The sequence below is a fragment of the Maniola jurtina genome, chromosome 2 (genome assembly GCF_905333055.1).
Source record: "Maniola jurtina chromosome 2, ilManJurt1.1, whole genome shotgun sequence".
NCBI classification, from domain to species: domain Eukaryota; kingdom Metazoa; phylum Arthropoda; class Insecta; order Lepidoptera; family Nymphalidae; genus Maniola; species Maniola jurtina.
Genome location: NC_060030.1, coordinates 736,225 through 807,239, shown reverse-complemented (window position 1 = coordinate 807,239; position 71,015 = coordinate 736,225). Strand labels below are relative to the sequence as shown.

Genomic DNA, 71,015 nt, shown 5'->3' with positions numbered 1-71,015 from the left:
CGATTGTATGTATGAAAATGAAAAATAAGTTTCCGTCAAAAACCGTCTGTGAAATATCCGCTTGATCATAATTCCCAATTATTAAATTAATGTAGCAAACCATCGTATTGTGCGAAATTTGAAAAATCACTTTCCGTGAAAATCACCTGTGAAATCACCAATTAGAAAGAGAAATAAGAATTATTAAAAAGTAGCAATGATGCCCATCTCTACCTACTAGCTAAGGTATAACGAGTGATAACAAGAAGAAAGCGACGCGGCTTTCAGATAACATCTGCATGTTGGAAGGCTCTAATTAGATTATTCAGTCGTTACAGTAAACTTGGCAATGTGCCAGAAGTGTAATAAGTGAAAACTTCTGACGTAGGTGTTTAGAAACGCCATTGACCATTTATGTTATAATGGGCTTTAGAAACTGTAGTAAATCTATACTAATAAATAAAATTGGAGTGTCTGTCTGTAATTTCGAAATAACTACCTCATATTAAGCTCATATGGTTATTTGAACGATACCAACACTGAATCACACGTTTTTAAATTTTTTGTCTGTCTGTCTGTCTGTCTGTCTGTCTGTCTGTCTGTCTATTTGAAAAGGCTAATCTTGGGAACGGCTGAACCGATTTTGACGGGATTTTCACAGACAAGTAGAGAATTGACCAGGGAGTAACATAGGCTACTTTTTTAACAGACTTTCAAAAAGGGAGTTGTGTTTTTCTACCTATGTACACCGAAATCTCCGAGATTTCTGAACCGACTTGCGTAATTTTTTTTTAATCCCACGGGAAAGTTCCCACGGGATTTCAGACTCTAAATCCACGCGGGCGAAGCTGCGGGCATCAGCTAGTCTCAAAATATTATGCTAAGCAAAACAGGTTTCAAACTTGATTATTTCAAGCTAAGTAGTTGTATACCTCGCGATTTCTGCATCCACGTAAAATACTTACCTATATTTCTTTCTACATTTTCGTATTTTTTTGACATTTTGCCCGATAAATCAAACAATATATTTTGCCTAAAAATCTGTTCTGCAATGTACAGGTAAAGCCCTTACTTGGTGTAGTTGTCTTATTTTGAAAATTGAAAATACTAATTCATTTTCATTAATAATCTAATAGTTGATGAAACATTTTAATTTTTTAAATCTGATATAACCACAAATTCACGGTGATCCTATAAGGGTTCCTCTTTCCCTTTTGGGGTTCGGATTCCTAAAATGTGTTAAATAATATTAATATTCTAGGTATGACAGAAGACTCGCTTCATCGTCCCTTAATTCACGATTTTCCACTAGGACTTAAGCTTGTTTAAGCTAATCTCCAATTAACTCGTAGATAGTGAACGCCTGAAGACACCTGCAGCATGTCAGTGTATCTCTTGCTACAAGGACTGTTTGCACTGTAAACATGATTACCCTGCTACCACCGTTTAGCTGTCATACAGTTGGGCATTGCGTGGCACAGGCAGATTATTTTTTTCTCTCTCTCGTCTGACTTTATACTGATTAGCCAATGTCAAGTTTGTAGTTATTTACAAATTAAGGAAACTATATGTATAAGTATGGACTTCGTCTGTGCTGGCTCCCGCCGACATATACGCGGCGCCCCTTTAGAGCGCTTCCCAGTCAGTTTCACCACCAATAAAAACCAGCAGAACACAAAAACCGGTCACTTCTCACAAAAAAAAACACTCCAAAAAAGCACCGCACGCGCGCCTACAAATGCCACCACAGACGAAGTCGCGTCAGATTCTATACTGCCATGGAAATACTTTGAGGCTAACACACCGGCAACCTTTTCGGCTTGCAATCTTTTACTATTGCCCAAAAAACATAATTTTAATTCAAGCGAGTTTTTTTTTAATTCAGATACAAGTTAGCCCTTGACTGCAATCTCATTTGGTGGTAAGTGATGATGTAGTCTAAGATGGAAGCGGACTAACCTGGAAGGGGTTATGGCAGTTTTCGTTAAACCTATACTCCTTTGATTTCCACACGGCATCGTACCGGGACACTATCGCTTGGTGGCACGACTTTGCCGGTAGGGTGATAACTAGCCACGGCCAAAGCCTCCCACCAAACCAGTTCAGTGGAAATCCTAAATTTCTAAACCCCTGCCGGGAACCGAACCCAGGATCTCCTACTAATAAGACCATAATGCTCACCCCTGTGTCAGGGAGGCCGTCAAGAGTGCATTAGCGTAATGGTTAAGACATCAGCGTCCTATTAGGGAGGTCCAGGGATCGAGTTCGGCAATTTCAACCTCAGGCAGACAGACAGACAGAGAGACAATGAATTGATCCTATAAGGGTAACGGTGGTAAACGGTGCAAGTGTACTTTAAACTTAACGAATACTTATTTCACACTATAATATTATAAAGGCGAAAGTTTGTATGTGTGTGCGTGTGTGTGTGTGTGTGTGTGTGTTTGTTACTCCTTCACGCAAAAACTACTGGACGGATTTGGCTGAAATTCGGAATGGAGATAGATAATATCCTGGATTAGCACATAGGCTACTTTTTATCGCGGAAAATCAAAGAGTTTCAAAGGGATTTCAAAAAACCTAAATCCACGCGGGCGAAGTCGCGGGCATCGGCTAGTATTTAATACTAATTAGAACTATCAGAGAAAATTCGAACAACTCATTCCCAAACTCTCTTGTCATTTAAAGTCGGAGAGGATTGCTAGACTGTGATAAAACAGACAATTTGGATCTGTTTATTACAGCTATTATCCTTATTTGCTTGAATAAATATACTCAGCTGTGTTACATTACAGTTCTCTCTTCCACGTGACGATTTCCTAGAAGACATTCAAACAGGGTGTGAAGTATAATATTATTATGTACGACAAAGTATTTCACTTTGGTTAGTGATGCTGGGAGACAATGTTGAATAAAGAATACCCGGCTGAGCTTGCTATGTTGCTCTTCTCAGACCAGGGCGCGTTTCGAACCTTCGTAGCTTGCGTAGCTAATTATCACCATTACATCAAATCTTAGGTTTATATTCATTAAAGCAAGTGATCTTTAATTACCTAAAACGCACATACCCCGAAAAGTTAGAATGCGTGCCCGGGATCAAACTTCCTTTCCATTTTCTGATTCAAAATAACTTCTTTCTTTGCCTACTACTTACAAAGAAATACCATTATATTTTTCTTTCCCTTTGTCATATTAGCAGTATCTTATACAATTTGCTTTTCTTTATGGATGACTGAAAGCCTTTTACCATTAGGATTTTGCAAGAACGGTATGTGGCGAAAAGAATACAAATTGGCGAATTGAATGTTTTGGTTCCATCAGTTAGGTATTTATTTATCTACAGACACAATATTCGATAGCTAGCGAAACGAAGGTCGCGTAGGTGAAGCTGAATAAAGGGACGGTAGAGTACCTAAGTCTTCTGGAATAACCTATTTGAAGTAAAACAATAAAATATAATAGCCAGTTAGTCAGTCCGTCGACAAATTATTTGATTAGCTAAAATTTAACTGACAAAATTTCTAGTTTTTACTAGTTAAACTAGCTGTAACGAAAATACTTCACTTAGTTAGAACTGTCTTTCACTGGGTTTCCACGTTTTCACTGGGTTGGGTTGGGTCACGATGTTTTCCTACACCGTTCAAGCAAGTGATATTCAATTGCTTAAAAACTACAAGAATATGGTGATGCTTGCTCAAGATCGAACCTTGGACTCGCCCGAATAGGAGGCCGATATCTTATAACCACTTTTTAGTAAATAAGTAGTAGTTGGTAGTATGTAGTCCTGTAACTAGCATGACTATAAAATACTAAAATGTATAGAGTCTAGACGTTGCTAAAGCCATTCAAGCTCTGTTATTTCAACGAATATGAAACTGTAACGATCGCTATAACTTTATCTTATACAGGGTGTAACCAGACCGCTAGCAACAACTTAGCCTTATTATTATACTACCATTACACAATCCAATGTCTTATTTTGTAACCATTTGCCTTGTCTTGTAGTTTTAGTGTTTTAGTATTTTTCAAACCCGCATTGTATAGCGTGCAAAACTCGTGCCAATTTCCCACCTACGACGAGGCATTGACTTTGAACGGCCTAATGGACTATTAACGTTCGTTGACCTCTAGCGTCAGTCATGTGTTTTAATTTGCACTATACATATAGTGAACTTTTAACAAATACAGGATTTTTTAATTTTTTTCGTAATTTTGTTATGGTTTGTTATCAGTAATCATCAGTACTATCAGCTGACTTCGTTTTTGGTAGCGTCCTGGTTACACAATGTAACCTGTATATAAGATAAAGTAGCTGCATGTGGACTATGAACTGTAAGAAAGGCGAAATATTTTTAATTACTTCAGCGGTTAGAGTCTCGGTGGGGCGACACTGGATACGTTGTGAACTTAATCAAAGCCAAGGTTTAGGGGATAAGAGGAAGCGGTTAAATCTTTCTTTCCACGCGGCGATATTGAATTGAAAATGCAGACGCAAGGCAGATTGACAGACTGTAAGTTAATTGGGTACGACCTTGGACCATTACATTTGGCGTTGTCAATTTTTAGGGTTTCGTACCTTAAAAGGAAAAACGGAACACTTACAGGATCACTTTGTTGTCTGTCTGTCTGTCTGTCCGTCCGTCCGTCGCATCTGTCAAGAAAACCTATAGGGTACTTCCCGTTGACCTAGAATCATAAAATTTGGCAAGGGGGTAGGTCTTATAGCACAAGTAAAGGAATAAATCCGATAACCATAATGTGGTTACATCATTAAAAAAAAATTAAAACGTGTTTCAATTTCAAAGTAAGATAACAATATTAAGTGGGGTATCATACGAAAGGGCTTTACCTGCATATTCTAAAACAGATTTTTATTTATTTTTATGCATAAAAGTTATTAATTTATCGTGCAAAATATCGGAAAAATCACCCGAGTACGGAGTCGGTGCGCGAGTCTGACTCGCACTTGGCCGGTCTTTTTAGTTAGTGATTGTCATGAAGCCATAATAGAGAGAATAAAGCTGTAAGTTTCTCTGCGCATTGTAAGAAACGATCAGCGACTATGATGTTTGAATCATGCTGGCTCTGGGAGATAGCAGGTGACGAAGGTGTAACAATCTTATGTCAAGGTATAAAGTCTAATTTTTCTATATTTTCTTTGGAATAGTATTAAAAAACACGTCATGCATTACCAGACATGTCGTGGCAACCCCCTTGCCAGACGCCTGTAAACTTTATCAATTTAGTAAACATTAAAATTTAATAAATTGCTTAGTAAGACTTAGTCCACAACGCACATACTCGTATTATCAAATCGGTCATTTTGAAACATCTTTCATGACTATGCCCTATTTACTTTGGCATAGATCGGTTCAGTGGTTGATCTGCAAAAAATAGTACAATCATAAACACAGTCGCATTTCTAATTATAATATTATGATTACTAACGATTTTCACTCAAGTATCTCCTCTCTCAAGTTAAACCCGACGCTTGTAACTTGGGCCACACGCAGAATGTACCGCTTGGAGCTCTAAAATTTAATTAAACCATATCTAATTAAATCCACACGACTTCATCTTCATTTTGTACGACTGCGGCGCATTACAATCAAAAGGTCACCTTTTATATAAAAGACAAGACAATAAGCTGAAAACCCAGTCAAGTGCGAGTCCAACTCGCTCACGGAGGGTTCCGTATCAAAGTACAAGGTATAACATCATGTACTTTTAAACTTTTTAAGGTTCCGTACCTCAAAAGGAAAAACGGAACCCTTATAGGATCACTATGTTGTCTGTCTGTCTATCTGTCAAGAAACCTATAGGGTACTTCCCGTTGACCTAGAATCATGTAATTTGGCAGGTAGGTAGGTCTTATAGCACAAGTACAGGAATAAATCTGAAAACCCCGAATTTATGGTTATACATCATTTAAAAAAAAATTAAAATGTATTTTAATTTTCAAAGTAAAATACCTCTACAAAGTGGGGTATCATATGAAAGGACTTTACCTGTACATTCTAAAACAATTTGATTTATTGTGCAAAATGTTGGAAAAAATACCCGAGTACGGAACCCTCAGTGCGTGAGTCTGACTCGCACTTTGCCCGGTTTTTTTTAAGTGTATCTGTTTTATTGGTTTGTCTTTCAATCACGTCGCAACGGATCAACGGATCAATGTTTTTTTTTTGCACAGATATACATAAGTAAAAGGCCTGAAAAAGTAACATAAGCTACTTTTTATCACGGAAAAATCAAAGATGTCCCATGAGTTTTTTTAAAAGACTAAATCCACGTAGACATAGTAGCGTACATCAGCTAGTTTCAGTAATGCCCCTGGCATATAGCAATTATGAAGAAACATCAATTACCTCACAAAGACGTTAAGATGATCGGTTACCCACAGGCAATAAAAGGCCGGCCGCATAGTGTTAGAAATTGTCTGTCAGAAAACTTTCTGATGTACATTGATTGACTGTCGGTACACCTCGCACATTATCAATTAGCGAATCTGAGCTCAGCTCGTGACTTGTCACCAGTTTTTTTTTCATAAAGAATACTAGCCGATGCCCGCGACTTCGCCCGCGTGGATTTAGGTTTTTCGAAATCCCGTGGGAACTCTTTGATTTTCAGGGATAAAAAGTAGCCTATGTGCTAATCCAGGATATTATCTATCTCTATTCCAAATTTTAGCCAAATCCGTCCAGTAGTTTTTGCGTGAAAGAGTAACAAACATACACACACGCACACACACACACACACACATACAAACTTTCGCCTTTATAATATTAGTGTGATTAGCCATGCTAATCATGACTAATACTCCCCTTTCCCCTCCAAAGCGTAAAGCTTGTGCCAGGAGTAGGTACGACAATAGTGTAACGGGTGGGGTTTGAACCGCTGACCTTTCCGAATTCAGTCCGCTTCTCAACCGTTGAGCTATAGAGGCTCTAGTTAGTGATTCCAAAGCCTGATTTTCAAAAACAATCAAGGAATTTGACGTCTCAGTGACAGTAACGTCGGATTCCTTGATTTTTTTCGAGTTCAGCGGTACACATAATATTATAGTTACTCATTCTATAGCAACTATAGATAATTTGTACATAATATGATAATTGTTTAAGTAAATTAGTTTAATTTAAGTATTTTAGTTAAGTGAACGGTGAACATCCTTTTTGAGCGCGAACTCGCCAACAAACTGCTGTGCAGTTTTGATATACATAAACTGCTAACTTGTGTGTGCATATGATAATGAATAAATGAATGAAATATTCTTTAATTTTTTTTAAGTTTCTTTGAAAGTTAACACAAAGTAATATAATGTAAAGTCTCGTAAAAAATATGAGCAGATTGACTTCCGAGTTCCGGTGCGTCAGATTTTTCTGACAAACAATTTCTGACAATATGCGGTCAGCTTAACTTGCCCCTTCAGAGACTCATTTGCCCCACTTGGCACACTGCCCGCCAGCGCTCGTTTCAGTGACATTTTTAATTTGCCGCAAACTATTAGCAATCTTTAACTTTTCTATTCAATTCCCACAGCTTTTTAAGTGTACCTACCGAATTTAAAAGTCTTTTCGGCAAATTTTTTCTGCAAATAAGTTTAAAAAATTTGAATCCACGCGGATGAATTTGTGGGTTTCATCTATTCCTGCTCCAATATGTTGCAATTACTTTATGACCGGAATGGCACTAGAATTGTCCACCTATTCTACTCCCTTTACAACCTCTCGCACTGCCGAGCCAGTGGTAGATGCTTTTGACGATTCGAAAGAACTTGTAAAAGTCTAATTGAATAAAAACATTTTGAATTTGAATTTGAATTTGAATTTGCCAAGGATCACTGGTAGAGATGTTTTATAGAGATAAGTGCTTCCCTGTCCACTTTTTCTTTCTATTTGTCTTTATTATTTCTGTAACTTTCTGGTACAAATAAATATTAATATAGATTAATTACCATCCTGGATTTGACGTTTCATTAGTTGCTTACATAGTTTGATTGGCAAGCAATCTATATCAAGCAAAGTGCAGAAAAAACTCGAAAATAATATACTTAACATGAGAAAAATTGTTGCTAAAGATTTACTTGGGTTAGATCTGGGTTTGATACTATTCAGCTCACAAATTGCTCAATCTGATACTAGATAACAGCGACGGACTAGGCTCGTCAGAGGCCCGGAACGACATGACAATGAGGCCCCTTTCTCTATTTATTACATTTATTTTTCATGAATCGGTTCCCCAGAAGGATCCGTGAAGGAAATAATCTATGTCTTATGCGCAAAATTTTTATTTTCACATATTTCCAGCTTTGTGCGTCCGGTGTTAACCTCTTGTATTCTTTGGGTTTGCTAGCTTCATATACGCTCGTGTTGGCCAATGATAGTTTTTTATAACATCAATGACCCAAGCTTAATACAATAAAGCTTTAGACTACTACTAGGTACTATTTGTATTTGTATTTGTATTTGTATTTATTTATTCTTCGTTTCAGACTTATAAAAGCACTTACGAAAGTCACAATACACTGAAAAATAATAATAATATTTCGTCACTCTTTAATTTTTTATAAGAGCCTCTGACTCCAAAATTACTCTAATTTATTGCTCATATTTCGAATTTCTCATCAGGTTGAATAAAAATTCGTTCGTGTGTATGGTGTGGGGAATAAAATGGTCTAATTACTATGAATTAATATGAATTAATATGGAGGTCCCTTAGATCCGAGGCCCAGGGCGGACCGGCCCCACCCATAGTCCGCCCCTGCTAGATACTAGATGCCACAATATCGCGCGCTGCGACCAGCAGTTCCGTAATCGCCAGATATCTAATTTCTAGGGATCAGATTTCCGCCTGCATCGGCCGCTGGGAATACGGCACGAATACGAGCATTCGGCGGCATTACGTGACGCTACGATGACCACAATGCGAGAAATTGTAGGGCTTTCCAAAAAGCTCCATGATTATGATCGTTACGAGCAGCTAGCCTAGCTCCGTAATTACGACGTACAATTTCACAGGCAGCATGTGAAAATCACGTGAAAATTCCTTTTCATACTACCTTTGCTACCTTAAAGTAGCCTGTGAAAAATCACGAAGCTATCTCACAATTACATTTAGTTTTCGCGTACGCGCGGTCCTCAACCTGACCTAAAGAACGCGCGAGCGAGAACGCATCGCAGCGTATTATAGAAAGATATTTAATTTCTGGAGGGATCAGATTTTCGCCTGCATCAGCGGCCAGGAAAACGGCAATAAAAAGACGAAGTATTAATCTTATGTCGGGACTTTGTCTGTGTTGGTGTTAGCTGGCGGGCGCGCTCTGCCTTTTTGGAGTGTTTTTTTGTTAAAACTGACTGGAAAGCGCTCTAAGGGGGTGTCGTGCGTATGTCGGCGAGCGTCGGCACAGACGGGGCCATACTTGTATAGTTTAACTAACTTGTTACAAATAACTACAAACTTGACATTGGCTAATCTTTGTAAAGCCAGAAGAGAGAGAAAAAAAAATCTTATTTCGTAGCTGGTTACGAAAAAATAGTAACCCACGTGAATGGAAATTGCTAGATTTCAGCTAGGTATGTGATTCTAAGCTAAAAGTAAAATCATTTATTTTTCGATATTTTTAAATTAAAGAATATTAGCCATGCTAATCATGACTAACTCTCCCTTTTCCCCTCCAATTAAGCGTAAAGCTTGTGCCAGGAGTGGGTACGACAATAGTGCAACGAGTGGGGTTTGAACCGCCGACCTTTCGGAATTCAGTCAGTTCCTCAACCGTTGAGCTATCCAGGCTCTTATTCAAGAGTTATTTGCGTTGGATATTTTGAATTTGGTTCAGAAAGACACTTAAATCCGCACTTATTTTCCTTAACGAAACTGCGCTGTCGGCCAAGTGGAGATACGTGCTCACCAGGTACCGCCCCGGCTCCTCGGAGAGACCTATATCCTAAATTTATCTCTCTGCTTCCTCGTACGAACGTTATGGTCTAAGATCCCAGTGCTGCCAGACGTTACTTATTTTCTGAAAACAAAATGTGTGGACTACAGTGGTATTAGTGTGTAGGAACGTACGTATATGTGCTAGTTTGTGGTGTCGGTCAATTTAAAGATATCAGCTACAAAAGGCACGTAAGAACATTACTCACTTTTCTTAAGTCTGAGTGTTGAATTTTATGTAAGTACTAGAGGAGGCCCGCGACTTCGTCCGCGTGGATTTATGTTTTAAAGATCCTATGCTTATAAGATAAAATGCCTATGTCAATTACAGGGACGCAAGCAACCTCGGTACCAAATTTCATACAAGTCGGTTAAGCGGATGGGTTTTTAGCAATCCCGTGGGAACTCTTTGATTTTCCGGGATAAAAAGTAGCCTTTGTCCGTCTCCGGGATATAAGCTAACCCTGTACCAAATTTCGTCAGAATTGGTTAAACTGTTGGGCCGTAAGAAGGTAGCAGACAGACAGACACACTTTCGCATTTATAATATTAAGTATGGATGGATATGGATATTTCCTGAGTATCATAATATAAAAATATAGCTGTAACAATCGATACATACTTATAATGGAAATTACCTACACACTAAAATCGGTAGGAACCCTTAGCAGTTGATACCTATAAATTGGTCGACGTGTCAGCAAGGTAAAGACACTACTCTATCCCACATAATATTTTATTGTTTCTCAGAAAATAAACTCAAGGTCTGGTGGTCCTGGGAAACTGCTCTATTACACTGGCCGACTGCAGGGAGTGCTGAGTTTTACTCCTTTGCGGTCTTCGACAAATGTAATTAAACGTATTTTATGATAGAGACGATATTTTATGATCTTATAGAAAATGTTTGGATAAACGTATAATAACTTTATTTCGAGAAGAATAATTTGGTGCTCTCAGAGGTACTGTATTTTGAAGTTTAATGTTGCTAGATATGAGACGTCTTATTTATTTATTTATTTAGTAAGGAACGCTAACAATATACATATTTAACATTTTATATATACTAACTTACAAACTATTACATGACCGATATGTATATCAATAACTAGCGTCCACAACATACATATAATATAACAGGTAAACTTTATAATATTACAACAGACTTAACAGATATAATAGATACATACAAGTACTTAAATAATAGGTATATGGAACATAATTACATTATAAAAAATAAAAATAAAATGACTATGGCTATATAAAACAAAGGTTAAGTACGAAAAAAATACAGACAGTTAGCTTTTGGATAAAATATGATCGGTGATCGGTGGTCTTTCCTATAATATGTATTATACTCGCGCCTCGTCCTCGAGATTAGCAGGTCTTGATGTTATAACACAGGTAGTTACGCCTAGATGTCACCACTCTGCACTTAGTTGAGAAAAAAGTATTAATTAAATTTTTATTTTTCTTGTTGTGGGTAGGTATCGTCCATTTGCATTCTCGGTCGATTGTCATCCATCATTCGCGTTCTAGTGCTCAACCACTCAACATCTTTTAAGCGTTTTCGCACTGTTCGGTATAAAAATGTCCAAATGTAAAGGATCTAGGACCATTATTATAAGAATAAAATACGAAAGTTAGAACTTAAAATTGTATTGCTGTGTAATGTGTATAAATGTGTATCGTGTAACTTGCAAGCTGTTGCTGTAGTAGAAGACGAATTTGGAGCAGGTATTTACATATTTTTGTTTTAAATTGATATATATAATATAATCTCTTTTGCTCGCACGTGTTTACGTACTGAATATTTAAATGCAACCTGAACAGTCATTGGGGCTGCTTCGACGCATTAAATTATGATCTCTCGGGCCTGTACGTATTTACGTACTAAATATTTAAATGCAACCTAAACAGTCATTGAGGCTACTTCGACGCATTATAATATGATCTCTCTGGCCTGTACGTGTTTACGTACTGAATATTTAAATGCAACCTGAACAGTCATTGGGGCTGCTTCGACGCATTAAGACATGATTTCTCTGGCCTTTACGTGTTTACGTACTGAATATTTAAATGCAACCTGAACAGTCATTGGGGCTGCTTCGACGCATTAAGATATGATTTCTCTGGCCTTTACGTGTTTACGTACTGAATATTTAAATGCAACCTGAACAGTCATTGGGGCTGCTTCGACGCATTAAAACATGATTTCTCTGGCCTTTACGTGTTTACGTACTAAATATTTAAATGCACCTGAACAGTCATTGGGGCTGCTTCGACGCATTGAAATATGATCTCTCTGGCCTATACGTATTTACGTACTGAATAATTAAATGCAACCTGAACAGTCATTGGGGCTGTTTCAACGCATTAGAATACGAATGGCATTCCTTCCGCTGGGGATTTTAACCTTACCTAATAAAACTGACAAATTTATAAGGTACCCTGACTTATTAATAATAATTAATATACTATAAACGTATATTTTCTGTTTAAAGAATAATAAATTGCGAAAATTTGTCAGGGACTTCTTAAGGTCCACATTATAAATAAGCTATTTAGCTTATAAACTTTGAAATGATTAATATCATATCTATGATAAATTTCTTATACGCTCGCAATGCGACTTGCTAATTCTTTGTTTAAAGAATAATAAATTATGAAAATTTGTCAGGGGCCTCTTGAGGGTCCACCTTATAGGTAAATTATTTAGCTTACAAACCTTGAAAATATCATATCTATGATAAATTTCTTATACGCCCGCAATGCAATCATATGACTTGCTAATTCTTTGTTTAAAGAATAATAAATTACGAAAATTTGTCAGGGGCCTCTTGAGGGTCCACCTTATAGTTAAATTATTTAGCTTACAGATGACTTGCTAATTCTTTGTTTAAAGAATAATAAATTACGAAAATTTCTCAGGGGCCTCCTAAGGGTCCACCTTATAAGTAAATTATTTAGCTTACAAATTTTTAAAATATATCTATGATAAATTTCGGATACGCTCGCAATGTGAATAGAAGATTTGCTACTAGAATGACAAACTGAAGACAACACAGCTCAGATTTTTAACAACAACTTTGTGCCTCCACAAGGCCCTAGCAATGACACAGATCTTCCCCCGAAGATCCTTTTCGCTCATGATACAAATGTCTTGATCTGGACATGGAGATTTTAGAGATATTATTAAGTACATATTGTCCAGTAGAAATGTTTCACCTTACATAATCAGGCATGTAAAATTTGTACAAAGTCAATCATATTTAAGTTACAAAGTCATTCATATTAAAGATTAATATTTAAACTATCCTTTGAATTTCAAAAATTTATCCATTGTGTAGAAACACCTTTCTATTAGCCACCGTTTAAACCTGTAACTAATAATAAATACGGGCCAGAAATACGCAACGAATTTGCAAATCGTTTATTACATGTTGTAAGAGACGGTCCTAATAAGGAAGACCGTAAAAACTTAATTAAACTAAAATGGGTGTTTCGTACCTATTGCCAAATTGTACTCAACTAGACGAATTATGAAGGACTGACATCGAGAAATTTAAAATGCAAGGCCAGTAGGCCGCCAGCGGGGCCACCAAGGAACCGTGAGCTTGCCGCGCCGCGCGCTTCATACCACCCCGCCGCCGCGGCCGCCGCCGCGCCGCCCGGCGAACTACCCACCGCCGCACAGTGGGACGGATCGTGCGCCGCCGCCGCGCCGCACGCGCACTCATCAAAGACGTCGTCGCGGGGCTACCAGGCAACGGATTCCCGTCGCCACTTTTACATGCAGCTAAGTATGCAAGACTTTTATCTAAATTTTATCAACTGTGGGCTCGCTACAACGATAATAGTACTATACTGACTATTGGTACTATCCTGCTTAAAAGGTTATAAAATGCCATTTATATCACCTGTTGTACAACAGATACTTCCTGCTAGCGGCTAGCCCAACTTACTCGGCTATTGAAAGACCTCATTACTAGCTACTCAATTTTGGAGCCATATCAAAATGTTTCTTCATTTTAGAGTGTTTCTCAATTTGTCTCCATGGACTTAAGTATAATATAATACATAATGTAAATATAATACTTTTTCTTCTCAAGTATTTTCCTGGTACCAGAATCTTGTGGCAAGATGCGATTTATTTTGATTTTGAACTAGAGGATTTAAGAACAACATTAAAAATTATAACATAATATGTTTGTCAAATGGCGTCAATTTACTTAAAAGACGAGTATTTTTTAGTTAAAATACATGAAGAATCACGAAAATATTTAAGATTCTTTTTTGAGAGTAAATTATTCGAATTTAAGGTCTTGCTATTTGGGCTAAGCACGGCCGCATACGTATTTACTAAAATATGTAAACCTAAAGCTGAATTATTGCGCTCCGCGGGTCTTCTTTCTACCGTCTATTTAGACGATTGACTGACAGTATTGTTGGGTTCTTCCCGTTCAGAATGTTTAACTAACATAGATCTAACCAAAAGACTATTAGTGTCATTTGGTTTCATTACCAATGAAGTAAAGAGTCTTTCTTTTTGACCAAATGTAAATTTTTAGATATGATCATAGATTCAGACAGTTTTCAAATTGGCTTACCAACAGAATAAAAGATTGCGAATAAAAGCGCATCTTTAAATTTTCTAAAAATTTAAGTGTTGCAAAATTAGAACTTTTGCTCAGCTATTAGGCTTATTAGTTTCTCCTTGTCCGACCATCGAATACGGATGGTTGCACACTAAGGAAATGGAAAAATATAAACTTCTCAACTTGAAAGGTCATGATGATTACAACAATTTAATGAATTTACCCTTCAACATGTTTTCGACTGGATATAAAAAAAAAAGAAACGAAAGTTCTGTTCATCGAATTAGTATTGATGTCTACCTACCAAGTTGAGATATTTTCTGACGCCTCAACGATGGGGTGGAGGGCCGCATGTGAAGGTAGGTCTGCAAGTGGATCGTGGTCGAATAATGAACGACAACAACATAAGAATTATTTAGAGCTGCTTGCTGCAATTATTGCTTTAATTATTTTTGCAAAAAACCTTTTTTAACTGCCAAATATTGCTACATGTTGACAATTCAAGGGCAGAGAATACATAAATAAAATGAGTGGTATACGGTACCCTCATCTCACAATAATTACTCGTGATGGATGGGACTAGTGCCTTCTCGTTTTCGCATCTTACATTAAATCTAATGACAATACAATTGCAGACTATGAATCACGTAGAACTCACCCAGTCATAGAATGGGAGCTGTCTGATTGGGAGTTTTGACGCAGACATTCGCTATAGACTCATTTACAGTTTCATGGTCAGATTATAGTTATACGCGTTTCCGCTTATGTCAGTGATACTTAAGACGCTTAGAAAAATAATTACAGACAAAGCACGCGGTATCACGGTTGTACTCCTTTTGGCCTACACAGCCATGGTACCCCTTGTTAAGATACCTCTTATTTCGGATATTGTGAATTTTTTCCCTAAAAGCCATGCCTTATAATTCTCTCATTGTAGCTCCTGCCGAATGCACGGCTCTATTACCCTGGTGGCATTATCCGAGATGCATTTTCAAGAAAAAACATATCAGAATTATCTCTTGAAATAATGTTGACATCATTAGCACCTAACTTCGTGAAACATTACCATGTTTACTTGGAGAAATTGTGGTATTTCAAACTAACTTGGTATATATTTATGATGCATCTATACCCACGGTAATTTGTTTTTTAACCCAACTTTTTAATGATTGTTACCAATACGGCACACTCAATTCGTTTCGCGGATACTAAGCCAAGAAATAGTTAATAATGATAGCATAAAAAAAAAAAATTATGTAACCTGAGATGCCAACCTAGTATTAAATAAACTGAGCTCATGGCACCCCAATGTACAATTAACCGTAGATAATCTTACAAATAAAACCATTACCTTACTAGCTCTGTCGACCGCACAAAGAGTCCAAACTCTCTCGAAGATAAAAGATAGTAATATTCAAAACTTCTCTCATCGTATCACAATTAAAATTCCCGACATAATAAAGACTTCTAGACTTGGCTTTCAACAACCCATTATTCGTTTACCCTTCTTTATACAGAGAACAGCCATAATATGTCCAGCCACTACAGTGTTATGTTATACATATAGAACGCACCTCATCGTTAAGAACATCCTCATAAACCAGTAGCGGTATTGTTAATAATGATGATACTACTTTAGCAGAATCAATCACTAATCAATCTTTATCATATTTTTGATCAGTCAATTATCTCTAGTGTAATCACTCGCAACTTGCAAACTCATAATACGGTACTTACATTGTACCTAATACATATAATTGTTTACAACTAGTTAGGATAATTTTCCCTTAATCAGTATGATTACGACAAAAAAAAAAAAAAAAACTTATGTTTATTGATTGTACTAAAGGATATAATAATAATAAGTATACTCTATTTAGATACAATCTTTTATTTTTCATTGATGATATTTCCGCAATACTCTCAAAGTCTACCTGTGTTATAACATCAAGACCTGCTAATCTCGAGGACGAGGCGCGAGTATAATTAATGATTAAACGAACTTACCTGTACGTGAAGTTCTATCATAATTATACGAGCGCCGAGTCCGAAGAGATTAGCAATCCCGCCCGCCCAGTGCGCACACCCCAATTAGTGTCTCGGAAATACATCAATGAATATCAGAATCTCTTGCTCTAAACTAAATGATGGATGACAATCGACCGAGAATGCAAATGGACGATACCTACCCACAACAAGAAAAATAAAAATTTAATTAATACTTTTTTCTCAACTAAGTGCAGAGTGGTGACATCTAGGCGTAACTACCTGTGTTATAACATCAAGACCTGCTAATCTCGAGGACGAGGCGCGAGTATAATTATGATAGAACTTCACGTACAGGTAAGTTCGTTTAATCATTAAATATATATCCTATTATAAAAAAATCGTTCCCATTTTACGTGTATGGGAGGTAGGGTCAGCAAAACTAGGCCCCATAGTCCATAGATAGTCACTTATACTGACGGCTGCAAACTGGCGCCTAGCTTTGTTGCTGTTTGTACCTACCCTACGGTTTTTCTTTTCAAAATTCGATTTACTATTTTGTCCGCGTGATTGAAATGTGTAGCTTGCGAAATTACTGCTTTCTATTGACAGACAAACAGACAGATGCACGGATATGGCGAAACTATAAGGGTTGATTGTTTACTACCTAACTCTGCATATTTTGTTGGCCGGCGATATAATTTAAGTGTGAACATAATTGACTAAGCTGGGCGCTTCGCCGGCGGCCAGTTTCAGTCGTGGACCGAAGTTTGCTGGAATGACGCCATTTTGCTTTTCCGTGCGGTGAGCCAATTATTTTAAGTGAGTCTTGTAATATATTCATGCTCAGGTCACTATCTTGTTTTCAAAGGGTTTACTTAGTAAGACTGACTGGTCTGTCTCGGTCTAGCTCTAGCTAGGTAGGCTATGAAACGACCTACTTAGGTATCTTTGATTTCATGGATGTAGGAAATAATAATTGGGATGATATACTTATATCAATAATAGATTATTTCTTAGAAATTATTGAATAGTCTTTCAAAATTCGCAAAATCCGCGTCTGTTGCGAGTTTTAAGTTTGCTAACCATTTTTACTTATCGATTTAACAGGGCTCTCTCCGTCACTCGTTTCATACAATCGTAGTTCCAGTTTCATTTGAATACTAAGCAACCAAAGTCCATGAAATTTTGCAGACATATTTTAGAAACTAATATCTGTGTCTGTGGTGTTTTAGATTTTTCTAAAAATATGTAGTTTTAATATTACAGGGGCTCAATGATTTGTATGAAAATTTTAAAGACCGCGTAACTTTGAAACCGAATATTTTAACAGAAATCTGGAAAACCACAGACATAGATATTAGTTTCTAGAATATGTCTGCAAAATTTCATGGACTTTGGTTGCTTAATATTCAAATGAAATTGGAACTACGATTGTATGAAACGAGTGGAAATGAGTGACGGAGAGAGCCCTCTTAACTAAAAAAGCACGTCAAATGTTTATGATGTCACACCTCTGTATTTTATTTTATACAAGGTCACATACTAGCGTTTTGACGTTTCATAAAAAGTCGCTGATTTGACTAGTAGTCATCATTATCCAGGAACGTACCTATACTACCTAGTTCCTTACTAGTCAAATCGGCGACCTATTTTATGAATGTACGTCACCCCTAGTTGCGGCTAGCTAGCCGCAGCTACGGACAGAGAGAGGTGGAATTCCTTGGAGGAGGCTTTTACCCAAAGGGGGTCCATACAATATAAGAACCCAGACTGAAGACACACACTACCAATGTAAATAATTTGTACTAACAAACTAACCATAATTTTAATTTGTAATATAATTACTAACTCATTAATCAATACTATTCTTAAGTTTATTATTATGGTATCAAAAAAAAAAAAAACTTGTATTTAATTTATTATTATTTTTTGTATGGAATTAAATAAAGCTTCGTTATTATTATTATTATTATTATACGTCACCCCTAGCCAAAAATTTGACACTGATGTCAATTCAGGATCAAAACAGAGAGTTTCCTTCACTGTAGCTCACTAGGGTTCAGAACCGGGAAATCCCGGTCTCGAAAGTACCGGGAATTCCCGGTTCTTTTGTCAGTAAAAAAGAACCGGGAAATCAAATTGATTTCCCGGTTCTTTTTTACTGACACTTACTTCGGTACTTTCGGGAATTTTATCTTAATACTAATTTGTACTAATATAAGGATTGAAATGCCTCTCTTTGAAAATGGAGGAGATCGTGGACGTTACTTGTCTCAAGCTTATGACCATCTTTTAACGATTCCGCCGACCAGTGTTGAACCGGAAAGTTTTCTTTTCGGCTGGTTTGCTATGCAACAAAATAAGATCTCGTTTGAGTGATAAAAGTTTAGATGCGCTTGTTTTTTAGGTTCTATTATAGAGAGAGAGAGCAGAAAGCTCTTAAAAAGCTATATCTATTTGTGTTTCTATAAGTTTTAGCCATATTTTATGAATACTTAGAAGGAAGTATATTATGTTCATTTATATTTTGTTAAAAATGTTTTATTTTATTTGATTTATTTCAAAAATGTTTAAGATAATTCTAAATGTTTGAGGAATCTAAGATGACTGCGTAATTTTTATTAGTAATAAGTATCTACTATCAATTAAATGGTAAAAATTACGCAGTCATCTTGGATTCCTCAACCATTTAGAATAGTAATACTAATAAGTTATTACTTAATTGCTTAACAAGAAGACTGATTTCTTTTTGACTGATTTATAATTATTATTAATACTAAGTACGTATTTATGTATGACAATAGAAAATAGAAGCAAAATATGAATATAGTGATTGATTCTAGTTTTATTTTATTTTTAAACTCACACAATATAAGTACCAATAAAAAATACTTTTAAAGCGTATTGTGGTTTACTTTTATGAGTTCTAAAGCGTAAAACTTGTTTTATATAAAAAAAACTACGAAGAAACCGGAAATACCGAAAGAACCGGGAAATCCCGGTTCCTTTGGGTAAAAGTACCGAAATTCCCGGTTCTCAAAAAAGGACCGGTTCCGTAAACCCTATAGCTCACTCTCTCACTACTAGTTACCTAGGTACTACAAACTTATAAGTTTGACGGTATATCTAGGAACTTGGGAGCGCAAACCATCGTATTGACAGACAGAACTTCTTGGAGCGTGTCTTTGGGGGATTATGGGTGAATAACTCCTATACAGGGCTTGTCTGGAAAAGAATATGAAATTGAACTTTTTATAAAAAAATTAGATATCGATATTCTATGCCTTACTGAGCATTGGCTCAATAGTTATCAATTAATTGTCAATCTTGGAAATTATTCATTGTCAAGTGCGTTCACAAGAAAGAAGGCTATTCGCGGAGGATCTATGATAATAACCCGCAACAACATTAATTACAAGGAACGAAAAGACATTCTTAATCTTTCGGTTGAACGCACTATTGAGCTGTCCTGTGTTGAGCTGGAGCGATATATTATAGTTTGCGCATACCGACCTCCTTCGGGTGACTTTTCTCTGTTTGAGGACGTCATGGAGGAGGCACTGAGGCGGATATGTAGGTCATCAAAAAAAATATTGATTTGTGGAGACTTTAATATTGATATTTTACTTCACACCTCCTTTACAGACAGATTACTTAACTTATTTAAAAGTTTTAATTTAGAAAACATTTTTGTTGAGCCCACACGTGTAACTTCAACTTCAGCTACTTGTATTGATAACATTTTTGGTGATTGTAAAATTGTTAAAAAATCCATTATCACCACTCTTAGATCCGACCACTGTGGACAAATGATATCTGTTCCCAGCTCTCAACAAAATATAACAAAAGTTATAAAGTATAGGCCAGTCACCACCAAAAAAGTAAGGCAATTCAAACTCAATATTTTATCTACTTTACCTACAATTGACCTTACACAGGGTGGTCCGGATGAACTCTATAAAGCTTTTTTTAGCTGTATAAACTCCCAATTTAATTGTATTTTTAAAGTCATAGAAAAAAGATTGTTTAAAAATCTTAAATTTAGTGAGTGGGCTACTGCTGGCATTTATAAAAGTAGGAACAAGCTGTTTGACTTGTATGCAGAAAAGCAATATAATTATACTCCAACATTTGTTCAGTATGTAAGAAATTATTCAAAATTATTTAGAAATGTTTGCATACAAGCTAAGTCAATTCACATAAAACAGAAAATTATTAATTCTGATAATAAAATCAAAGCAGCTTGGGATATCATCACAGATGAAACTGGGAAACGTAAAGTGGAAAATAATAAATTGGAACTTAAAATTAACAACCATATTACTGACTCCGACTTAGAAATAGCAAACGTATTTGAGGACTTTTTTCGAAACATTCCAGTTACCACTACCAGTTCCCTTAACTCGTCGCCAACGGAAGCCTACACTCTTCTAAGGAGCAATGTTTCTGAGTGCAGTGTATTATTTAAATTTGAACACGTTACCCCATATGATATTGTTAAAGTATTCAAATCGCTACAGTACAAAAAAACCGGAGACCTATGGGGAATTTCAGTAAAAGTAATCAGCAATATTATTGATATTGTTGCTCCATATCTTGCTCTAATCTTTAATGAGTCCGTAGATTCAGGATCCTTTCCAGATCTTATGAAATACAGTAAATTAATTCCTCTTTTTAAATCGGGTAGTAAAACTGACCCAAATAATTACAGGCCAATTTCAATTTTACCGACTTTTAGCAAGATATTTGAAAAAATTATGCTCAACCAACTGCTCCAGCACTTTAATCTGAATAAATTACTTCATTCGGAGCAGTATGGTTTTACTAAAGGTCGATCAACAATCGATGCGGGCGCAATGCTTTTAAAGCATATATTCGATGCATGGGAGAACTCACAGAATGCTATTGGAATTTTCTGTGATTTGTCTAAAGCATTCGATTGCGTTTCGCATGAGACTCTCTTGGCTAAATTGAACCACTATGGAATCAAAGACTCTGCGCTTAGTCTCATTGCGTCCTACCTCAGTGATCGTATACAAACTGTATGTGTAAATGATGTGAAGTCATCCGGATCAGCCTCACTAATGGGTGTTCCACAAGGCTCTATCTTAGGTCCCTTCATGTTTTTGGTATATATAAACGATTTACCATATTTCGTCCAAAATAATTGCGATATTGTACTATTTGCTGATGATACGTCTTTGATTTTTAAAGTCGATAGAAATTATAATAATTTTGACGATGTAAATAGAACCATATCGCAGGTTACTCATTGGTTTACTGTTAATAATTTGCTTTTAAATGCAAAGAAAACTAAGTGTGTCGAATTCGCATTGCCCAATACTAAGACGGCAAATGATTTTAATTTAATGGTAAATAATGATATGTTGAAAGTAGAAGAAACTACCGTGTTCCTAGGGATAACTTTAGATGCAAAGCTTCAATGGAACGCCCATATATCAACACTTGCTGGTAAACTCAGCTCTGCTGCTTACGCTGTTAGAAAGATTCGACAGATAACTGATGTGGAAACTGCAAAAATTGTATATTTTGCCTATTTTCACAGTATTATGTCTTACGGAATCTTACTATGGGGTAAAGCGGCAGATATTGGAAAAATTTTCGTATTACAAAAAAGGGCAATACGCGCAATCTATAATTTAAAACCGCGCGATTCCCTACGAGAGAAATTTAAGGAAATAGGTATTCTTACAGTAGCTTCTCAATATATTTACGCTAATATAATTTTTGTACGACAAAACATTCATAGTTACAAAAAAATCGGTGATTTCCACGACCGGCAAACTAGAAACCGTGATAGGCTCGCATATCCTACGCTCCGCCTCAGGAAAGTTGGAAAATCGTTTGTGGGAATGAGTGTAATATTTTATAATAAAATTCCACAATCAATTTTAGACTTGCCTTTACACAAGTTTAAAAAATCTATTAAAAGTATGCTCCTGAAAAAAGCTTATTATACAATCGAAGATTATGTAAATGACAAAAAAGCTTGGATTTGATGCGCTCCAGCAATACACGGCGCTGCAATTGCTTGTATACAGTATGGCATATTATTGTAAATTGTACATTTGAAAAGAGCAACCGCCGAGTTTCTTGCTGGTTCTTCTCGGTAGGAACAGCATTCCGAACCAGTGGTAGATTATTTTGACGATTCAAAAGCACTTGTAAAAGTTTAATTGAATAAAAATAATTTGAATTTTGAATTTTTTGAATTGAACTTCGATGAGACGTAACTAACTGAACGTTTAAGTTATGTAATAACCTGCATAAATTAACTGAACTTGTGCTTTGATGCCGCGACTACATATTATAGTGACGGACGCTTTATGTATGACTGTAGTATTCACTGCCATTAGATAATCTACCAACCTACTAGAGAAATAAATTAGGTAGGTGTCCTCTCCCTCATTGTTGAGAGCAGTGACCCCTTCCCACTACTCACATAATGGTAAGAATTCTCTTAGGACAATAGGTCCTTCCGCATACAACTCCAATAGAAAACGTTAATAAGGATGATGACTACTAGTCAAATTAGCGACTTTTTCTCAAACGTCAAAACGCTCGCTTAGTAAGGGAGCTAGTATGAAATTCACAGATGTGACGTCATACACATTTGACGTGTTTCGGCGAATAAAAAAAAATTAAAAAAAAAGTAAGTGCGCATGGCGACAGGGGACCACGCGCGGCTGATGTTCCCGCTTCGTAGTCGCTTTGGTCGCACAGATTTGGACGATGCTTTATTATTTTTACCACCGCGGCCTCAAAAACTGAAAAAGACCTTTCAAACGAAGATAGGTATACAATATATCTACTGTTCATATCTATTTACTTTTCCTGTAAGCTGTAAGATTTCTTTGTAAAATAAAATAAAATAAAATAAAACAGAATTCTATTATTTCCTCAATAATAAACGTAGCTGTTAACAGAACTCAGTATTCCGCCAGGGAACGCTGCCTCGAGATAACTTTTGGCTAAGTAAAGTTGAAATCTTCTCGCCGACACATTCGAGCCTCAGGGGGCTTGAAATCAGGGTCGCTTAGAAAATAATGGAAAATAAAATAAGATAGCTAAATACATGATAAGTTCCCTTGACTCTGTCGATTGCCTTTGCTTATTTTTTTTATTTTTTAGAGTTCCGTACCTCAGACTGAAAAACATTTTTTTTTGTGATGTAACCGCAAATTCAGGGTTTTCGGATGATTTTTTCCTTTACTTGTGCTATAATGCCTACTTACCTGTCAAATTTCATGGTTCTAGGTCAACGGGAAGTAGGTACTCTATAAGTTTTCTTGACAGACACAACAGACAAACAGACAGCAAAGAAGTGATCCTGTAAGGGTTCCTTGACAGACGGACAGACAACAAAGTGATCCTGGAAGGGTCCCGTTTTATCTTTTGAGGTACCCTTAAAACAGACAAGCATTATTCCTGGAATAATAATTTAATAAGCAGCAGCAATAACAAGAGGAATCCATTTCTCCAGCGACGCGCCGTCAATTAGGCGAGGATTTCTGCCGCTGTAACAGAGCCTTCGCGCTAAATTGGAATGTATTTTCCAATACCCGCCTCGCTAGGAGGAGGGGCTGTGTTGACAACTTAAACTTATACTTAGATAACTAGCGATTTCCCGCGACTTCGTCTGTGTGGATAACTGGGGAATCACACTCGGCTGGGCAGCAGCGTTCGAGAAGCTTCAAGATGTCTGCTCGTCTAAAACTTCACAGTGCTTAAGAGTACCGAAGTCTTTGTACAGTGTGTGTTGCCGATGATAACGTATAAATCCGAGATAATATGGTCGCTAACTATTTATTATAGGTCATAAGGAAGCTTAGGAGTTACTCAGCGGGCGATGCATGGAGAGTTACTTATGCTTGGAATAAGATCTCTTTGGAGATGGGATAGAATTAGAAATGAGGAGATCTCTTAGCTCAATTTCACGGAGCATCAATTTGGTACTGAGTCACTTTTATCCCGGCAAATCAAATAGTTTCCACGGGATTTTTAAAACTAATCCCACGCGGACGAAGTCGCGGGCATCATCCTTTAGTTGATAAAATAGTTTTATTTTATTTTATTCGGATACAAGTTAGCCATTGACTTCAATCTCATCTAGTTCTCAAAATTCGGAAAAATTGAAGTAAATCTTCAGTGGGATGCAAAGGGCGGGCAATCTCCAATCGATCCTCGGCACGATCCGATCAGCGAGTTAATATTTCACTTGAACCCCTCATTTCCAATTCTAAGAGCATTGGATATTTACCATCGGAAATTTTTTCGCTCTTTGAAAATAATTTCATGTGCATTTTTCATTTAAAATAACTTTAGCTTTATACTTAAGCCTTTACTTTGTGGAAGTCAGTAATACACAATAGGAACAATATTAAGCGTAATTTGTTCCGTACTCCATGGGTGCCAAGCGACGGGACCCTAAACCTCCGCCTCCGCTGTCCGTCCGTCCGTCTGTCTGTCAGTGGGCTGTATCTCGTGAACCGTTGTAGGTAGAGAGCTGAAATTTTTACAGAATGGGTATTTCTATTGCCACTACAATAACATATAATAAAAATTTGAAAATGGTCGTCACGAAAATTTAAAAAATTTAAAAACTGTTATTACTTGTACGATGGTACGGAACCCTTCGTGTGCGAGACCGGCTCGCACTTACCCGATTTTTCGCTCCACTTGCAAGCCGACAGACAGACACACTCGAATTTATTTTTGTAGATACGGATTTTAGTAGTGGTAGCAGAGTGAGCAGACTACATACTACCCCCGAATCCACCCGAATCAGGGTTCCGGCTGAAAATCCGGCAAGGCATATAGTATTTATGCTGAGTTGGGATCTTTCTTTTCGAGTTGTGCCACAAATGACACAGTTTATTCCGGCGCTTCTTCTGCTTGAGGTCTTTTGACTTTAATGCTCAAGTATTAGAGGCGCCAGGATAACCTAACCCGTAGGTTAACTGGTAATGTGTGGCACAGCTTTCAAAAATAAACGTTTTTTCTTTCTTTATACTAGATATCGATGGGCAGCAGGAAGGTATTCCCTGCAAATAGTGCGATAATGCAAATTTCGAGCCATCAAACGCGGTAATTGGCAAATAACGGGCAAATTACCGCCCCGCGTGTACTGCCGACTGTCGAGCGCAATTATCGAGGAATTGCGCCGTTCTCTCGGCGCTGCGCACTGAACAATGCACAATGAGGAGATGACACCGAGCTGTTAGCTACTAGAGGCGGTAATGATCCGAATAACGGCCTCAACCCATCGACGTTACAGTACCGTTGCAATGCCACCTATCTACTATCGAATGTACTTTAGAGAGTGCTCAGGAACTTCACAATCTAGAATCTAGAATCAGGAAATTCACAAACCACGTTCTAACGTTCTGTGCTAGTAATTGAACACAAAACAGTGAGAACACGTGAGCGTTGGCATCCTTGTGTGGTCCAGATCTAATCTACTTACACGAAACGTTTTTGCTCAACGTTTCTGATACAAACCGCTTTTGCAATGCCGTCCGTGTCTCCTACGATCCGACCATGTATAACTTAAGTATCTTTAAGACAAGAGTGAATAGGCATCTTCAGCAACTAAAATTTTTAGTGATACTCTACAAAATTAAACAAAATCATCAAGCCTGATCACGATTTTTGATAGTTTTAAATTAAAATAAGCGTGTCTGTCTCTTTTTGTTAGTAATTACTTATTAAATTGATAAGAAAAAGATGTGAATACTCTAAAACTTGGTTTCTATCTATATCATTGGATATATTATCTGGTTTCCTTTTGTAACACTGCTAAAAGTCACCATGTAGGTATTATAATAGGCGAGGGCGCTTTTTTGACGCCTACCTACCTAGGTATAAGATCTGCATCTCTAGATCATGGTCTATATCTCAATGGCATCGGTACACAATAGGCACGCTCATATTGTTACATGCAGATAATGCGAGTTACATTGTCGTAAATACGATAGCAATCGACAGCTGCCGTCCAAGCACAATCAGCGCGACAACGCTTATTCGCAACTCTTGCAACGATTTGTCGAAAGCTAACTTTTAAGCTTTTTTACTTTTACTTTTTTTAATATTTGTTTTTAGCTGCGGTCCATGAGGTCAAGATTTAATGGATTTTTCTGTCAAGAAGTTGGTTCTCAACATCAGTCGTAAACGACAGATATTTTTCAATGTTTTAACATAAGGATAGAGTCATTTCTGCGGGAAAATATTTTTTTGTTAAAAAATTGAAAAATATTTTGTCGTTTATCGCCATAAACTATCTAGGGGTGGCTCTTCTAAAATCAATCAAATTAAGTAGGTAAGTAAGTACTTATGTAAAAAAATAATCATGATTTTTATTTAATTTTTCTCTCTAATAATGATTTGTATCCCCATAAACTACCCCATAAAAAACCGCTAGTTACTAAGAGTTTTTTAAAAATTCCCACTGTAGGTACCTACCTTTTAAAAACTTAAATTATTCACGCAGACGAAGCCACGAGACAATGGTAGTAGCGTCTGAAACGGCTTTCGTTCATCGCCCGAGCTTCATAGAGGTAAATCATTGGAATATTACATGAATTCAGATCATGAATCATGGTACATTACATTCTGAATAGATTTTGATATAAATGCATGAATAGCGTGTAATGTATTCATGAAATGTCGATGTGGATTGTACTGGATTTATCGAAGTTAAGCTCGTACATTGGCCCTATATTTTTTTTAATTCCATTAGATACAAGTTAGCTCTTGACTGCAATCTCACCTGGTGGTAAGTGATTAATGATGCAGTCTAAGATGGAAGCAGGCTAACTTGGAAGGGGTGTGGCAGTTTTTATTAAACCTATAAGTAAGTACTTTTTATCGGTCTTTACACGGCATTGTACCAAAACGGATAAGGTACCTACCCAACAGAGGTCGTCAAAATATTATACACCGATTTCTTATTCACTGACTCAGAAATCAAACGTTTTTATTAGGCTTTATTTAAACAACCAAATTACTAAACCGCGTGATAAATTGGATAAACTCAAATATTGCTAATAAACAACCAGCCAAGTGCGAGTCGGACTTGCGCACTGAGGGTTCCGTACCTTGTTGTACACGTGTAACTAATAACTATCTCTTTGCTTAAAAAACTATCTCCAACTGCAAATGTAAATTGGAAGCTAATCGAAAAAAATATTTTTATGTGATTTTATAACTTCTTAATTTAGGCCAACGTCCTAAAGGTTTTGATTCACAAGTATAAAATTATGCGGAGTAAAAACCCGTATTTTTGATTACGTTGCAAAACTGTAAAAAACGGCGCCGAGGGACTGTAGACTAATTAATATTTGATTGAATGACCTAAATATAGCTAATGCTAAATTGAAGCTTGAAACTTGAACGCGTTCCAGAAAAAAGGGTCTTGTCAGTCAGACAAACAGGTTACGGGTTTCTTTTTCCTTTTGACTTTGAGGTACGGAACCCTAGAAATTGACAAACGCGGCGGCAATTCACGCTCCAGTGCGAGCGGTCGGAATTTAGGTTTTTATTCCAGCTGAATAGATCAAAGTCAAAGGCTGACAGGGAATGTGTTTTTCATGGGATACACACATTCGGGGACACATTTTAGCGTATAGAATCTGTTACATTTTCTAAACGCCGAATGGATGGACAAAGTTATTTGGGTTCAAACATCAACGTTTTGACGGATTCTGCAATTTCAACGCAAGGTTTCCGCGACAAAAATGCCTTTCAAATACCTATAGCCTATAGATACACAGAATAAGTGCCAATATTTATTTTATTTTAGTTTTTGACGACCTCACTGTGCAGCAAAGTGCCGTGCTCCCTCTCTCTATAATTGACTCATCAATTGGACGGAGACAATTAAGAAATTACAGAGATAATTTTCGGAACTCAAGCCCGGGAACTCCCCCTGTAATTTAAATTTAGTAAAAACAATAAGCAAATCTAGGTTCAGTATAGTAGGTATGCGACAGGTCGAGATGGCAATCGGGGTATGAGGCGGGGGACGCTCCGCACACCCGCACGTCAACCGTGCTATCCCGCCTCGGGTTAGTGCGGGAGCTGTGCGGGTGGGGTACCAGCCAAGTGCCTCCTCGTGTGCCTGAGTGTTGCGGGTCCGGCATGCCTCTAACGGTGTTTGGGGGCGCGTAGTTCCCAGTGGTGGGTCTGCTGCGGCGGGCATCCGCTGGCGGAGTAACGAGGTGTTGCCGGTCCCTTGTGCTCAGTCATCAAAGGTGGGATGGAACTTTGTGAGGTTTTTAGTCAGTAGGAGTCTGACATAACCACTGTGCTCCCCCGTGGCCGGGTGGTATCCATGGTGGATTTTCCTCACGAGAAAAAAAAAAAAACAAAAAAAAATTGGTTGTCTGTAAAGTCGGTTTACTGACGATAGTTGAACGTGACAACAAAGGCCGATTGTGCTTCTTTGTCGCTCGTTCCGCGCTCTCGCTTGCACTTCAAGCCTTACATGGAACGCCTCAGAGCGAGGTAACGCCGCATGAGTCATGTTTTTTCTTGCGTGCAGCCGGCTCTATCGAATTATAAGACGTTGTCACGTCAAAAGGGGCTGTGCGGTGTACTGGGCGTCCCCTCCCCGATCGCCATATCAATATGTCGCGTACTATAGGTATCCACCGCAACGGTCAGTCAAAGGATGTAATCCAGTCAATTCGTCACAGGAAGTACCGCTGGGGAGTCGAGATAAAAATAAAATAATAACACCGCAATACATTCGACTTAATCCTCGGATTTATCGTTTCACGGGTTTGTTGACTTTCGATAACAAATTAATTTATTGGTTCTATTATTGAGCAAATCTGTGGATTTATTACAGCGCCCATACAGACCTAGCATCAGTAGGCCTGACTGCGCGAACTGCAGTTTACATACTCTGACTGCGGCGGTCGACTGCAATAAGCAGTTGACAATTCCTACATAACATACATATTTAACAGCCTAGATTGTAATAGTAGGGAAATTACTGTCTAGATCAGAAATAAAGCAATTGCCGGTAGAACAATATTGGAAGGACTTCCCAAGTGAATTTAAAAGGACGAGGTTCCAGTCGAGTCCTTTTAATCCATATCGCATAATATGTATAATGAAAAATCGCCTCATAATTAGCCCTTTTCAGCAAGTAAAAAGTACTAAACAACAATTAATGATATTATACATTTGAAGAACCTCGTTACCAGTATGAAACTGTCCAGCAATTTCTATCACCGTCCTGTTGGAAGTTGCTGGCGTGCGTACAGAGTGCCGATTAGGTGCCGTTTTTTTTGTAATGAAGCAATTTCCGAGCAAGCGGGTGAATAAGGTGCCGAAATGATTGAAACTACAATGAAAATTGTCACAAATATTTTATTTCTCGTGCTTAGTTAACAATTCTTTTAAAACATCTAAACCTTGACGAAGCACAGCGTACATCATTATTACGTAAACAACCAGCGGCGAGCTTGACCGACTGCGCACTATAAAATCTATTCACCTACCGTATTAACTATAAAATTCATACTAAGTATAATTAAATGGGCACTTAAGCTGACTGCATATTACAATTTACAAGACGAGCCGCAACTCGCAAGGACTTTTCAATACTGAACCTTGCGGCTAACATCTATAGAGTTTACTTTCACCTACTTTACAGTGTGCCGAGTGGGAGATTTTTAACCTATTCGATCGCGTAAAAGTTAACTGCGTTTAGTAGTGCGGGTCTTCTCCGTTTGGTCGGAACGGCCAAGCGGGGGTACGGGCCTCGAGGCATGGCCTCCTTACCCGGGTGAGGCGCAGGGCAACATTGTACCCTGGTGGTGATCTTTTAGCCGGGATTTCACCGGCTAGGGCCCGCCATCTTGGCTTACGGCCCTAGTGGGCTTCTTAATATATCCGGTGTTGTTAGTCCGGGATTGGTCTCCGCGCGACGGCGGCTAGAGTTCGCTGTCGAGCGCGGAGACGGGGTCATATCCGGTGGATCATGCGTCGTCGTAGTCGTCGTCACTTGGGTCGGCTGCGTGCCGCGCCGAGGATGGCGATCGCAGGAGCTCACGAGGTAGTTGACGTCCGGTCGGCGGTCGAGGGATAAGTGGAGCGATGCCGTGGAGGTGTTCGTACGGTCCGTTGTCCGCGCGCGCAAACATGCGCCGCGCGAGTGTGCGGACGTACTCCTCCACGGTGGGCGTCTTGAGGTCGCGATGGATGACGTCATTCCTCACGTACCTCGGAGCTTCCACGATTAGGCGCAGGCACTTGTTTTGCTGGACCTGTAGGCGGCGTCTCTGGTACTCCGAACAGAGTGAGTACCAGGCTGGGGCCGCGTACGTCAACCTTGAGCGGACATAGGCTCCGTAGATTCGGAGCTTGGTCTTCAGTGAGAGGTTTGAGGCGAGGACCTGGCGCAGCATCGACGTAGCTGCACATGCCTGGTTAACGGCGTGGTTCACCATGGGAACCATGTGCAGGTTGGCGTCGATGTGACAGCCCAAGTAGCGCACCGAAGTCTGCCACTCTATGTCCTGCCCTCGAAGACGGAGTTGACGGTAGGGTTGCCGAGCACCGAACAGGATGGCGGCCGTCTTCCCCACGTTGACGGCCATTCTCCATTTATCCAGCCACTCCGGCAGCAGGTCCAACAAACGTTGTAGTCGGTTGATAGCGACGATCTGGTGGTACGACGACGCAAGATACGCGCTGTCGTCAGCGTAGAGCGATAACAGCACGTCTTCCTCCCCCTCGCGCAGATGTTCGGCGAGGGTAGGGATGTCATCCGTGTACACCGCGTATAGACACGGGGACAGGCAGCTGCCCTGCGGTACTCCTGCCCGTATTGGGCGCGGCTGGGAGTCCGCGCCTTCTACGGATACTCGGAAGGACCTGCCCTCCAGGAACGATGCTACCAGCCGCACGATCGCGGGTGGTAGGTTGGTCGAGAGGAGCTTCGCCAGGAGGCCTGCATGCCACACACGGTCGAAGGCCTTCTCGATGTCGAGGAAGACTCCGACGGTGCAGTGTCCTCTGTTCTTCTCACTGGCGATGAAGTTTAGTCCTCTCGCTAGCTGGAGTGTCGTGGAGTGGTCTCTGCGAAAGCCGAACTGTTCGGCCCGCGGGCGTAGGTGCGGGGCGAGCCTTCGCAGTAATAGACGCTCGAACAGCTTAGCGATGTGCGGCAGGAGGGTGATTGGTCGATAGCTTCCTGGAAGACGCCGGTCCTTTCCTGGTTTGGGGATGGTGATCACCTTCCCCAGCTTCCATGAGTCCGGGAAGTGGGCGGTGCGGAGTATACCGTTGAAGAGTTTTGTCAGCGCGACAAGGCCTCTCCTAGGCAGCTGCTGTATTGCGGCGATCGGGATCCCGTCGTAGCCTGGCGCCTTCCGTTTGGGGAGTCGGAAGACGGCCTTCCTCAGCTCTCTAACGGTGAGATAAAATCATCTCCCCGGAGCGTGGGCCGACAAGAAGCCCTCTATTTGGTGTTGGATCGCCGCGTGGTGACTATAGACAGTGTCGTCGTTGGCCGGTGGGTTGGGGGTAAATTGACTCTCCATATACTCCGCCATGATCTCTGCGCGGTCTTTGGCGGAGTACCTTCGCCTACCCTGACTGTCTAGTAGAGGGTAGACGGGTGAGTCAGACAGTCAGTAGATGGAATTGAAACAGCGCCATCTTCTTGTCACTAGATGGCGCTGTTTCAATTCCATACAAAACGCAGTTAACTTTTACGCGATCGAATAGGTTAAAAATCTCCCACTAGGCACACAGTACTAGTAGCCAATTATACAGGGTGTAACCAGAACGCTAGCACAAAATTAGCGTTCTTCTTATTATAATACTAGCTTAACCCAATCCAATGATAATAACCATTTGCCTTATCTTGTAGTTTTAGTGATTTAGTATTTTTCAAAACATTGTATGGCGGGCAAAACCCGGGTCAATGCCTCACTTACGACGCGACGCGGCATTGACTTCGGATCTATTTATGGAACGTTCGTTGATCTCTAACGTCAGTCAGATGTTTTATTTGCAATATATTGTGTACTTTTAAAAAATAGGTACCTACAGGTTTTCTTTTCGTGATTTTCTGTGGTAACTTATCAGTAATCATCAGTACTATAACCTGTCTTCGTTCTGGTTACACCTGTATGTTGTTATACAAATCCTTGAATACGTTTGCCTTCAGTAGGATAGCAAAGCAGCTTTTCGTCTTCTAAAGCTAGGCCCTGGTAAACTAGTCACAAACATTTCATATTACCTTTAACAGTCTCTCCGACACCCACTCCATACAAACGTCGTTTGGTTTTCAATTGAATCCAACCATACAAACTTTGTAATTTTGTAAACACGTTCAGAAGACCGTGTAACTTTGAAACTGCATATTTTAACGGAGATCTGGAAAACCACACAGCTATTAGTTCCTACAGAACGCATACCTACAAATTGCATTGAGTTTGTTTAGTTAGTATTCAAATGAGAGCCAGATTACGTTGGTATAGAGCGCGTGACGGAGACACCCCTTAATTACATATTCTATGTATATAAGCATGCGGCCCTGCAGTCGGTCAAGTCAGCTTAACAAAATATTTTCATACTATATTATTACTCTATTTCCTACAGAGACTAAAAGGAAAAAAATAGACAGGTCATCAATGACGTGGTAAAAAAAATGATGAAGCAAATGTGTTAAAATATGTAAGTTGTCAATAGAGAAATTATTTGGAGTTAAAACGAAACAGATGTGTATGTCAGAGACACTAATGTCTTAACACTAGTTAAAGTCTAACTGGCTTTATTGCTATAAGAACACATATTTATTTTTGTTTGCGAGAGCTCCGTCTATTTTTCCTTTTAGTCTGTTATTTTCTACTGCATTACATTAACATACTGTATTGTATTGCTTTTACCAGGCTTTATATTACGAAACTTATCGATTGCGATCCTAGCAATCTTTCTTAAGGCTATTTTCATCATATCTTTATTAACTGAATCTTGCAAAAGCTCCATCCAATAATAATGATTGCGATTAATGCATTAATGTTACTATCGCTATTATTATTGCTATGTTATTATTGTTGCGCAACAAAGTTTCGGAATATGCCCAAAAGTTTATATTGTTTGAAATGGACTGTCATCTTGATGTAGGCACCTGTATATACTTTAGTTTTCACTAGTTTGCTTATAAGAAAAACAAATCGAGCAACATTCTCGGAGAAACGCGTAAGCGACGCGATTTGCCCGGCGCTTTAGACCTTCTAAAGTTAGGGTTTTAACTCGTATCTCATTGTTAGTTCATGGTAACAAGATCGTATGGGCCGCAAACTCATTTACTTTTTGAGGCCTGATTTTTTAACTGTCAAATAATTTTTATCTGAGGAATAAATTGGACGTTTTGACATATTTTCTATACAAAGACTGTTTTTGACTGACTCAAATTTATTCCCCAGATACTGTGTGACGACTGAAAAATCGGCCAAGTAAACTAAGGGAAATTAAAGTATAATAAAGATGTTGCCCTAGCCAGACATAGACCATTCCAAATTAATTAGCTAATGAGGTGATACAATTCCGTTGATTCATTAATTACACAGATAATAAATGTCTAGTATAAAAATAAAAAATAAATGTAAAAAAAAAAACATATTTAACTAGTCGTTTTGAGCACCCTTCTACAACACATAACAATATTAAATACACCCGATTCATTAAACTATTTCATATTTGACATTTGACAGCGGGGGCTGTAAATCAGTAATCACGCAACGATACTGCTGTAATTTTGACAGATGAAATAGATTCAAAGCGAGGGAGTTCGTTAATAATTTGAAATTGGTTTTTCTTAGTTCACCAAATTGCAATTTTTACATTGAGCTCATAAGATCTGCCGAACAAAATGGTGTATGATTTTTTGATAAGAATATTTTTTTTTAATCCGCACGATTTTGAATACAAATCTGAATTCATTTCCAAACAAAATGGCTTAAACTGTACTGAAATTGAATCCAAAGTTCATGATTTCGAAGACTGAATACAAACTTAAGCTCATTTCCAAACAAAATGACATAAAATTGACCTAAAATTGAGTTCAAAGTGCGTATTTCGATCGAAATGATTCGATTATTTACAGTAAAACATTAATTTTTTTGATCTTACTGTAAAATTTTAATTCATGTAACTACACCACCGCTTTGCTGTCAGTTCCTCAACTTATATTGATTATGAAGAAAATCTATTGGAAATGCGATACATATTTCGTAAGCATCGTAATATTTCGTTAAATAAATGCGAAAATGAATTTAGATAGAATGTAAAGTGTAAAAAGTAGTCAAATTGTGGATGATACTATACAATAATTGCATTACAAAAATTCACGTTTTTAATGTCTCCAGTCACTTTTATGTTTGTTTAAAGTTATGTTAGTAATTAGTATACAACAGAATTTGTACCAATAAGAGTGATTCAAAAGTTCTTAAAATAAGATTATAATAACACTCATAATTATTTATTCGTTCATCCAATCCCAAAATAAAAGCGCATTTAAGGTCCGATTTTTCAATCGTCAAATAACTTTTATCTGAGGAATAAATTAGACAGATTTTGTATACAAAAGCTGTCAAATCCCAAATTTATTCCTCAGATAAAATTTATTTGACGATTGAACAATCGGACCTTAGAGTTCATACTTATCCTGGCTGAAATAGCTCACTGCTCAATTTTGATTATGAGTTATGACCTGCCATAGCTTATAAGCCTGAGCACGCGACCACAGTTCACGACATAGGCAACTTCTAATAAAACGTCGAAGCTTCGATGTGATTTGACGTCACCACACAGTCACTCGGCATACAGAACTAGAGTGAGGAAAGTATCGATTTTGATCCTGAATCGACATCTGTCAAATATTAGATTAGGGGTGACGTAAAATCAAAGATACCTAGTCGTTTCATAGCCTACCTAACGTCGTTAGGCAACATTTGACGTCTGCCAATGTAGGTAAAGCATCGACGTCCTGTTACAAGTTTACTTACTGTGTGACACCAATGACCCACTGTTTTTTTTTTGTTTTATATACAAAAGCGAGAAAACGAGCAGACGGGTCACCTGGTGTTAAGTGATTACCGCTGCCCATGAAGATTTGCACTGTACGGGAACTTTTGACTTGTGGAACATTGTCGTCGTGTAAAAAGGCGGGCATTACTAGTGGTGTGATCAGAAGGGTCGGTACGCGGACGGGTACTTGGTGGGTATCGCGGCGAGCGTGGCGGCGGCCAGGTAGCTCCAGCCCAGCTGCCGGTAGGCCTGCGCGAGCCGCTCCTCCACCTCCTTGGAAGGTCGCTCCTCAAGGATCTTGGTGAGCAGCTTGCAGGCGCGCCCCCAGTGCTTGAGGCTGAAGCAGTGCCACACCCCGTAGTGGATCGCCTGAAATAATATCACATTTTTTTATATGTTGTATAGAAGCAGGTGTTACTTTGCGGAAGTCCATTATATGCAAGGAACCAAAAGCTTAATTTGCTATAATCCGCTAAACCAGCCAAATCTGTATGGTGCAACATACAGCATGTAATATGCACCGCCGATGACAGTGGGAGGCATTTTTCGGTGAAAGTTGTTTTAACCAAATGGACTAGACTAAACCATCCGATATTTGACGCCTGCGATTTATGTAAGCCTGGTACTTTTATTAAGTTGAAATTATGAGAGTGAAGAAATAAACAGTCTCTTTCGCCGCGTTACTATGAGCCTGCATAGCGCCGTCCCTCTCCGACACAGAGTGTCTGTCAGATGTTTATTCTGCTGTCTGGAATGAGTCTCACCTTAGTGTCACTGAGGTCAGTAAACTTCATGAGGTCGGTCATATTGCTCTGCAACGCATCGGCGAGCTTCTCTTTGGCTGCGTTGCTCTGTGCTAACGCCTTGAGCCTGCATAGCGCCGTTCCTTTCCGACACAGGGCGTCTATTAGGTAGCCCTTCTGCTTTTCTTGCTCTCTGGAACAATTCAATATCAAAGTCAAGATCTAAATTGTGGCAGTCGGCACATCCCACACGCCACCAAACAATTTTACGCTCACCACCTGGGTGCCTGGTGCACTTCGAACGCCCGTTATGCTAATCTTTTTCCACGCGCATGCAAACTGTGGAATCAACTCCCATCAGCGGTGTTCCCACTAGATTACAACATGGGGTTGTTCAAAGGGCTGATCAAGGAATTCCTGAAAGATATCTCCATTTTTTTTTTCCTAAAGGCCCCAGGTCGTTTTTAACGTATAAAATGTAGCCTATATCATAATAACGAATTGATTGACACCGCATTCATCAAAATCGGCACAGTAATTTAGGCGCTACGATGGAACACACAGAGACTGATACAAAAATACATGCATAGACTGCTAAAATCCTAAATCTTTCTTGTGGCTTTGCCGTACTTCTTATTTCGACCACTTCATACTCACTGTTTAATTTTGGTGGCGTCGGGGCGCGTGTCGTTTTTCATTCCGAGATACGCCAGCAACTTGTCCTGATCGATCTGCTTTATGACCTGCCGACAATACAATAAACTTTTTTTTGCTGAATGTAAGCGGACTAAAATTGTTTTGTATGCTCTTGGGCGTAAGTGTTGTATGGAGATAGATGAGTCTAGCTTTCTATGCTCTCCTGGTATGTACTTTATTTATGCAAGTTACAGTTCATGTCCCGTCAAAAAGTCTAAGACCTTGAAATTGCGGTGACAAATCAGTCTACATATTTGGAGTCTTGTTAAAAGGCCTCTGACCTCGTACGGGCGCAATGGGTGATTTATCAATGTATGGCTAGAGTATAAGAATGACCAGAAGAGAAATATAAGAGCAACCTCACCAACAGGTCACGATCTCGTATCACTGTTTGTTTTCTGTTAATGTATACTAACAGACAGACAGACAGACAGACAGACAGACAGATAACGAGACTAAACCCCATTCATACTCAATTTTATAGGTTAAACATCTCATATAAAATGGCTTTACTTCTTTATTGAGAAGCATTAGGAGGGAGGAAGTTTCAATCCTTTTTAGTACATTAGGGGCCGATTTTTCAATAGTCAAATACTTTAATGTGAGGAATAAAGAGGGTTTGACAGTTTCTGCATAGGAAATCTGTCAATACGTCAAAATTTCTCGGATAAAAGTTATTTGACGGTTGAAAAACTGGCCCTAAAAAGCTTTGACTCAAAAAGTTTATTTTCTATTTTACGTATAGATTAGATCATTAACCTTATCGGATATGGCAATGAGCTGTTCACACCACGCCGTCGTAACATCGGGCTCTTCCGTCGCGCTCGGTAATCTGCAACATTTCACAGCACATTGACATTAAAACAAAAAATACAAAGTATTTTGTAGGAAAAAAAGAAACAATTTGCATACGATATACCAACCAATATTAAAAAATTACAAGGCAATATGTATAAAAATAAGTTGAATTGGTTTGGTTGGTAAGTTAAATCAGTTAAGTTGGTAAATTAAATTGGTTGACATTTTATAATATTAATGAGTTTTTTGTGAAAATTATTTATGTAAGTAGATAGCGTTAGGTAAGCAAAATATTTAAGAAAAATGTATTTAATATTCATGATAACAATTTGATAATTTTATAAAAGTTATATGGTAAGAAGTTAGGAACTTATTATTTCTATTGCGTTTTAGTGGTTTAGAGATAATAATGAGTATGTACTTTTTAGGGTCGGTGGGCGAGTCGATTCCGTGTAAGTACGCCACGTGCGCGCCGAGGTACGTGGGGAACTTTTCCACCAGGTCTTCATACACTTGCTCCAACTTCTCGCCCTCTACAATAAAATTACTCTATTAAAATTTAAAAATTAAATCAAATCCTTACAGCATCAGCGTTGAGGAGTTGGGTCCTTGAGGTCAACAACAGCCTTTACTTGGTAGAGGTACCCCCAATTTCAATTATAACCGACAGTTTCTAAATCCCATCAGCTTCAGTAGTCACCCCCTTGCAGTATCAGGATTGAGGAGTTGAAATCCAAATTTTTTATGGAAATGTCGCAGTTTCTCTATCGGTTAAAAAAAATACGCACAGGTTTGGAATGTCGTTCCTACTTCCTATCGAGGAGAACCAGCAAGAAAGTCGAATGTCTTCGAATGGCGGAAGTATGAGGAAGCCTCAGGTTCAATTACCCAGTTTAGGCAGCCACGCGGAGATGAAATCCTTATAGGCGTCCGTGTAGTCATCCTGCCTCGGCCTCGCGTCTCGAGGCGCCCGGCGCGGCGCCTCGCACGCCACTAGTGACACGCCGTACGTGTCGGCTTTGTGGCCGAGCTCGTCCTTCGCGAATGTGACCACGCCTGTGAGTGTCACGCCCGGGGATATGCTCGACCGACTTATCCTGAAATACAATAAAATATAGTTGGTCCAAATGGCTAGTCCTCAAAAGGAAAAATGGAACCCTTATAGGATCACTTTGTTGTTGTCTGTCTGTCTGTCTGTCAAGAAACCTATACTTCCCGTTGTCCTAGAATCATGAAATTTGGCAGGTAGGTAGGTCTTATAGCACAGATATAGGAATAAATCTGAAACCGCGAAATTGTGGTTACATCATTAAAAAAAATTAAAATGTGTTTCAATTTTCAAAGTAAGATAACTTTACCAAGTGGGGTTTCATAATATGAAAGGGCTTTACCTGTACATTCTAAAACAGATTTTCATTTATTTTTATGCATAACAGTTTTTGATTTATCGTGCAAAATGTTGGAATAATACCCAAGTACGGAACCCTTAGTGCGCGAGTCTGACTCGCACTTGGCCGGTTTTTATATTAAAAACTAAAACCTCACTTACTTATCAGCAGGCACGGGCGTGAAGTAAAGAGGTAGCAGTTCGCCATTGGACATGGAGGCTGAGGTGAATTTCTTGCCGCCCGTCAGTGCCTGAAAGTTGCAATACATTGATAAACTTCTTTAGACGCAACTTAAGAATAACTTAGATCTTTGTTCGGACGGAAGTAACGTGAATGCCACTTCCGTCGCCGCTAAATAGAACAGCTGTTTTGAGGCTGTATTTCTTTGTTGAGGTGTTTTGTGTACTCGCCCTTCTCTATGTACGGGAGCGGTGTGCAGGCTCGACCGTACCAAGGGGTTTCCCACCGAGCGGTGTTGTGCTCGGTAACGCCAGCTAGCCGACGACGGTTGTATCTTGAAACTAAACGCTCCGTTAGTGCGTGTTCTACTTGAGCTTCAGATTAAGGTACTCGTGCTGCCATCTAGTGAAAGTGTCGTGAGCGGTGACTGGCTTAGGTTCGTATCGTTGTTGTTTATTTTAGTGGCTTTTTGTTGTGCCACACAGCACAATTACCTTCGCGTATCATGAGGTCAGTTGATCGATGTCTTGGTATGAGTGAGAAGCGCCCTCTATTTCAATGTTACCTGTGGCTGTGAGCAGTACGCGTCGAGCGAGATGGGTTGCGCGAGGCGTTGCTGTATGACGACGGGTAGTTCCGATAGCCGCTCCAGTAACGTCCGGTTTTCGTGACGGACGCTCAGCCGCAGTGTGTACTCGCCCTTCTCCACTTTCGCAGAATACTGTCAACAAATTAAAAAATAAGGGTCATAATGGACAGTAAAAATTTAATTTTACTAGGATTAAGTTAGCATGTTGCTCATGCGGCTTTGAAATTTTTGTCTAGTAGAAAATCGCGGCTAAAGAAGTTTTCACTAAATAAGTCCGTAAATACAAATCCCACCAAAAACATTTCATTTAAAGATTGCCAAGACTCACAAGTTCATAATGTTTTCGCTGTTAAAAAGTTATGAGATCTCTAGTAGAGCCAAGCCCCTAGCTGAGCTTAGATTTGTGCTGCCCATGGGACCTATCCCAAGTCTAAATATATAGCTCTTAAATGCTCTTGACTATATCACATTTATAACAATAAATAACAAATCACTCTACTTACAAGCTCTGATTCTTCAAACCCTACATCTTGGTTAAAGAAGTACGGCTTGGCCGTTTAATGTTCGTGGAATTTCTTACAATCTCTCACCTTGGAGGGGTAAGCGTCGCCCACTAGCATGAGCTGCTTGCAGCTGTTGTGCAGCATCCACATCTGCGACTCGAACTCCGACTCGTACAGCATGTCGCACAGCAGCGGCACGATGGGCGACACCTCCGTGGCTTTGGCTATGTGGAATGTGTAAGTGTTGAGCAGCTGGTAGATCTGGCGGCCGGGCGGGATCACGTCGCGGGCTGTGAGCGGCACCAACTTGGATTCCGCGGGTCTGGAGGTAACGCATTACTCGTCATTATCATCAAATCACACTTATATTATAGTCCCCAACGTAGACTATAACACAGAAGTCAGAACTGAGAAGTAGCTGTGTCCAATCCTGGTTCAGTTCGTGTTCGCGCGCATTTTAACAGTCTGTACGCAACATAAAACCTTGGGTTCGAGGTACGATGTGTTTGAAACTGTGGAACTCTATACTATCAAAGGGTCCACGACCCACAACCAACATTGGACCACTATGACTAAGCACTTAGACTAATAAAATAAAGACAAATAACTGAAAAATACAAATTTACCTAGCGCGATCTACTTTTCATACAAAGTTTACAGCGTCATCTATGTTACATCTTCTGAATTAAGTTGAGTTGCTACAGAATGCGGATGTTGGCAATTTTACCCATTAGTAAAATTGAATCGGTCAATTATAAAAATCGCATATTTAAGTCACTTAATCAGAATTTTTTCCATTCAAAACTAATCGATTTTCGAAGGATTTTATGAGCTGAATTTAGTTTTTGAACTTTACAAGAAATATCCTGGATTTTTAGTGTTTACTCACAATATACATACCTTTGAGGAAGCGTTTACAGCATAAAAAATGTGTTTGAGAAAAATTTAACTCTTCCCTTTTTTGAAATGACCAATTCAATTACAAAGTCGGTAAATACCTGTACACGGGTTCAATGTGTTTGAGCTGCGCAGAAGGCTGGACCTCCTGTGGCCTCAACGCGGCCAACTGCACAGCGCCCAGCGATGCCGCGCTCATGGTCAGCTTGGAGCCAAAGTCTGGTTTGAGGCCGTGGAACTCTATGCTGTAGTCCACGCTGATGTCGCCAACGTTGGCCCAGTACTTGGCTATCACCACTTCCAAGGTGACGCCACCCTGGAAACAAGAGAAAGTCAGTTTAAAGCCAGCGCCAGACGCTTGTGACAAACAAGTATCGGCAAACACCACATAGATGGCTTGGCTTAGCAGTTTGTATAAGAAACGTTGAGTAAAACGATTCGTGCAAGTTGATTGGATGTCGACCATATAAGGATGCCAACGTTCACGGCTTCTCGCTGTTCTGTAGTAAAATGGTGAAAGAGGAACAAGCTTGTGAAGTTCCTGAGCACTCTCCAAAATAAATCCGATAAAACAGGAGCGGTGTGTAGGGCTCGACCTACCAAACGGAGCGGTTGTCTTGCTCGGTAGCACCAGCTGGCCGACGGTTTCATCTTGAAACTTCTATATTATATAGTGCAGATTCCTAAACGCTCCGTTAGTGCGATTCAGATTTGCGTGTTCGACTTGGGCTTCAGCTTTAATGTACTCGTGCTGCCATCTAGTAAGAGAGCGTCGTGAGTTGCGCCTGGCTTAGCTTCGTATTGACCGATAGACAGAGGCGACATTGCGTCGGTAAAAGGTTATGCATGACAAAAACTTTTACAATGCTACTCACCAGCAGTTTGAAGGGAGCGGCGACGGGCACCAGCGGCGCCAACGCCAGCATGCGGTGCGTGTCGTGCGCGCGACACGATCGTCGCGGCGCCAGCTGCATGGCGTGCACTAGGAACCGCGCGCCGCTCTCCCCGCCGCGCCGCTGGATGCGTACTACACCCCACGTCGCTTCTAAGGGGACTAACGAAAACACAGAAAATATTTGTGAGAAATTATCAGAAAAAAATCACCTTTTCATTTCTGAAAATGAGCGTTAAAAGTAAGTGTCACTATTGTGTCGGAAAACAAGTACGTTTGAAAAGCCCTGTATCTCAGATGTCTCTTGTCATGTCAGTTGAAGAGGAGTTCTATTATTTAACAAACGTAATTTTAAAAAGTGTGTGTGTGTTTGGGTTGGATGTGTGTATGTGCTTGTGTGTGGGAGTCTAAGATAGAAGCGGGCTTATTTGGAAGAGGTGTGGTAGTTTCGCTAAACCCACACCCCTGATCGGTTTCTAAACCCAAACATAAAACCGCTTGGCGGCACGGCAATTTTATCATTGCAGCGTTCCGTCCGAGCGCCCGGGGCGCTTGCTATATTGAACTCACCCACAATGATGTGCCGCTTGATGGTGGATGGTTTGAACAGCACGTCCTTCTCGTCGATCTGCGGCGCGGACGACGTGGACATGGCCAGCGGTTGTGGCTGCAGCACTGTGATGGGTATCCGAAACACCGGCCCCTTCTCTATGCATGATACGTCGTAGGCGTTTATACTGGAAGGTAACGGGGCTATCATAAAATTTACTGATGAATTCAATTGAAAAAGTATGAATTCCAAGAAAAAAAAATTTTTTTTTGACAAGTTGGAATTTGGCCATAAGGGTTTCTTAATTTTTTTTTAAACAAGTTGCAATTGACTGCAATATCGCCACTCACCCACGGTGCATTCTAAGATAGAACAGGCTAACCTAGAAGGAGTATGGTAATTCTTCTTAAACCCATACCCCTTAAGCTTTGTCCAAGTATTATGCATAATTTGCCTGATCCGATCACGCTGCTGCCTGAAGTCCGAGCCGTTGTCTAAAGGAATGCCGACGACGTAGGAATGGAAACTCGCCCGGCTATTCAAGGAATGGTTCTTCCATGTCTTCTGCAACTTATCTATGACCTACCTGGCAAAGTGCGGTCCGGGCGGCAGAGCGGCGATGTTGACGCGCACCGCCAGCGGGCGCGCTGCGTTCATCATGTCCACGTGCGCAGGGTGGGACACCCAGGGCGCCGCGCAAGTCAGCGCGAGCCTCTGTCCGTACGCGATCTGCTTGGGTATCACGTCCTTATCTGCAACGCACGCACGCTACATACGTTTTTTTGTATCTGTTTCTTACCAGTACGTACTTGAAATACAAAAACAAAGACATAGACCCACAGGACAAACTGATTTAGTTCTTAGGATTCTGTATCTCCAAAGGAAAAAAGGAATCCTTACTATCACTTCGTTGTTTGACAGTCAAGACCGATCAAAGGAATTAAAACCTATTAGGGTACTTCCTGTTGACAATGTTGAAGGCCAGATAGAACAAGTAAAGGGAAAAATCCGAAAACTGTGAATTTTTGGTCTGAAAAATTTGAAGAGTTATTATGATGCAGGATTTCTTGACCCGGTCAAGTGCAAGTCGACTCGCACTTGACCGATTTTTGTAGTGCTGTTACTTTTCGAGAACTGTACGAAGGCGCACGGTAACCCAATGACAAGGCAGAATACGATGTGATATGACATCTAACCCTGTCTTCGCCCGTCGCGTCGCGCCTTAATAACACCCAAAATATGAGTTCTGCGCATTAAAACTCAAACTCAAATCATTTATTCAAAGTAGTTAGTATTAGGTAGGTAGTGTTTGATGTCATGACCTTTTGATGGTCAGAATGGTTAGATTTGTAAAAACTTATAACTAAAGCTCATGGTCAAGCAAATTTCAGGTTGTGCCTTTTATTTCATGTCGAGTACTACACGAGCAGAGAGGTTACTGTAGGAATTATACAGGGTTGTGGCTACAATAAAATAACAAAAATAAAGAGGCAATCTGCAGGCAGTATTTTTTACTTATCCAAGTTTGAGATTATATAGCTAAGTATTTTAATTGCAAAATAAAGAATCGAATTGATACTCACTTTCCTCATCCAAATGGTTCTCTAAGAACTGTGGTTCGACCGTGATGCCGATGTCCTTATGCGTGACGTCATCGGGCTTGGGTCGCAAGAAAACTCCTTTAGCGTTGCTGCTACCACACTTTAGGTTGAACGTTACATCCCGCTCCGGCTGTGAGTGGAAGTTTGTGAGGATTTCGAAGGCCTGGAATCAATTTTTTTTAATTAATATAATATTTAGGATTCCATACCTCGAAAGGAAAAAAGGTACACGCCTGTCTGTCTGTCTGTTGTGTCTGTTAATTTGGGAAAATCAAAACCTATAGGATACTTCCCGTTGACGTAGAATCATGGGCAAGTAGTAGTCTTATAGAACTGGTAAAGGAAAAAATCCGAAAATCGTGAATTTGTGGTCACATCACAAAAAAATTGAAGTGTTAAGTCAAAATAATAAGTTTAGTAAATCACATCATAGATGGCGCTGTTCGTAATTAACTTGCAGTGTTGCCCATAAAAGGGCTGTATCTTGTACGATGATGCGGAACCCTTCGAGTGCGAGTCCAACTCGCACTTGACCGGTTTTTTATTTAAAGACCATCGCTTGGCTGTAAATAATTGTAGTGAAAATTTCTTTAGCCACGTTGACCGATTCTTGGCATGGTTTGATGGGTTCGCATCACCACTGCGACGGGTAAAAAATAGTGTTCTGGAGTGGAGACCGCGTACCGGTAAGCGCAGTGTGGGACGACCTCCAGCCCGCTGGACCGATGACCTGAAGAAGGTGGCGGGGAGTGGGTGGATGAGGTAGGTGGACGACTGTGTTTGGTGGCGCGCTCTTGGAAAGGCCTATGTCCAGCAGTCTGATGGAATGAATATACATATAATAAGATAAATACCTTTTCCACATTGAGCAGGCCACAGCCCTGCGCCCAGGGCTCCACGTGCTCGAGATACACTGCGGAGTTCTCCAACGCGCGCTTTAGCGAGTACGGCGAGTAGGGCAGCTCCTTCGCTTTGAGCCCCGATATTAGCACCGCTGAAATATAATGTCAAATCAGTGATCTATGGTTTTTTTTTTAAATCCATTACAGGCAAGCGCTTGACCACAATCACATCTGATGGAAAGTGATGATGTGGCCTAAGAGACGCGTTTACCTAGAAGATGCCTATTCATTCGTTTTAAAGATACTCGGATTGTTATTGGTAGGAAACACAGTTTATCTTACAGTTTACAACAGTTGTTACTTTTTCCTTAGTTTACTAAAAAAATCACAGAAACCTCGGAGAAACACGTAAGCGACGCGATTGTTCGGCGTTTTAGACCTTCTGGTGTTAGGTTTTTCACTTGTCTCATCATTTCATTGTCAGTTAGCGGAAACAAGTTCGCGTACAAGTAGCTTCTCGCTTCTTGTCTTCTTTACGTTTTTATCGCGATAATAATATTCTATATGTCATCATCATCGTCATCAACCCATCGCTGGCTCACTACTGAGCACAGGTCTCCTCTCAGAATGAGAAGGGTTTGGCCACAGTCCATCACGCGGACAAAATGCGGATTGGCAGACTTGACACACCTTTGAGAAAATTATAAAGCACTCTCAGAGGCATGCAGGTTTCCTCGCGCTGTTCCTTCACCAATACTTACGAACTAGTGATACTCGTAAGCACTGCTCGCTCGTAAGTCAAACCTTATGTTAGTCTAAAATGAAAATGCATACCTACGGCTCCGGCGACGTGCGGCGCAGCCATAGATGTACCGTTCATGAGTTGACAGTTTCTCAGTGTGAACCTGCAAAATACATAGTATTAATTGTTAAAAATGCGAGTGTCTGTCATGTAAAAAAGAAAAACAAAAAAAAACGACTTTGACAAAATTTCAAGAATGTTAGTCTGTTCATCTAGGTCCTAGCATATGATTAATGGTTCATTATGAACTCGTCTTATAAATTCATATGTGTGTACAGTGGACACAGATATTGCAACGGCCCCGTCCGCGCAGGGGCCAGCTTATCTCCGCTGACACGACATACCTGGCCACCGACGCTACGGCTCCCCCTGGCGCACACACGGATAGTCCGGCGGCCCCATCCGCGCAGGGGCCTCGCGAGCTCCAGCTGAAGGCACCCGGGGCCCCGCGCGCGCGCATCGAGTATGCCGCTAGCATCATCTCCGTTGACACGTACGCGCCCACTCCTATACACAATTTGTCATATTAATTTCCAAATTGCGAAAAACCAAGTTAAATTTGAATTTCGGGGCCAGACCCGTCTCATGCACCTAATTTAGACTTCTTCCTTTTATTAAAAAGAAAAAGATGCAGATACTGTAAGTTTAGTTTAGAAAACGACAACAGAATCGGCACCAATATCTCACCAATCAGTATAGGTTGCGCGATGTCGGGCGGCGCGCCCACCGTCGCGAGCGCCGGCCCGTGGTTGCCCGCCGACACTACCCACGATACTCCGTAGCGGTTCACCACAGAGCTGATTATGTCGCCCACGCGACTGGAGGCAAACAAACAGCATACAGGGTAACAACAACGCTAGCAAAAACGAAGATAGGTGAACTACTGATGATTACTAATAAGAAACCATTGAAAAAAACCTGTATTTTTAAAAGTTAAGAATTTGGGGAACATCGCTTGCAATTTCGACTCGAGGCGCATTGCAAAAATTGGTCGGTTATTGCTATCTCCTTTTGGCTGAGGCGTTGCGCGTGACGCGGGTAAGCTCTTTGATGATGACGTATTATTCATAGTAATCAAAGGGTGAGCTAGGTATGATAGAAATAAAAAACCGGCCAAGTGCGAGTCAGGCTCGCACCCGAGGATTCCGTACTACAATTCACTGTTCTCGGATTTTTCCCCTCATGTGTGCTATAAGACCTACCTACCTGCCAAATTTCACGATTCTAGGTCAACAGGGAGTACCCTACAGGTTTTCTTGACTGACAGGACCAACAGATAGACAGCAAAGTGATCCTATAAATGTTATCCTATTAAACTCATAGCAATGTTTCTAAAAATAATGATTTCACAGCACACAGCACACTCACCCAGCGTTGGACCAGTGCGCGTGCTCGCCATAGCTCATGTTGATGACGTCAATCTTCATGGTCTTGCTCAGCTCCATGACCTTGATGCAGGCCCTCACCAGCGCCGTCCCCGTCTCCATGGAGCCAAGTCTGCTGTCTCCTATGGTCAGGGAGACTATCTTAGCGCCGGGCGCTACTCCGTTCTTGTCAGGTTCCTCAGGAAAGTAACCGGATGCGATCGCTGCTACGTGCGTGCCGTGGGTAGCTGGAATAGAGAGACCATGATTTGACCATATTCTTCAGAAGATGGAAACGCCCAGAGAGAAGAAAGAGAGAAAAAGTACTCTATTCATCTTTCTCTGGTCTTATTCCTCATTGCGAAGGATGGTGACCTTTTCTATCAAGAGGCCAGAACCAAGCCAACTTTACAAGACAAATTTATTCACTGTAGTCACCAAGAAAGAGATGGCAATAAAGTAACGTTAGCCATTGCAAAATCAACAAATTATGGTGTTTTAAAAATAATTGAACAAAAACCAATTAGGCATATGAAATTTTTGAAAATTAAACCTGTTTCTGTTTTATTTACGCCCAAGTACCAACCTGGATCAACATTGTCAAATACTTACAGCACATTCCCACAACTTCTAGTGTATTGCCTTCGTCATGCACATTGATGCTGACTGTCATCTCATCCAATGCTGTCAAATGCACATGCTCATGTGTGGAACTGTATTCGCCCAGCAGTGGACCAGTGGACAAGTCGCCTGCTTCTGACGTGTCTATACATGCTCTGCAAAGTAATTAATTATAAGAAGTAAAATGATTCTGAGCAAAAAGAGCCATAGGAATGTTATTATATTGTAATCTCCCAGCTGTCAATCAATCTAAACTAATACGAAAGTAAGTATATCTTGACTTGACAATACAGCATTGTAAAGTCGAAATCTCCTGAGGATGCTCCGGTGTCGGGGCGAAACGTGCGTCGAGAGTAGTGGAAAAGTCTTGTGTGGTGTTGCATGTGAATGGTGGTGGCAGTGCTTGCTTGGGAACTTGGCTTTATTGCTTGGTTGGGGAGGTAAGCGGTGCTTAGCTTGTAACTGCATGTTTGACCATACAGATTTTTTCTGTTGGCGGATTATAGCAAAATAATTTTTAACTGTTTCTTGCTAAAGTAAGTATATCTGTTTGTCTGTCTCCTAGCTTCAATCAATCTAAACTAATGTGAAAGTATATCTGTTTAACCAATTTTGATTAAATTTAGTATAGAGACAGCTTGCATCCCGAGAAAGGCTAGAAAAGTAAAAAGGAAAGAAATTGCCACAGGATTTTTAAAACCTAAATCCACACAAATCGAATGAAGTCGCATCCTAATCTAGTTTGTTCATAATATTATCTAATTGTTTGTGTTTTGAAACATTTTTTAGGAAATATGTCCAACTAGAGGAGGTCTTCAGTTTTTTTTTAATCCCTTAAGAACTCTTTGATTTTCCGGGATAAAAAGTAGCCTATGTCCTTCTGCGGGATGTATCCCAAGTCTTTACCAAATTTTAAAATCGGTTCAGCGTTTGGGCCGTGAAAATGTACAGACAGACAGACACACTCCCATTTATAATATTAAGTATGGATTGAAGTTGGTTTAATCACTAAGTTAATACTTTTAATTTGTTCTCACCTCCACACAGTTCCATCATGGAACAGAACACAGTCGTAAGCGGGACCCAAGTCTGTGTATTTCTTCTCTGCCTCTTTTAACACCTCTACCCTGGTCTCCAGTTCCTCTTTTTGTAGTTTCTCCTCTTGACTAAGAGTTGTCTTGGATGCTGCAAACAAACGGGCTAACTTGGAAGGGGTATGACAGTTTCCCTGATGGGTTTCTACCAGCATCATACTGGAACACTAAAGCCCTTGGCAGCACAGCATTGGCAGTAGGGTGGTAACCAACCACCAGCCTTCCACCAGATCAAACTCAAAATTTTTGGAGTTATGTGTTTCAAGCAATTTTATAATATTTTCTTGTACCATTTACTAATTTATTATATTACTAGCTGTTGCCCGCTACTTCATCCGCGCCCCGTGGGAACTGTCTTTTCCCATGGATTTTCCAAAAATTTTGTCCTGACAATTATGAATGCAACAAAAAAAAGAAATTATCCAATTTGTTCCATTCATTAGGCATTATGCATGTTCATATGTTTTTTCAATGCATTTTTAATTATATAGATTTATTAATTCTTTTTTACAGTTGTAAAAATAGTGAGTAAATATGTAATTTCTGTAACACTATGTGCATACCAGAAATGATTCTTATCTTGCAGATAAAGTACCTCTTGTATTGATAACATAATAAATGCAAGGATCATTTATCAGACTCAATAGCCTGATAAATGAATCCTTGATCAATCCAATATTGTAGAACTGAAGTATAATATCTTGATCAATACAATTATTGATCAAGATATTATATATACTTTTATCAAGAGTTCCAGGTTCAAAATAAATATCAATTTGAAAACCAAGGTGTGTTAGAATCACTACCCATATTATAAATGTGAAAGTGTGCTTTTTTGTTGATATTTTATCCTCCAATCACCTCCAACAACAGGTGGACGTGATTTTTTACATGGGTCAATGACCTGGACCTGTTTAGGATGCTAAGACATTCGGGATCACACTTTTTTATTTAAGATTTAGGTTTTTATATATGAAAAAAATCATATTGATCCATTGCTCTATGATGGAAGGGTTACCATGAAACAAACACACTTTTGCATTTATAATATGGGAAATGGCTAGTATGGATATCTCTTGAGTGACTGTATACATATAGAGACCCTAAGAAATACCTACCCACTTCATTTTCGAAGTCCTGGAGCTGTTTACTAGCCTCTGCAAAAGCGGTCTTATGTCCCACATCCCAAAGATGCTCCTTCCTGTGTTCCTGGATCCTCTCCTTCACTTTAGAGGGGTATAAGGTGAATGGATAGAGTACACCTATCCGCCACTCTCCGGTGGAGTTGGTCCATGATTCTGGTATCTAAAATGAACCAGTGAATCAAATTTTATTTAAATTTTTCCGTGTGAATGGTAATGTCTGTAATTTTTTTTATTTATTTATGTTTATTTATAGCCCTTTTACATTATTTTGACGTAGAAACATACATCAATTGTACTTGAGCGCGAAACTAGTCGATAGCTAGTCGCTTCCTCGTCGGCGGTAGCACAAGTGCAAAGCTGCTCAAAGCAACGTGGTTTGGTAAAAAAAAAATTGACAAAGAACAGCTGTGGCCATTTGACACTAGAGTCAATGACCTTGTGACATCGGTAAAATTAGAATAGCAAACAAAGCAACTCTAACTTAAATCCATCCAGTATTCGAAGGTCTTTATAAGGACTTATAAATTAAATAAAAAACTTATTTACCTTTAATTTACGACCTGTGGTGCCGGTAATACATCCGTCCACTACCTTCCGAATAACCGTACTAGTGTCCACATCTCCACAGCCGCTACAATCAAACCTTTCTATAACTTTAGTCTCCCCTGTGCTAGTCACCTAGAGCACAAAATAACGTTTACTTTAGCACTAGAAATGAACAAAACTTTGGTTAAACAAATCGTGACAAGACAATTTTTTACCATAAGGCCCGCGGCCGCGGGATCGACGCCCGAGTCGAAAATTGCGATGACTGTATTCCTGCCATCGTACTCTGCGTTTTTATTTAAAAATGTGACGACCCCTGTTTCTTTTTTCGGCATTAATCCCCAAACAGGAAAATCGCAATCGATCGGTACGTCTGCCATTTTTGATGACCGAGTACCTTTCACAGATCACTATATACAGTCTAAAGACAGATAGGACAGTGCAAAAGTTAACGGTTAGTTCCGTTGTAGCCGCATAGCGCTAGTGTCGCAAAAAGTGTTGGGACACAATCCGACCTTGTGTCGATGTCGATATCGATAGCATAGTGATGTCCCATGACAACGTTGAAACGGGGTACCTTTATAATTTTATTTTTTTTTGCATATATTTAGGTGTAAAATAAAACAACTTATCAAATTCAGTTTTATATTTCTTGCTTCTTAATCTATACACTTTATATATTTACCAAAAGTTACTTTGAGGATCCTTCTGAAAATAGCCTTTGCTTCTTGTTTTCTTTGATAAACATTTCTTTTATTCTTTTAATAAAATACCTGCACTTGGTTGTCAAATTGGCTGTAAAGGAATAATATTATTTTATTAATGAAAAATTAAATTATATAAACAAGAAATTATGTATGAAAAAAAAACTACATGGATTCTTAATGAGACGACTGATAGTTGGTACCTACATATTAAAATTGGTCTAATAATAATATAACCGATTGATTAAAAAATACAGCTATAAACTAAACTAAAACTAGAGGACTAGGAGGATTTTTAAAGATCCAGTGGGAAGTGTTTGATTTTTAGGGATAAAAAGTTGCCTATGTCAATTACTAGATGCAAGCTACCTCAGTACCAAATCTCATACAAATCGGCTAAGAGGATGATGGGTTTTATGGAATCCCGTGGGAACTCTTTGATTTTCTGGGATAAAACGTAGCCTATGTTGATCCCCAGAATATAGGCTAACTCTGTACCAAATTTCGTCAATATAGGTTAAACTGTTGGGCTCTGAAAAGGTAGCAGACAGACAGACAGACACACTTTCGCATTTATAATATTAGTATGGAAGTATGGATAAAATCTACTGTATGGACATCAGTACAGTGTTAAAGTAGTGGTTCCGTGGAGACCATCACATCAATATTTGTATTGCATATAAGACTTTAGCCATAATTAAGGCAATGTTAGCAAAGAATAAATAAAATAGTTACTAGACACAGGACAGATAATTTTGTACTAACTCACCACTAATTATTATTATTGTACTTTGAGTGGATACTGTTGAATCTTCTGAATGTTGAATTCTGTTGATCTGAAGTTGGTTGTAAAGCATAATAAAATTGTGATCACTGAAATCATGTTCAGCTGAAAAAAGAATTTTACACAATTTATTCACATGAAATATGGTATGAAAGCACAAAGTAAAAACTATGTTAGGGAATACCTAGTGCTTAATACATCTTTAACATGAAATCAACTTACCTAATGAGCTCAGGAATTCCGTGAAGTATTTTCCTTTTCAGTAAACAAGTAGAGATAACCATGCGTACGTCGGGTTCCCATACCACCCCATACTGTCGAACTGATGTCTATCGAAGTGCTTCTGGCATACGTGTCTGTTCAACAATTGAGCCTTCAGCAAAGCACTGAGTCCTATATTTACAGGAATGAATTGGGATCACCACAATTCCCATAATTTATTAACCTTTGGAGACAACAACAATAACAATATGGCTTCCCAGTATATATACCACAGAGCAAGGTACATACTACTCTCTAACGAGAGAATAGTATGCCACAGAGTCTATGTATATGGCCATCGACTAGAAAAAAGAATATGGCTGCAGCTTGTTGCGATACTAGCGCTTTGCGGCTAAGAAAGAACTAAAGGTGTCACGGGCCTGGTACCTTTTGATCATACTCTTTGTTTTTTATTTTTTTGTCCACAGACTATTATATTTTGTCCGTTTTGAGTTTTGTGACAGAGATACCTATAAAATTGGCCCACAGTGTACCTACTTTTTGCATTGGCCCAATCCATACCCAATCCGATCGTATGACTGTGTATGAATCAGGAATCATACCACTCAATAGGTACCTACGTCACGTTGCGTTCACTGATGTGCATTATCAGTGTGCATTGAAGTGAAGGAAGTGAAGATCAAAGATGCATTGTGATCACACCTCACAATCAGCCTTTTGTTATTTGTCGCACTGATTCGTCTGTGACTTAATTCTGAACGAAAATAATGCTCTTGCTGTTATTCTGTGGTGACAGATGTCATGTCACTGTCATTTTCAATTCAACAAAATTAGGTGCAGAATTTGGTGTGATTTTTTCATTTTCAATTTATTAAATATGTGGTATGAGATATTACCCACTTTCTTCATCATCATGGCAGGCATGGGCCTGCCTGGCTTGGGTCTTTACCACATTCACAATCTAACCCTAGGCAACGTGAGTAGTATTGCTAAAAACGTATTAGGTAACAAGGATATGGAGCAAAGCTGCGGTCACCATAGATTCAATTCAAATATAATTTTATTGTTATTTTGTAGTAGGTATGCAACTATCTATTACTTCTAAATTAGGACCTATAAAATATTATCTATCTCATTTTATGAGCTCAGACTGTCTCTAACAATGCACAAAACCGGTGGACCTAGAGATTTGTAATTTGGATAAGAAATTGCACTATTAATTAATTTTGAGGAATTCCAACAGTATCGTAGTGTGCATTATTTGCAGCTAGTCAAAGATAAAAACTTCAGTTAATACCTAATTAACTGAAGTTAATAATTGAATAATTCCTTCTGAACTGAATAATTCCTTCCTTACTAAGAGTACCACACATACTCATTAGAAACTTAAGTAGTTAGATATAAGTCACAAAGTTCATTCCTTTATATTCCAGCACCATAGACGTTCCCTCCATTCTCGGCTGGACCGCATCAACTACATGCGTGACATGAGGTTGACGGGCAACCCTTATAAAGTCAATGTAAGTATAATGCATAAATTTTAAGAACTCACACGCCATATTTGTCAGCGCTCTATGTGTCAACTGCCATGTCAAAAATATGGTGCACCATTAAAAGGACTAAAATCATACTTTTGATGGGATAGAGCAAATATGGTGAGTGATTTCTCAAAATATATGCACTATATCCATCACTTAACTAGTAAGTAAATGTTTGAATCCATATCTATAGCTGCATGATATGATTCATTATTAGGTTTTGAAAAATCTCATGACTTTCTAGGATAAAAACAATATTTAAGTTACACTCTAGGTCTTTAACTATCTATGCAAGAAATCTTCTCAACCTCTTGCTCCATTGTGACATGATTGAAGGACAAATCACTTGAAGGACTTTTGCCTTTATAATATTAAGTTGGGATATTAGTGGTAATAAGTAGGACTGATGGCATAATAATAGCTCACAAATACAGAAAAGAGCAAATATAAACCACCACTACATAGTCTACTACCTGTCCAGTCATTAACTCTGCCACTCTGACTAAAAATCTGCTAAGTGCAAAAAAATAGGTATTTTTGCACTTAACAGCTTTTTAGTTAGAGCTCGGCAGAACTGTGGTCAACCTTGTTGGATCAAGATAATTAAATGATTTGTTACAAGAAATAATGTCATCCATTCTATGTTTATGGTTTGCTTACTTTTCCATTTATGCAAACATTTCTTTTTCAGGGATTGGATGCTTTGCCAGATAAATAAGCTGCAATATAATTTTAAAATATGTAATTTTATAAGGATATTGTTTAGATTATGTTCAAAATATAGATATGCTTAAGCACTAAATGGGTTTTTATTTATAGACTAGTGCCTTCACTCCTGTGGGGTTTTCAACCATATCTACATTATAAAGAGAAGCAAGGTTCTAAATATGTTAACCTCTCACTGGAAAGCCGGGTGTTGGAAGTTTGGTTGGGAGATCCCCCATCAATACATAAAATATCTAACTAATGTTTTAATTTCGTGATAAAAACGCAGACCACTGGTCTTTTCAAAATAGTTTATGCACGTGATTGATTTTTGTAATTTGTATTTGTGTAAAGCGTAAAAAATCAGGGGCCATTAGGGTATATAATAGGTATTTCGATTTGTCAGGGGAAGGGAGTACTATTAATAGAGCGAAACGAAAACTGAGGTAAACTGAAAAATCGTAAGTGGAAACACTGGGTTACATTGACACTTGACAGTTGTCGACGTCGACAGTCGACGATGGACTGTCGGTGTCTTGTCGCCCTATATTTACAGAGTAGGTACCTACTCTGTGACTTTCGCGTTCCTTAATCTATGGCCGCGTCCATTTAAAATTTGAAAAAGTTGTTCTGGTGTGGCGGCACAGGAAAGTTTACTTGAAGTTCGAAAATCAAAATCACAGAAATCAGTTAAGGAAGTATTTTTTTATTTTCTGTGAAATAAAATAACTGCATTCTGCAACCCTTGTGTTTCATTGAGCTCGAAATGGATGCGTATTGTGTGGACGTCACTCTGGAATTCTTGGCGGTAGCTTTCCACAATATACTGTATCACGCTTCGATATACCCGAGGAATATTTTCGCAACGCGTAAAAAGTACGGCATAGTGGTGTACCGGTGTTCGCACCCTGATGTGAACAAATACGTGGATAGATGCTTGAAAAGTATAGAGAGGGCTCTTAGGACTGATGAATTGTATCGCGTGGAATTTGCTATTACCGATGAGCATTTGAAGCCTGCACTTAAGTTTGCTTTTGATTTTGAACGCGTGGCTGTTCAGGACGACGCGGCGGACGCGTATTTGGTGAGATGTGAACAGAACTTGCGTGCGTTTTGCTTGCAACTTTTGACGGTGAGTCACAGGTTCCAAGGCTTGCCCGCAGACCGCAGCTTTGCGATCTCTCTGCTCACGAATGAATCGCTCGAAGTAGAGCTAGCAAGTATGCCTGAGCTTGAAGACTTCCCCCTCGTGGAAGCAGAGAGTGAGGTTGATGAAATGGACGCCATAGTGCCGTTACGAAGAGTCACAATCAGAAACTACAGTATAGACACTTATATAGAACTTCCAAAACCATGGACATTCTGTTCTTAGTTCAAATAATAGATATTTTTTACCATATAGTGCATGCATACCAAGTAGTCTAATCTAAAGTTGTAACATGATTAGTTTGTACAGGTCAACACTAACCATTAAATATCTTAGCCCGTCAGATGTTTTTGTATAATGTGCAATCATATTATGCCTCGTGGACAGATTGAACTCTTGTTTTGCACTCACTATACTATAGTAAGTTAAAAATCTAAACCCAGTAAAGCTGATTGTGATATTACTTTTAGTTCCACTTGTACCTACTAACAAGTTAATGTGTTTAAGTTAGGTTTGCTGTATTATCTATCTTTTGCTTATTAATCCTGGAATAAACTTGTCAAATAATAATTATGTTTGTTAAACCAAAATGAACAGCAATGATTAATGCAGGTTTACCAGAATTGACCTACTGTTTTAATTTTTTTCGTATGTGGCCCAAATGTGGCCCCTATTTTCAAATTAAAAATGTGGTTTCTACGCTTTTTGTTCACTGTTATGAGTAATAATTTTTATGTTTGAGTATTGTAATACACACTTGCTTTGTGCTGGCGATGAAGGCTGCCAGTCCACTTTATAGAGTGTTGTCTTCGTTGTTCAGATTGACAAGTCCGAGACAAAACATCGCATAGGTATGACCATATCCTATGAGTAACAGAGACAATGCTCTATGCTGACAGTTGTCTCTTTCTAAGTTCTATAATATCTTAATATGTAATCTTTTCTAGCAGGCATCTTCTACCTGCTGTAAAATATAATTTATAATGCTTGTAATTTAAGTAGAGTTATGATTCAGATGTGATAGAGTATTTATAGGTCTATGATGTGATATTAGTGTTAGTTACAATAATATAGAACTAACTTAACAGTATTAAAAACTAAGATTAAAAGTAAAAGTCAAAGATAAGGTACTTGTTTTGTTTAGCTATGAAGCTAATTAAAAAAAAATAGAAATAAAAAAAATACATTTGTTTTCGATAAGAAAAGGTAATTTTAGAAAAATACATGTTTTAAGTTCAATAGCAATGATTTTTTTTAAATTGTCAGGTGGCTAATACATACGCCCCCCCCCCCCCCATACCTGGGAAGAGCCTTCTTCAACTTAATGTAAATCATAATTTGTATATCATAGATATTTATATTCCTTCCACAGGGTAAAGTTTTGCTTTTAAGCATCTAAGTCTGGAATATATTTCATCCCAATCCACGTATGCTCCCAGAAGCTTCCTAACATTACCAGATTTATCTTCGTACGCATTTCTCCCGTGTAACAATCTGATGTTATCAAACACAAGAATATCTCCTGCTTTCGTCTTGAACTTGGCAGCGAACTTTTGATTTAGCTCGTAAAATAGCCCGTGAGCTTCGTACCACGGCTTAACAGTTTCAATGGAGCCAGGAAAATGGCTGCCTCGCTGCGGCACCGAAAAGTTTATCCTTTTAACTGCACCATGTCTATCCAAGCATATAACGGGCGATCTGTATAACTTGAAGAATTCGTTACCGTGTTCGACACCCACATCACTCCATTCGACATCGGTCTCTGTTAAGAGTTTGTATTCTTCTGGATGATGCTCCTTCATGTAACATGATGTGTAGTGACAGTCTGCTAGAAGATTCTCTCCTCCTTCACTCACGGTTTGCACTAAGCAGTGTAGCATGTTGACTCCCGGGCAGTACTCGTAGTATGGCAGATCAACGTGCATTTGCAAGTTGCTGGATAGATAGGCGACGTTGCTGGTATTAGCCACGTTTTCTACGACAAACTTTACCCCGTAATGAGTCCTTTTGATAAAACCAACTCTTTCTATGATTCCATCCAAAGCAATGTTAGAATGTGGTGTGTTCTGTATCAGAACTACACCGTATGTGGCAAGATCCTGTAGCCAATTATGAAGTGCATCATCACAGTTAACTATTTTATTGTAATCGTGCTTTGAACAAATTTTTTGGAAGTCCTCACCGTGCCAAAGTTTTTTCACAGGTTGGTATAGGGTATTGGTGTACTTCAGTTGGTCCTCAGGAGTGAAACTTCTGAATTTTAACCAGTGCAGTCCGTATTTTGATGAATGGTTGTCGTCCCAAGTGATTTGGACGGTTGTTTCGTCCTGAACTACGGTTTTGAGCTGGACATCAACATTGAATTTGCTCAAGTCAAGGATTCGACTTTTAGCAGATTGGTGGAAACACTGTTCACACTGGCAGTTATCTCTGAGCCACACATTTGGAAATCTTAATGATTTCCCTTGAAATTTTATCTCCACAAAATCGTCTTTATTCGATTTGTTAAAAACACTGTTTATATGAAATTTATTGTGTTTAAAGTCCCCAAATAAATCCAAGTGTACTTTTAGTCTGTTCGTAGCACTTAACCTCCGTAACAAGATGTTTTGGAGCATGCTGAACTTTGAATGGCACAAGTACCTAAGTTCAATTGAGATAAAGTTTGCTCACACTGGCAGATAAATTATAATCAGACCGCTAATTAGGTAGGCACGTACATACAATATGCATTGTAAATATGTATAATGATAGATAAGTAAGTTTTTATGATCAGGTAGGTATAGTCTGCGACAGGTTGAGATAGCGATCGGGGAGTGAGGCGGGGGGAACGCACCGCACACCCATACGTCACCCACGCTTGCCCGTATGGGGTTGGCGGTGGGGTGGCCGGTGCAGAGCGTTCCCTCCCCGATTGCCATTTCAACCTGTCGCGTAGCTATAATAATGTTTTGAAAAGGAATTTGTTTAATATGTCTATTTGTGAATGTTCCTGCTAAGTATATTATAATGTTCGTAACAGAGTATAATATAAAAAGCAGTGATAGCCTAGTGGTTAAGAAGTCGGCCTCCTATTCGGGAAGACAGGGATTTGACCTCGGGAACGCACCTCTAAGTTTTCGGAGTTATGTGCCTTATTAGCAATTTAATAAGTAAGAGGTACCTATCAAACATCGTGAGGAAACCAGTGGGCTAGCGGGATGGACTACCTACGGCCTAAAGTGGTAAATTATTTTGACGATTCAAAAGCACTTGTAAAAGTTTACCTACATAAAAATACATTCTGTTCTATTCTATTCTAAACTCTTCTCATTCTGAAAGAAGACCCGTGCTCGGTAGTGTGCCGGCGATGGGTTGATCATGACGATGATTATGAACCCAGTACGTATAGCTAAATACGTTTGCTAGAACCTAGTACAACGCAACACCCAGGTTTTGTGATTAAATAAAACTACAGTTTAGGGGTTTAAAAATATTATTTTATATTTCAAAAAAAAAATATTATAAAGATGCGATTTAATCGCTAAATAGCGTCTATTTTTCTTAATAATCAGATAATTTCTTATACACACTTTTATACTATCAACATTTCATGTTTTTCTATAAAAACCATTATTAAAAAAAAAAATCGTCCTGCTTTAAAGCCTCAACGTACCAACGTCTACAGTCTGTCTAACAATCCATGTTGCAAGTTATGGTTTAATATTAACTTTGATCTTATGGTACGCGTTGCTGAGGATGCCGCGAATGTTCCAGATGTCGTCAAAGTTCTCCGGCTGAGTGTTGAAGTTGCTGTCTGTAGCCTTCACCCATATTTCCATCTACACAAAAAGAAGTCATAAGAAGTGTAAACTTTAGGCTTTCTTAGATCATTCGCGAGCGATGGAGAGAGCTATGATGGGATCAAATCAGAAATGAGGATCCGTGGGAGAACCGGAGTGACCGACATAGCTCAACGGGTGGCGAAACTGAAGTGGCAATGGGCAGGGCACATAGTTCGAAAAACTGATAGACGTTGGGGTCCCAAGACCCAGAGCGCTGGAATGTGACCTCAACGTTAAAAGACCCCCGCCTCTAGGTGGACGTACGACATCAGACGAATCACAGGGAGTCCGTGGCGTGTAGACTGGAAGTCCCTACAAGAGATCTATGTGTAGCAGTAGACGTCTATTGGTTGTTAATGGTGATGAACTTTAGGCGCGTTGAAGTAAAACTCCCAACTGGGTCGAAGATCCCAGAGCCCCCAACCTACATCATTGCAAAGTTGCAAGAATAGTCTACTATGTTTGGTTACAGAGATCTCAATATCCATTTTAGCTCGACGTGTCAACTGTCATGTCAAAAAATCTTTAAATTACGGACTAAAATTGTACTTTTGACATTACAGTTGACACATTGAGCTAAAAGGGGGAATAAGATCTCAAACTTCTAGGTAAAACTAGAAAACTAGCTAGATTTCCCTTTGTTAGTTTGGACTTTGTTGGTTTAGATATAATCTACCTGTTTAGCGTCGACGGGTAGCGATATACTCCACAGGGTCCACGCGTAGTGCGTGCGCGGCGCGGCGCCGTCGCTCTGCAGTCGCGCCTCGCGCCACGTGCGCCCGCGGTCCGCGCTCACGTCCACGCGCAGTATCTTAGCGCCGCCACCCGAGTATGCGTAACCTACCAATTGATTATTACTTTTGAAAAAGAAAACTTAAACTTTTGCGTTCATTTTTCAACCAGACAGATGATACCCACGAATTCGTGTGAGTTAGGTTTAAAAATCCCGTTTATAGCTCTTTGATTTTCCTGGATAGAAAGTAGCGTCTATGTCTCGAGATGCAAGTTATCTCTGCCTGGAATTTCGTCAAAGATTTAACGGATAGGCCAGAAATGATGCGAACTGACACAATCCTTCATCTATGCCTCCTACAATCAGGCACACGTCTGCTGAAATTGTAGCTGACGCCTAAGGCACGAATCAGAACGTCAAGTGCAAGCAGACATGGACATAGGCTCGGTAAATCTTCGCTAGGTATTTGGTCATAGGTGATTGACCCTTTTTACTACTGCATCAGACTGGAGGTGCCGAAGGACTGTCTTTAAGATTGAAATCTATAGAGCGCACTTTGTCTAAAATTTTCATTTAAAACGAGACAGATTTATGCCAGCGGTATAACGCTGTCTCGTTTTAACAGTGTCTTAAGTCTGAATAAAGTCAAAGTGGGCTCTATAGATCTCAGTTTAAGATTGTTCACATTTTGAAGACACGAGTCTCTATTTAGACCTCTTAGTCAGCTCTCTCAATCAGAATTCAGGACGTACCTTTAACTTCGACCTGTCCTTTGCGGGGTGTGACAGTGTCGCCGTCTACCGGGTCGCAGATCGCGGAAGTGACTGGTAGACTGTAGACTGGCGGGGCGGAAGGAAAGTCAGCGGTCTCCCACGTCGTGGACGCGTTGAAGGACCGGTAGTCCCTCTGGTGCCAGTGCGATGGACTCTCCTCTGTCGATATCGTGATTGATTCTGCGGGGGAATAGTTATACAGCTATTTTGAGGATATGTACGGAATTTGGTAATAAACCGGTTCGAAGGACCATAAATATGTAACAATATATAGTGCATACATTTTAAATTACCTATCCATTTACAGCATACACACGCTCAGCAGATAATTACAACTTTTGAATTAAAAATAATACTATGAATTCACAAGCGTGTCTCTGTGTGCTAGTCCAACTGTTTAAACGTATATGACAAAAGGCACGTATAAATGAGAGCAGGGCATAACGTGACATGAGAGAGCAATGCTAACATTTTCAAGTTTCATGATATTGTGTACGACCGACGTAAAAAAACCATACATACGTAACCATTTAACGCTTCGAACAGCCGGCGCTCCAGGCACCACCACCCTTAGAGGGTATCCGTGATCAGGGGGCAATGGAGCCCCATTCATGCTAGTAGCCAGCAGTATCTGCGAGTTGGGGTCCACTGCCATATGTAGCGGTATAGACGTCGAGAAGTTCACGCCCGTCGCGTCTATGTCCGAACCCGTGAACTGGACAAGAAACGGAATACAATCTCTTCAAACAGACAAACAGAAAAGACTATCAAGCTTTTGGACATTTTTTCCATTACTTATAGATCAGAAAAAGTAGCGGAATATCACTGCAAGCACGGAGAAAATGGATATGTAGGCTAAGACACGACTGGTTTTTTCGTGTCTCCTAATTTTTCAGGATTTATAGGGTCATCAAGAATTCTTAGATAATGGTCAAATCTGTAAACTTAAAATAATTGTCCGCGCCGTATGAACCAGTGCATTTTTTCATATATTTTTTTTAAATCTCGCATTGCCGTTGATGGCCGTTGGAGCCGGAAAGTCCTTGAGTGGAGACCGCGTTTAAGCAAACGTAGTGTGGGACGCCCTCCAGCACGATGGACCGATGATATTAAGCGGCTGGCGGGAAGTGGCTGGATGAGGAAGGCTGAGGACCGGGTGTGGTGGCGCTCTTTAGGGAGGGCCTATGTCCAGCAGTGGACTTCCACAGGCTGATGATGATGATGATGATGATGAAATCTCGCATTTCTGAACGTAGTAAGTACCTAAGTAATTCGTCACTTCACAATATGTGCTATGTGCTCATAATCTTAAGGGTCAAGACAGACGTTCTGCATTTCGATTGCAAGCAAACCACAAAATTGCAGTTTGCTTCATGGCTCCAGTGCTCCAGCTCAGCTCTTTCACTGGCCTCACCTGGTTCACAATAGACTTACAACGACATGCTTCCCCGCGACATCGTTCACATCGAGCCCGCAGTGTATCAGCACATCGCGCAAGTAGACTCCGCTCCACTGCGCGTTGCTGATGGCTCCAGTGGTCCAGCTCAGCCCTTTCACTGGCTTCACCTGGTTTGAGAGAACAATTACGATACAGTCAAAAGCCCCCGTCGATTGCAAGCCATTAATCGTAGGGTTGTCTGACATTAGATGACGCTACTCGCACTCATACGAAAAGGATCATACAGCTATCACGTACCAGGAAAATCTTGCGAACTAGAAACTCACAACTACAAACTAGATGGCGCCATAAATTCCTTAAATGACTCGCTATGAAGCCAGAATCACGCAAACGAAGTTTTAGAATAGAATAGAATGAAATTTACTTGTTGAACCAACACATAATGTAAACACAATCAACATAATATTACAAATAATGACGCTTACGTTGCGTTTTGACTACGACTTGACATTAAAAATATCTAATGGTTTTATTCCTTTTGTGGAATGTATAAACAAAAATTGCTTTTATTTTATATTTTAAAATTTAAAAATACTTTTTACAGGTGATTGTTTTTTTTTTTATAATTTTTATGCCATTGAATTATTTATTACATTGAAAAGTCAAGTCACAATTTTTGATGTTTTTAAAATCTAAAGTTCCTAGTTACCAGTTGGCACTGTAATCCTACTCAAATAATTAATCGTCCTGCTGTATAGTGACTTACTGACCTTGTTCATTTCACTGCGTCTGTTGCCCGCACACATCAGGGCCGCGTTGAGAGTCGCGGGGCGGAACTTGTGTAGTTCGTCCAGACTGAACTCTCTCACTGTGGTGGTTTTGCCTACCAGTACAACTTTTAACTTGTGCGTTTTGGCATCCAAGTCTGGTACTGGCATATGTTGGCGCACGTAGAACAGCTCGCTGTTAACAAAACATGCCATGAGGTGTCATCTGACAGAAGTGAAGCTTCTTACGTTGGTCATCCACGATCAAGTTTACAATTAAGTTTCCAGCGGACTTCAAGCGGTGTCCAGTAAACTTAACGGTATGGTTGACTAGACTATGGTTAACTTGACGGTAAACTTGATCGTGGATGGCCAACGTTACGTATTTTGGGTACATACAGTAGTACCAGTATATTTTATAAGTCATGCCGATGGACTTGCGCAGAAATCTTTCTTTTGATATAAATCTGATATCACCAAGAAAAATATTTTGTCCAATCATAGTGCGCGTCCGTCCGCTATTGGTTATTGCCAACGCACCATGTTATATACGGTCTTTGGCTCACAGCTCGTCGTTGCTGTGGTCCACTACGTATCTATCTATCAGTAAGGACTCACTTGGGCGTGTCAAAGTGCTGCACCTGCAGCTTGGGCGGTATTTCCGCGTTGAAGGGCTTGGCCGTCTTCACCAGCAGCCGCTTGTCGCGGTACGGCTCTTTGGCCCACAGCTCGTCGTTGCTGTGGTCCACTACGTATCTATCTATCAGTAATGACTCACTTGGGCGTGTCAAAGTGCTGCACCTGCAGCTTGGGTGGTATTTCCGCGTTGAAGGGCTTGGCCGTCTTCACCAGCAGCCGCTTGTCGCGGTACGGCTCTTTGGCCCACAGCTCGTCGTTGCTGTGGTCCACTACGTCATCGTCGTGGAGGTTACCTTAACAAGTTTTTTTTTGGTTAAATTACATCACTAAGGATCGAGAGGCCGCTCACCAACCTGATGGGCAGACCTGCTGAGGGCCTTGACCTGCAAATTTCGCACTTTTTTTTTTTTGAGAGTGAATAGGCATCTTCCTAGGCAAGCGCGATGCATTTTAGGCTGCATCATCACTTACTACCAGGTCTGTTACAGCCAAGCAATAGTTTATAAATTAAAAACAATCTTGTCTGTTACACTGACATCAATATCTTATAACGCTGGTATCCATTCCAATTCTTACCTATCCTATAACTCTCGAGCAATCGGTACACCTCGTCGGTCTTGTGCATGCCGTACACATTCCAGAAGGGTTCTATGCTCAGCCCCGCCGCGTTGTAGATCTGCTCGCCGCCGGGGTGCGAGGGCAGGAATGACGTCACGTCATACACGCCGTGCTTGTACGTCACCCAGAAACTTTTCCTGGAATCGAAATATTGTGATATTAGCTGATGTCCACAACTATATCCGCATTTTTTTTTAGTCAGATACAAATTCGCCCTTAACTGCAATCGCACCTGGTGGTAAGTGATGATGCAGTCTAAGATGCAATCAAGCTAACCTGGGTAAGGCAGTTTTTATTAAACCCACAGCCCTTTGGTTTCTACACGGCTTCGTACCGGAACGCAATCGCTTTTGGTGGCATGGCTTTGCCGGTAGGCTGGTAACTAGTCACAGCCGAAGCCTCCCACCAGACAATAAGGACCCCACCATGGAGTCAGGTTTTTAAAAATTTCGTGATAACTTAAGAAAAAAAAAGTAGGCTATGTCCTACTTCAGGATACATGCTATCGAGTAGTTAGTTTGGATATAATAATATTAGAATCACATCACACTTCACACTAATATTATAAAGGAGAAAGTTTGTATGTGTGTGTGTGTGTGTGTGTGTGTGTGTGTGTGTGTATGTTTGTTACTCCTTCACGGAAAAACTACTGGACGGATTGGGCTGAAATTTAGAATGGAGATAGGTTATACCCTGGATTAGCACATAGGCTACTTTTTATCCCGGAAAATCAAAGAGTTCTCACGGGAATTTTAAAAAACCTACATCCACGCGAACGAAGTCGCGGGTATCAGCTAGTTACAAAATAAATGTAATCTCACTTATTATCATGTTTGCTCACTTCCTCAGCAGTGAAGGTTGGCAAATCTTGTCTTTTTGCTCCTGCTTCAAAGACTTCTTTGGCATCTTTGCTTTCTTTCTGTTTTACTGGAAGTTAAATACATAATAACCTTTATTACAGTTGTTAAAACCTTATGTGTTTTTGTATGTAATGCTTTAAAACTTGTTAAAATGTCTTAATAGAAAAGAAAAATGCTTTATTAAAATATACTAAATTTCATCAAAATTGACTCAATAGATTGGCAGTTAAAAGCTAGCATTAGTGTGGAGTAAGTACATATTATCTAAAAAGTTCAGTCAAGCAAAACATGAATGCTTACTGTAAAAACTAAAAATAAAATATTGATGTCAATTCTGATGTCTTTCTCTAAACTTTTAGAGTATCAGCATCTTTTTTCTTTTTAATATTGCTAAAAAAGGACAGAAAATGAATTGTAAATTAAATACTCAGTGCTACTCTACAAAAACCACATTCTTAAGACTAAACCTAAACCTAAAGCTATACCTAAAGTCGCAAGGTTTTACAGTTCTAAATTAAATTAATTATTAATTAAGTTTGTCTGTCCTTTTCTTATTACACTGGTAAGAAAAAGAAGTGAATAGGTACTCTAAAATTTAGTAGATATCAGAATCAGTACCAATATTTCCTTACCATTTACTGCAGATCCTGAAAGAACAGTTCCCACCAGAGCAAATGCTGCATTTCTATTGATCTTCCACTTCTCTTTATCTCTGTGCTCATGTTTATAGTACCCATGGTACTGCAATACTATTGGTGCATAGTTAGGAACTTTACTTTGCCTTAATAAAGATCTGAAATCAAGTAGGTCATTTTACTAAATGTTATCAAAAGAACTTCTCTGAAGTTCGATCTATAATAAACAAGTCGCATTATTTGAAGGTATTATATCTTAACCATTCTTTCTATGAGAGTACTTACTTATTAAAACCAGTTGATGGAATTTCATAATTTTTCATGTACATACTTCACTAATAACTACTTTAGTGGTTAACTTTTAACAGCAATTTCACCAGTGTAGATTAGTTTTCAAAATAGATAGGTTAAGTACCTATTGTAGAAATTTTTATTTTCCTAGGTTGGATACAGAGATGCGCCGTGAAAAAAAAAACGGATGAACATTTTCGCATTTATTACAAAAAATACGGTAGGTAGGTACGTCAAGAGTCAAGACTCTACCACCGCCGGTTCGGAAAACAAATTCTCCTACGATACTCTACTGATAAAGTATGAACCAGTATGAACAAAATAATAACAACTTACTTTAATAAACCGGTTTTTAGCGACATATCGTCGAGCCTCCTAATGTAGTAAACTTTCCTCAGAGGATGTTAATCAAATTAGCAACAGAACCATACTAAAATCGACCTTGTACTCCGCTTTATCTTATCTCTTGTTTATAAAGAAGTGACGTTGTGGTAACAAACCAACAAATACATCACAATTAGATCACTTTAATCGATTAAATACCGACTATTTGTCCTATTTTTTTCAATTTCGTTTTGTTTGTTTTGAAATTTGACACCATTAACAGCTGTTGACGTTGACGTATGACTGATGACATTACATTGACGTTTCGTCATTATGAAGTTGACAAAGTCGATGTGTGTTCAAAAATCTTTTTTTTTTTTCTTTAAATCTGGCTTTACTCTGATTAGCCAATGTCAAGTTTGTAGTTATTTTCAAGTTATTGAATCTATACAAGTATGGACTCCGTCTGCGCCGGCGCCCGCCGACATACGCGCGGCGCCCCTTTAGAGCGTTTCTCAGTCAGTTCCACCACCAAAAAACACCAACTAACACAAAAACCATCCACTCTTAACAAAATAAAACACTCCAAACAAGCACAGCACGCGCGCCAGCAAACGCCATCACAGACGAAGCCCTTCAAAAATCTTGCAAATAAGGAAAAACTTTTAGCACCTAATTACTGCACTATAATGTAGTCACGGGGGGGTAACTTTATACTACTAACTAAAATATTATGGGACTTTCTGTATTAGCTAAAATCCAGGATCTCAATGGGCCCGAGTCTCAGGTCAAGCTCTAAATTAAGTCAAAAGAGTAAGCAAAAGTTACTTACCTACCTAGTACATAATAACAACTACGTAGGTACTAGGTACCTACCTAATTAGTATAAATAGCAGCAACCAGGGTTGGCTATAGTCCATGTAAGTAACACCGTGGTGCAATTAATAGGCCCTGGCGCCTTCTAATAGGCGATCGAAATGGTACACTTACAGCTGATATTTACTAGTTATTACCTTCTGCTATTACTGAAACTGTCTCGAAAACTGAATTTACTCAATTTCAAACGAAAATCAGCTCGGATATATCTCAGCTTCTGACTTGTACTAAAAAACCTGACCAAATTACGTCCCCGAAATCCCGAGATCCAAGAGTGACACCGAAGAAAATAATTTCAACACCGTCTGATAAGGATGCATTGTCGCCTGTACTTGTACCACAACGCAACCGTGCGAGCTCCATCGAGACCGTGTTCACTCCGACCTATCGTGATATTGTGCAACGTCCGCTGCGGCAGGCGAGTACAAACTTTATGCAAGCGCGCCGTTCGGGTCACGATCGCGTGGCATCGAAAAATCCACTGACCGCTCGTGAAGCGAATATTGCTACCTCCTCCGTCGTCGACGACGATTTTAAGTTAGTGATTCGTAAGAAAACTAAGCTTAAAAATATGCGTGGCACATTGCAGAACTCGGCTCGAATTCTAGTAAGCGAATCTAAAAGTGCCATTTACTTGTCTCGGGCTAAAAAGAGTACGACTGACGACGACATTAAAAACCATATTAAAGACATGAACCAAGAATGCTACAGCGTTGAATTGTTGAAACAAAATCATGACGTAGATTTTAATTCTTATAAAATAGTGGTTCCTAGCAGCCAGCTGAGAACCTTCTTGAATAGTGACTTTTGGCCTAAGGGCTTAGTGTTTCGTCGCTTCAGAGATCGTAATGCGCAAAGCGCTGCCGCTACTAACAATAAAATTAATGGATAGTACGCCTAAAAATAATAATTACATAACCTTAGCGTCCTTTAATTGTAAGTCTGTAAAACGGTCTGCGCCGCATGTGCGGCACTTATGTCAAAAGGTCGACATAATCGCCCTCCAAGAAACTTGGCTGCTGCCTCACGACATCAATTTCGTAAATGAAATTGATAAGGATTTTAGCTGTTATTCGAAATCTTCGGTAGACACCTCTGTCGGCGTGTTGCGCGGCAGACCGTACGGAGGGCTAGCGTTAATGTGGCGCAGATCAATCTTTCCGGATGTCACAATAGTGGATTGCAATAGTGATAGATTAATTGCTGTTAAAATTAGGACCCATAACTGTGATATGTTAGTATTTAGTATTTATATGCCTTGTGATAGTGATAAAGTAGATGATTTAATCGAATTTACGAGCTGTCTGTCGCAACTTAATGCTATTGTTAGTGACAGTAATATAGAAGTTGTTTTTGCTTTGGGCGATTTTAACGCGCATCCCTGCGCCCGCTTCGGCCGGGAACTTTTTGAATTTTGTTCGGCCGAGTCTTGGGTGTGTGCGAACGTAGATCTACTAGGGTTGAACTCTAATACTTATACTTTTATGTGTGAATCGAGTGGCTCAAGAAGATGGCTCGACCACTGTTTAGGCACGGAGGCGGCGTTTAGAATAATAAAAGGTGTAAGTGTTGTCAATGATATAAACTGGTCAGACCACTTTCCGCTGCTGATAGATATAAATATTGACGTCATTGTAAAAAAAGTAGAATGTAATATAGGCAATACCCGTAACAATAGCAGAATTCTCTGGAATAATAGAAATCTCGACCAGATTAATCAATACGGAGAATTTTGCTATAGAGAATTAAAACTAGTTACCTATCCTAGTCATTTCGATAGCTGTGATAAAGATAACTGTGATACGTTAGAGTGTAAGTTTATTATTGACAATATGTATGATGATCTGATAAGTGTTTTACAGGCCGGAGCCGACTTAAGTTGTTCTCGCACCGGTGCAAGACAAAAAGGTAGACAGATCGCTGGTTGGAACTACCATGTAAGATCAAGTCATGAACAAGCTCGACTTTATTTTAGATGGTGGATTGACGCTGGTAAACCTGACCATGGACTTATATATGAAAATATGTTAAAATTTAGAAAAGTATTTAAAAGCAAATTAAAATGGTGCCAAAGAAATGAAGAAATGATAAAGATGGATATAATAGCTGAAAATAGGGATAAAAAGAACTTTCCAAAATTCTGGAAAGCCACTAAAAGCCTTCAACATAAAGATGTCCTACCTGTGTCGGTGAATAATGAACAGGACCCGAACAGAATCGCTGACATGTTTGCTGATCATTTTAAAGTCCAACCCATGGAAGTAGGTGGTGAGCAAAATGCTGAGGCCATTGCCTCCGACACAACCTTACAGAAAAAGTCATCTGGCGATCTAAATAATATTTTTACTCCTGATAACATTGCGAAAACTGTAAGATGTATAAAACGTGGGAAATCTCCGGGACACGATGGCCTCAGCATTGAGCACATACTCTATGCCAGTGATGAAGTTTATCGGGTCCTGTCCATTATATTTAAGTTATGCTTAAAGCACAGCTACTTACCAAAGGACCTTATGAAAACGATAGTAGCCCCCATCGTAAAAAATAGAACCGGCGATCTGTCTAATCTTACCAACTATAGACCCATATCGTTAGGCACTATTGTCGGAAAAATACTGGAAAGGCTCTTACAACCCGAACTGACTGGGAACTTTAATATTGACGATGCTCAGTTTGGTTTTCGTGCTGGACTCTCTACAGATTCAGCCATTTTAAGTCTCAAATATACTGTGAACTATTATGTTAATAGGGATACTTCAGTATATGCATGCTTTTTAGACCTAAGCCGGGCATTTGACCTCGTTAACTACAAAATATTATGGCGTAAACTTGATGGTCATGTACCGAAAAAATTAATGAACTTGTGGAGATTTTGGTACGAAAACCAAACCAACTACGTAAAATGGGGCGACGCACTCTCTAGTGAATATAGGCTAGAGTGTGGCGTACGTCAAGGAGGGCTGACGTCTCCGGATCTATTTAACCTCTACATCAATGACCTTATTGGGAGACTGAGAAGTACCAAAGTCGGTTGCCATATTGGTAACGTCTGCGTTAACAATTTGAGCTACGCTGACGACATGGTGCTTCTCAGCCCCTCAATAAACGGGCTTAGAAAACTGCTCAGTATTTGTGACCAGTTCGCTAAAGAACATGGCCTCAAATACAATGTAGCGAAAACCGAAATGCTCATTTTCAAAGCGGGTAAGGGTCCGGAGACCGTTCCGCCGGTATTTTTGAATGGGTCGTCAGTTCGGGTTGTTAAGAGCTTTAAATACCTGGGTCATATTCTAACAAATGACATAAAGGATGATAAAGATATGGAGAGGGAGCGCAGGGCTCTCTCGGTGCGGGCTAA

General features: G+C 39.5%; 6 protein-coding genes and 1 long non-coding RNA gene across 9 annotated transcripts in view; 2 read left to right on the top strand and 5 right to left on the bottom strand.

The window, feature by feature from the left end:
• Positions 1-35,330: 35,330 nt before the first annotated feature.
• Positions 35,331-51,232, bottom strand: LOC123870590 (tripeptidyl-peptidase 2). The gene is made up of 24 exons (XM_045913951.1): positions 51,034-51,232; positions 50,819-50,950; positions 50,246-50,432; positions 49,071-49,218; positions 48,025-48,188; positions 47,417-47,660; positions 46,736-46,866; positions 46,393-46,555; positions 46,081-46,151; positions 45,259-45,398; positions 44,387-44,567; positions 43,390-43,555; positions 42,824-42,990; positions 42,237-42,415; positions 41,463-41,677; positions 40,552-40,786; positions 39,938-40,093; positions 39,354-39,442; positions 38,693-38,901; positions 38,226-38,337; positions 37,766-37,838; positions 36,968-37,053; positions 36,332-36,503; positions 35,331-35,936 (listed from the first exon to the last, which is right to left on the bottom strand). The coding sequence occupies exons 1-24, from the start codon at positions 51,196-51,198 to the stop codon at positions 35,727-35,729; spliced, it is 3,795 nt and encodes a 1,264-aa protein (XP_045769907.1). The 5' UTR covers positions 51,199-51,232; the 3' UTR covers positions 35,331-35,726.
• Positions 51,233-51,519: 287 nt separating this feature from the next.
• On the bottom strand, positions 51,520-52,724 carry LOC123870635. The gene is made up of 3 exons (XR_006797116.1): positions 52,529-52,724; positions 52,292-52,411; positions 51,520-51,613 (listed from the first exon to the last, which is right to left on the bottom strand). It is a non-coding gene; the product is annotated as an uncharacterized LOC123870635 (long non-coding RNA).
• A 597-nt stretch (positions 52,725-53,321) lies between these two features.
• Positions 53,322-54,868, top strand: LOC123870621. The gene is made up of 3 exons (XM_045913975.1): positions 53,322-53,504; positions 53,962-54,048; positions 54,758-54,868. The coding sequence occupies exons 1-3, from the start codon at positions 53,325-53,327 to the stop codon at positions 54,782-54,784; spliced, it is 294 nt and encodes a 97-aa protein (XP_045769931.1). The 5' UTR covers positions 53,322-53,324; the 3' UTR covers positions 54,785-54,868.
• A 491-nt stretch (positions 54,869-55,359) lies between these two features.
• LOC123870606 (mitotic spindle assembly checkpoint protein MAD2B-like) lies at positions 55,360-56,168 on the top strand. The gene has a single exon (XM_045913974.1). It carries the CDS (start codon positions 55,538-55,540, stop codon positions 56,141-56,143), a length of 606 nt encoding a protein of 201 aa, XP_045769930.1. The 5' UTR covers positions 55,360-55,537; the 3' UTR covers positions 56,144-56,168.
• A 113-nt stretch (positions 56,169-56,281) lies between these two features.
• On the bottom strand, positions 56,282-58,685 carry LOC123870598 (gamma-butyrobetaine dioxygenase-like). The gene has a single exon (XM_045913964.1). The coding sequence runs from the start codon at positions 58,534-58,536 to the stop codon at positions 57,274-57,276; it is 1,263 nt and encodes a 420-aa protein (XP_045769920.1). The 5' UTR covers positions 58,537-58,685; the 3' UTR covers positions 56,282-57,273.
• A 700-nt stretch (positions 58,686-59,385) lies between these two features.
• On the bottom strand, positions 59,386-67,072 carry LOC123871806 (sulfite oxidase). 3 transcript variants are annotated; one of them, XM_045915781.1, is made up of 12 exons: positions 66,452-66,620; positions 66,164-66,324; positions 65,493-65,598; positions 64,630-64,808; positions 64,264-64,346; positions 64,033-64,103; positions 63,418-63,610; positions 62,683-62,814; positions 61,771-61,963; positions 61,228-61,428; positions 60,419-60,582; positions 59,386-59,739 (listed from the first exon to the last, which is right to left on the bottom strand). In XM_045915781.1, the coding sequence occupies exons 1-12, from the start codon at positions 66,493-66,495 to the stop codon at positions 59,611-59,613; spliced, it is 1,656 nt and encodes a 551-aa protein (XP_045771737.1). In that variant the 5' UTR covers positions 66,496-66,620; the 3' UTR covers positions 59,386-59,610. The 3 variants fall into 3 exon arrangements, with proteins under 3 accessions (XP_045771737.1, XP_045771746.1, XP_045771727.1); XM_045915790.1 differs by lacking the exons at positions 64,033-64,103; positions 66,452-66,620 and adding an exon at positions 66,794-67,072 and having other exon boundaries at positions 64,193-64,346; XM_045915771.1 differs by lacking the exon at positions 64,033-64,103 and having other exon boundaries at positions 64,193-64,346.
• Positions 67,073-68,726: 1,654 nt separating this feature from the next.
• Positions 68,727-71,015, bottom strand: part of LOC123872200 — a 6,581-nt gene continuing 4,292 nt past the window's right edge. Inside the window, exon 2 of the mRNA XM_045916384.1 lies at positions 68,727-68,882. Within this exon, the coding sequence (XP_045772340.1) occupies positions 68,727-68,882 (156 nt within the window). The remainder of the gene's footprint in view (positions 68,883-71,015) is intronic.

What these genes read in the sequence shown, in the direction of transcription:
- LOC123870590 (XM_045913951.1), bottom strand. Translation starts at nt 51,198, where the DNA reads ATGGCAGACGTACCGATCGATTGCGATTTTCCTGTTTGGGGATTAATG. An exon ending in CATGATGGAACTGTGTGGAG is followed by an intron (nt 48,189 to 49,070) that starts GTGAGAACAAAT and finishes ATTACTTTGCAG; the next exon opens with AGCATGTATAGACACGTCAG. An exon ending in CGCGTGGCTGCCTAAACTGG is followed by an intron (nt 38,338 to 38,692) that starts GTAATTGAACCT and finishes ATTTTATTGTAG; the next exon opens with AGGGCGAGAAGTTGGAGCAA.
- LOC123870621 (XM_045913975.1), top strand. Translation starts at nt 53,325, where the DNA reads ATGTCATGTCACTGTCATTTTCAATTCAACAAAATTAGGTGCAGAATT. An exon ending in ACAATCTAACCCTAGGCAAC is followed by an intron (nt 53,505 to 53,961) that starts GTGAGTAGTATT and finishes TTTATATTCCAG; the next exon opens with CACCATAGACGTTCCCTCCA. An exon ending in GCAACCCTTATAAAGTCAAT is followed by an intron (nt 54,049 to 54,757) that starts GTAAGTATAATG and finishes TTTCTTTTTCAG; the next exon opens with GGATTGGATGCTTTGCCAGA.
- LOC123870606 (XM_045913974.1), top strand. Translation starts at nt 55,538, where the DNA reads ATGGATGCGTATTGTGTGGACGTCACTCTGGAATTCTTGGCGGTAGCT.
- LOC123870598 (XM_045913964.1), bottom strand. Translation starts at nt 58,536, where the DNA reads ATGCTCCAAAACATCTTGTTACGGAGGTTAAGTGCTACGAACAGACTA.
- LOC123871806 (XM_045915771.1), bottom strand. Translation starts at nt 66,495, where the DNA reads ATGTACATGAAAAATTATGAAATTCCATCAACTGGTTTTAATAA. An exon ending in GCTCGAGAGTTATAGGATAG is followed by an intron (nt 64,347 to 64,629) that starts GTAAGAATTGGA and finishes AAACTTGTTAAG; the next exon opens with GTAACCTCCACGACGATGAC. An exon ending in AGGACAGGTCGAAGTTAAAG is followed by an intron (nt 60,583 to 61,227) that starts GTACGTCCTGAA and finishes ATCAATTGGTAG; the next exon opens with GTTACGCATACTCGGGTGGC.